The 70,696-nt window shown below is 44.4% G+C and overlaps 6 protein-coding genes across 7 annotated transcripts in view; 3 read left to right on the top strand and 3 right to left on the bottom strand.

Annotated features, from left to right (window-relative positions):
* Nucleotides 1-34,520: 34,520 nt before the first annotated feature.
* LOC136539487 (actin-depolymerizing factor 10) lies at nt 34,521-36,451 on the bottom strand. 2 transcript variants are annotated; one of them, XM_066531452.1, is made up of 3 exons: nt 36,294-36,451; nt 35,777-36,045; nt 34,521-34,967 (listed from the first exon to the last, which is right to left on the bottom strand). In XM_066531452.1, exons 1-3 carry the CDS (start codon nt 36,327-36,329, stop codon nt 34,811-34,813), a joined length of 462 nt encoding a protein of 153 aa, XP_066387549.1. In that variant the 5' UTR covers nt 36,330-36,451; the 3' UTR covers nt 34,521-34,810. The 2 variants fall into 2 exon arrangements, with proteins under 2 accessions (XP_066387549.1, XP_066387550.1); XM_066531453.1 differs by lacking the exon at nt 36,294-36,451 and adding an exon at nt 36,149-36,283.
* Nucleotides 36,452-36,730: 279 nt separating this feature from the next.
* LOC136539486 (mitochondrial inner membrane protein OXA1-like) lies at nt 36,731-46,049 on the top strand. The gene is made up of 9 exons (XM_066531451.1): nt 36,731-37,240; nt 37,339-37,429; nt 38,925-38,966; nt 39,077-39,135; nt 39,488-39,563; nt 39,643-39,774; nt 40,205-40,312; nt 44,840-44,894; nt 44,993-46,049. The coding sequence occupies exons 1-9, from the start codon at nt 36,786-36,788 to the stop codon at nt 45,241-45,243; spliced, it is 1,269 nt and encodes a 422-aa protein (XP_066387548.1). The 5' UTR covers nt 36,731-36,785; the 3' UTR covers nt 45,244-46,049.
* A 1,856-nt stretch (nt 46,050-47,905) lies between these two features.
* On the top strand, nt 47,906-50,642 carry LOC136539485 (uncharacterized). Its single transcript, XM_066531449.1, has 2 exons — nt 47,906-48,626; nt 49,643-50,642. The coding sequence occupies exons 1-2, from the start codon at nt 48,306-48,308 to the stop codon at nt 50,426-50,428; spliced, it is 1,107 nt and encodes a 368-aa protein (XP_066387546.1). The 5' UTR covers nt 47,906-48,305; the 3' UTR covers nt 50,429-50,642.
* A 4,310-nt stretch (nt 50,643-54,952) lies between these two features.
* On the top strand, nt 54,953-57,151 carry LOC136528561 (uncharacterized). Its single transcript, XM_066521538.1, has 3 exons — nt 54,953-55,612; nt 56,055-56,534; nt 56,655-57,151. Exons 1-3 carry the CDS (start codon nt 55,193-55,195, stop codon nt 56,952-56,954), a joined length of 1,200 nt encoding a protein of 399 aa, XP_066377635.1. The 5' UTR covers nt 54,953-55,192; the 3' UTR covers nt 56,955-57,151.
* LOC136528552 (probable E3 ubiquitin-protein ligase XBOS33) lies at nt 57,102-61,289 on the bottom strand. Its single transcript, XM_066521530.1, has 10 exons — nt 60,871-61,289; nt 60,735-60,794; nt 60,271-60,342; nt 59,957-60,165; nt 59,727-59,887; nt 59,579-59,637; nt 59,412-59,458; nt 59,149-59,292; nt 58,397-58,488; nt 57,102-58,018 (listed from the first exon to the last, which is right to left on the bottom strand). Exons 1-10 carry the CDS (start codon nt 61,045-61,047, stop codon nt 57,477-57,479), a joined length of 1,563 nt encoding a protein of 520 aa, XP_066377627.1. The 5' UTR covers nt 61,048-61,289; the 3' UTR covers nt 57,102-57,476.
* A 9,261-nt stretch (nt 61,290-70,550) lies between these two features.
* The window catches only part of LOC136528543 (shaggy-related protein kinase alpha-like), a 4,382-nt gene continuing 4,236 nt past the window's right edge, over nt 70,551-70,696 (bottom strand). The window contains exon 13 of the mRNA XM_066521521.1: nt 70,551-70,696. This exon is cut by the window's right edge and continues 286 nt beyond it. The gene's annotated coding sequence lies outside the window, so the exon portion shown is untranslated.

Genomic DNA, 70,696 nt, shown 5'->3' with positions numbered 1-70,696 from the left:
ATGAGGAGGACTCTGCTCTCGAGGATGGGTTACCGTGAACGTTTGACACGCATTCAATTGTGGCTAGTGTATCATCTGGTGTCTTAGTCAATCTTTGATATTTGGGATGAGATACTTTCAGAGATGGAGGATACACTAGCAAAGGGCTTCAGAGGTCACTATCAGCTGCCTTATGCTCATTGGATCACTTTCCTAATCCGACAGGCAGTTACACAGATGTCTCCTGAGACAATGGTAGAGTACACAGGTGCTACTACTGAGTTTCTGCCATATGACATGACCTAGATGCTATGTCATAGTCGTGCGAGGACACCTCACTAGCCAAGCCATCACCTAGACGTACAAGAGATAGCAACCCAATAGGATGAGATCATCAGGGGCATTGCAGCGACAGAGGAGGAGGAGCTTGGTGCTCAATAGGAGGATGTAGTCGAGAGCGACCTGAGTGGCTACTCTGATGATGACTATTAGTTGATTCCACAGATGGCTCCTCGACCACATGATAGAGAGGCTAGTGGCTCCAACTTTGCTCCACCACAGCCACTATAGACTGACCTAGCACTTCTTGCAGTACTTGAGAGGATGAGACAGGACCAGGCATGCTAGGTATAGGAGACCGCGGCTGCACTTGCTTAGGTTCAGGCTTGATAGGATGAGTTTCAGAGGCAGCAATAGGCCATGTAGCAGCAGCAGCTTGTGATTCAGCAGCGGTTACTGTAACACCCTAGGTGTTGAGCTTGCATAATTTGACTTGCATTGCATGAGCATGAGCATCAAGCATTCATATTTAAGCCTTTACATTTGAAACATGTGATTGAAACATATGAAACATGCTTGATATTTTATGTTTCCTTATATCTATGCATATGATCATGAGTGAATACATGTAAATGGTTGATGTGAGTCCCTAAAACATCTTAGGTACACTTAGGATGACTAGTGAAATAATGTTCATGAAGATCATTTTGTCTAATCAAGTACTTAAGTGATGCTAGGTATGTTGATCCGAAAAGCTTTATGGGCAACCCATGTATGAAATGATTGTGTGACCTTATAAATAGCTTAAACATGTTTAGAGTGTCATTACGAACATCTTTGGTATTCATGGCTAGGGCTAAATTGGTCACTAAGTCATAGTTCAAGTACAAGTCATCATCTGAATGTAATGGGTTTGACCAAGTTTGAACTATATGATAGAGACCTTGCATGGATGTGGTCACTAAAGCAAAGTTGTAGTATTTGATAAGGGGAACAACTTTTATTTTTGGGTCATAGACTACTTTAGCTCCTAACATGCTTGAAATAGGCTCACAAGATTCAATAATTCACTGTTTTTAGCACTTAGGAAAATTTTTATAAGTGTTTGCCGCTGACAGTGCTGACAAGCTCACCTTTGAGATGATTTTACTCACTAACCATTTAGAATTAGACCTTGATCCTTAAATAAAAATCATAGCTGGGATGTAGGTCTACCACACTTGTTCAGATTGATTGCGCTTAGGAACTAAGGATTAAGAGTTTGATCGCCTCCAAATCTCTCGGTCAGGCACGAATGGCGGGCTCTCATGGTGGCTACAGTGACCGACCGGCTTCAGGCTTCAACCGCCGCGTGGAGCTGGTGGAGAGCCACGCGTCACCGCCGGTCTACCTAGCCAGGCCGCGCCAGGCCAGAGCGCGCCTTTATCACCCCAGTGCTCGCCCGTGATGCCCCGCGCTCCCATTTTCATTTTCACTGTCTCCTCCTTCACCGTCCGTAGCAGCATAGCAGCTGCCATAGCTTAGGCAGTGTTGCCATCGCCATTGCCAGCACCAAGCTCGCCCATGTCGTTCCTTTGCCACCGTAGAAGCTTCACCGTACTCCTACCGTCACACTGCGCCTGCATTGCTCGCTAGCCACACCGGTAAGGCCTCAGCACCGCGCACGGCATCGTCGGAGCTTCACCGCCGTGCCACGTTGCCATGGTCAAGACGTCTCCGACCGCCTCTAGCCGTGTTAGTGGGTGCGTTGGATTCACCATCATGTGTAGATGCTCGGCGTAACCCCAGACCAAGCTTTCATGGCCACCGCCGGCGTAGCGCCGTCGACCCACACCGTCGCGCTGCCATGGCCGCCGCTGTCGTCCTTCGCGTCGATAATCCGTCCACCTAGATACCTTGGTGTGTGCGCAAGGTCGAGGGGGTCACGGTAGTCTAGGTGTCGTCACCGGTGAAGCTCGCCATCGACGAACTTTGGCTTGGGCCACATCGATCCAGCGCCGCTGCCCTGTTTTGTCTCGCTGACATGTGGGGTCAACTGACCAGCAGGTCCCGTCTGTCAGTGACTGTAGAGTTGTAGGATAGCTCAATTATTTCTAGATTTCATTCTGTTTTGAAAATTTTATATCTAGAGTTTGGTAGATCCAAACTTGGTGGTTCAAATTTTACTAGGATCTTGGTGAAGTGTAGTATTTAGAAAAAATATAATATTAGCACTTGTAGTAGAGTTTCTGGAAGAATTAAATTGAAACTTGAAATGTGTTTTTAAATGTATGCAAATTTGTTTAATTTATATCTAGAGTTCCTTTTCTCCAAAAATTATGAAATTTATAAGGTGAGCTTTTCTTGATAAGTATAAGCTCTGGTAAAAATTTGAGGGTCAGTGCATGAATAGTTTTTGAGTTATAGATTTTCCTTTTATAATTAGGTGATCCTTGTGTGAATTGTTATAAATTACCTATGAATCCAATGCTCATGAAATTTATTGGAGGTCATCCTAGTACCTTATGGGTGCTAAAAAAATATAAAATCTATTGCTTGACACTTTTCACTATGGTTTCCTATTTATGTTATTTTAAGCCTTTATGCCTTTTCATTTTTGCATAGGATGTTTTACTTGGTAAAATGGCATGAAATTTTTACAGTAGTCTATTGGTAGCACTAGTAAGCCACTGTAAATTTATGAGTATTTATGATGTACATTTGGTATATGTTTATTGTTTAACCTAAGTAAATTGATAAAGGCATTTAAATAAATAGTTTGGGCATGGTCATTATATTTTCTTGAGTGTATTTTATGTCCTTGTACTGTTGGTATGATTGGTGAGGTCAAATTTGGAATGTTTATATGCAATAGAAATATCGTTGATTTATAATTCATGTGAGAAGGGTTTTCGGACAGATTCTATAGTTTGGTACGTAGCATAGCAAGAATGATGTTTACTGTAAAAATGGTTAATAACAAAGTTGTAGGTAACTTCTTCATATATCTTGTGTCAAAATTTTAGGATAATAGGCCAAAGGGTTTAGGAGTTATAGCTGTTTAAAGTTAGTATTCCAAAATGCTTGCTCTCTAGAATTTCTGGACAGCACTGGTTTGATTGTCTGTTTTGGCTAAGATAGATTGCGAATTAGCTTTTGGTGATTAAATAAGAGTTGTAGAAAATTTTATAAGCTTTCCAGAAAGTTCAAGATCATAGCATTTGGATAAGAAGAACTTCAGTTATGAGTAAAACAAGTAGCTGTTGTTTTGTGGTATAGTAAATGAATTGTTGAAGTGTTTGATTAAGTAATCAAGAAGAGATACGCACATACTCAGTAAAATGTGATGCACTTGTTATTACTTTAACACCATGCTGTTAAGAATACTTACAAGAATCCATTCATCATGTATCATCATACTATACTTGTCAGCAAGTATGCATTCACAATATCTTATGCCATACTCATGCATAACGTTGCTGGAATTCAACGAAGGAGAGGAAGGGGACCAGCAGGAGATTCCTCAAGCTGCAGCTCCCAAAGGCGAGGAGCAGACCCTAGAAGAGCTTCCAGAGTACCCTGACCACCGCCCCACTTCCTTTCTGAAAGGCAAGCCCCGGAGCATTAGGTTATAAGAGTTGATTGGAACCCCTTGATGCATATGATTTCCTTGTCTAGAAATATACCTTTAACCCTATGTAGGTCTAGGATCGAATATATGCTTAGCCATGCTTAGACCGATAGAAGTCGGGTGATTTCCTGTCACCTGCGAGATATAGGTGGATATCGAAGCACGGTTGGCTATATTTGCTATCGTGGAAAAGAACCATGGGGTAATGTAAATCGAGGCTGAGCGGAGTCTATGGTAGGTTGACTTATGTGATTCCGTCTATGCCAATTAAGGACCATACCATTGTTGGACCTTTTGACAAGATTGAACGCATGCATATCACTTAGCTGGCTGGATAACTCGTTCCTATCGTGAATTCGAGTAGCTCAACTCAGGCCGGCCCCGCTCTGTAAGAGTGCGCACTCTAGATGGTAGTAAGGATGTGCGGGGACCCAGACTGAGTCCAAGGGCAGGCTAGGCCTGAACATCCTGGCATTTGGTGTCCCTGATTATGCGGCGCTGGGCGAACCCACAAAATGTGTACTTGAGTTATACCAAAGGTGACCTAAGGCTACCATGGCTGGTAGACCCGGGTTTGTGTTAGGAATAAATTCCCAGCTGGTTGAAATCGATTCGAATCGCCGTCTCTCCCGGATAGTGAGAAACTTGGCTAGCTCCAACCTCGTAGTAATTGTATTATAGAATATGATGGTTTAGATAAACATGAAATTTCTATACCTACTATGATTACTATTGTATGCTCCTAAAATGATTTACCACATGTTTGGCACAGGATAGTTGCTAATTTAGAGATGGATAGTCATAATTAACTTGATAACAGAATCAGAATTGTACAACTAAGTTAATCGCTTCTTACGCAAAATTTTGTCAAGCTACAACCACTTATACAGCCTTGCATAATCCTTGGAGTCAATTCATTTCTAGTTTATGATGGGTAAGTCTAGCTGAGTACCTTCTCATACTCAGGGTTTTATTTCCCATTGTTGCAGATGGCACAGTATATCATGGTTATTGTAAGAGTTGCTTCTATCCCACTGTGGATGAGGAGTAAGCCTTGGGCAGGCTTCTTTATTAATCCTTCTATATGCTTTTGTGGACTGTGATCGTATGTTGGCACTGTACTAAACTATGTTGGCAAATGTTACTTTTAAACTTAATTTGCTTCCGCTATTATCTATCAAACTTGGTTTGTAATAACTTTGTTTCATACTCTGATGATGGAAATGTATCTGTGAACTTTATGTAATATGTGACATGTATGTTGAATCATGTATGATCATGGTTGTTGTGGATCATTTATCGAGACCCATCGTGGTACTCGATAGACTACCGGGTTTATATGGGCTCAAGTATGACAGCGCGACCGCTTGCGGGCTACCATTGTACTTGTGCTTTTATAAATTGGTCGGTTCTGTGATAATTACTTGGCTTGATGCAGCATGTATTCACTGCTATTGGAGTTGCTCCTCAGCAGTCTACACCTCAGATAGGCTAGCCTGCTACCACCACTCCAGTGACTCTAGCTGTATAGCCTAGTGGGCTTCAGAGTCAGGGACCACCAGCTACTTAGTTTGCTTCACCTACAGAGCAGGTGTCCCAGTGGTTTGCTTCACCAATGATAGCTCAGGGTCCTCACTTTACTCCTATAGTTATGGGCTTCACTCCGACTCAAAGCTCTTCAGTGTTAGTGACGAACACCCCAGTCTCTAGGAGTCTTGGTGCTAAGTTCAGTGAGCTTATAGGGCAGCCTACACTTCTAGAGTTATGAGTCCATGTCCCTACCATAGTTGCTCTAGTTACTGGGACTACAAAGACGATTCTGTCATTTGTTACATCATCTGAGCCACCTCAGACTATCACTCCTACACTTGAGGTTTCAGCGATAGCGACAGCAGCAGATGTGGCTCCACTTCCTACAGTGATACTTCTAGAGTCATAGGCCACGCCAGTCACTGAGCAGACCTAGACCGCTTCACCTTCACTTCCAGTGATAGAGGGTCAGACCGCTTAGAGTTTAGGGTTAGAGGATGATGCTGCTTAGTTCTAGATTTCTCACCACACCTCAGCGCCCGACTCGTCTGCTCCTATCCCACCGTCCGACCCTTAGGTTTTGGTGCTTGATGCCAAAGGGGGTGAGGAGGCGAGTATGTTAGATCTAGGGGGAGCATTAGATCTAGGGGGCATGTGATTCGTTTCTTTGTGTGTGATACTTCATGCATTCACATTAACTTTCATGCATTGCACTATTTACATGTGATGGTGAGACTTATGTGACATGTGTGCTCTCTACAATGATATTTTTATATATGTCATGTCACTTGGTTATGCTCATTTGATTTGCTTCCACGCTTTACTCCAATTCAAATGAGCCTTACTTTATGTACTCATGATTTATTCATATCTATTGACTACACCATGTTGGCTTGGGTCATATATGCATGTATAACCCATTTCCTCTTATTGTCAAAAGCTTATATGAACCAAGCATGTTGAAAACCTCACTCATCTCTTTTACATACTCAAGGTTGTGTTGTCATCAATCACCAAAAAGGGGGATATTGAAAGCATCTAGGCCCCTATTTGGGTTTCGGTGATTAATGATGACATGAGATTACTATGACTAACATGTGTTTTGTAGAGGCAAATTAAGTTAGGTCATGGTAATAGAAATTGATTGGGCAATCATGGTTGTCATGCCCCTGATGATGGAAATCATTTCGGTTTTCAAAGGATGGACGACAAGGTTAAGGACAGACTAGTTCTAAGTGTCGTTTGGTGTTGGAGAGACACTTAGAGTAGTTTAGGACTTTGTTTTTCCTTTGTCCATACTATTAAGGGGGGGTATGGACTAGTAGCTTGACCTAGGAAAGTCTAGTAGATTAGGTGTGGTACACACTTGTCAAACCTAGCACTAGGTAGCTCAGGAATAGCCCTAAGATCAGTTGGAGTAAACTTCATTTACATAGGATTTCGAGTTGGAAGTGAATGGAGGGTCAAATAATTGACCAGACGATGGTCAGGTTGTGACCGGACGCTGGAGGGTGAGTCCGGTCAGTTCATTTAATCAACTACAATTGTCTAGTACTAACCAGACGCTGACTGAAAAGTGATCGGATGCTAGGTACCTACGTTTGGTCAACTCTAGAGAGGTTCTAGAGAGACTGTTTCCTGACCGGACATGTCCGGTTGGTGCTAACCGGACGCTGGTTAGGATCCAGTAACTGAGCGGACGCTGAACAGTGAAGTGACTGGACTCTAGATGCCAGCATCCGATCAACATCAGTAAGGTTCTAGAGAGCGTTTTTCTTGATCGGACGCATCCGGTCAGTGCTGATCGAACGCTGGTTAGAGTCTAGTCAGAACTTAATGGTTCTTTCTAACATAGTGGCGGGTATAACTAACCAGAGCGTCCGGTCACACTGACCGGAGCATCCGGTCACCCCGCAGAATGCTGACTCAGCCTCCAAATATTATGTTTTGAATGAGGGGGTATAAATACTTACTCTAGTCGTCCAAGGGAGGTCTCTTGCCCATTTGTTTAGCTGAGAAAAACCTTGAGAGTGCAAGGGAGAGCAAGAGCCTAGTGAGATGATTGAGATTTGAGAATCCAAGATTAAGGTCCTCATTAGTGCAAGGAGAGTAGCAAGTGTGCATCCACCCTTCTCATTAGGCTTGTTGTGGTCAAGTGAGAGTTTATGCTTGTTACTCTTGGTGATCGCCATCACCAAGATGGCTCAGTGGTGATTGGGAGTTTGGTGATCATCTGTTAGTGCTTGTGGATGACCCAACTCAAGTTGTGAGCGGTTGTGGGTGATTCACCACGATGGAGTGTCGAAGAATCAGCCAATAGAGAGCACTTGATCCTTGCGCGGATCAAGGGGGAGCTACACCATTGCGCGAGTGCTCCAACGAGGACTAGTGGGGAGTGGCGACTCTCTGATACCTCAGGAAAACATTATCGTGTTCCTTTCCCTCTCTTTACTCTGAGCATTTACATTTGAGCAATTCATTTCTTGTCTTTACATTCCTAGAATTGCCATGCTAGAGTAGTGTAACACCCAAAAATTTACATAATTTGAAATAGGGAAAATGATTTAATTATGCATTTTGTGAACATTGAAATCTAGAAAAAAATAATGACTTTGTTACAAATAAAATCAAATATAGGTCAACAAACATGTATGTGCATTCATGCTGCTTCATATTATTTTGTATTGCTTGGTTGAAGTCAGATTTCAAATTGATTTGAATTTGCATTTTGAAATCGCTTTGGAAAATTTGGAAAAAGGAAAATGAGTTTCTTTCCTCCCCATCCCCGCTTTTGGCCTATAGGCCTACTCTCGCGCCCGTGGCCGCTTCTCCGCTCTGGCCCATCTCCCTCGGCCCGTTTCCCGCGCTGCCTTCTACTTCCCCTTGTTGGCCCAGCAGCAGTGCTGGCCCAGTTCTGTGCCACGCCCATGTGTTCCCCTCCCTCTCTAAGTCATTGACCACCCTGACCCACCTATTGGGGTCTCCTTCTTCCTCGTGTCGTGTCCAAGCCAGACACCGCTGTCGACGATGTTCGTGTCGATCTCCTCTACGTGCCATGTCATGCTGCCCAAGCCAACCCAGCCTCATAAATACCGCACGAGCCTACATCGCCTCCCTACTCCACCCTCTAGAGCCATAGCCATCCTCGCTGAGATGCTGAGTCGCTATAGCCCAAGCCACCGCCTCGCCGAGCGCCGCACTACCTTCGTCGCTTCCCCGCTTGTTTTTTCGTTTTCGGTGAGTTCCCCATCCTCTCCTCTCTCTCTCTCCTGGACCTCTTCACTAGGAAAATCGTGCACCATAGGCTCCTAACCGACATCTCCGGCGAGCTTTTTGCCATTCTAGCCATGGCACTGCCATGTCCGTCCTATTCTAGCCGGACGTCGTCATCTCCTCCCCGCCCGATCGAATCTCGGCCATCGAAATCTAATCCAGCGGCCCAAGATCAAGGATACCCCTTCGCTGGCATTTTTGCAAAACCCCCCTTACAATTAATTAGATCTTAATTTGCAGTCCACAGCATCTTTCCTGATCTCATTTTCTTCTTTTGAAAGTGTATTTTGTTTCGGTTAGATCTGAAATAAGTTTTCAGCTATTTATAGTTTTGCCACTAGATTTGTTTAGGCCATAACTTTTTTTGTTTTAACTCTGATTTGATCCGTTCAAGTTGCGTTAGGTTTATAATTCCATAATCTACATGTTCATACTACTGTTAAGCATGTTTTTTACTTTTAAAAGTCAAGGTTAGATTTAATCTATTATTTTACTAAAGGAAAACTTGTTTAATTCATAACTTCTTCGTTTTAGCTCCGATTTTTGTGATCTTCGCGTCTGTGTTTTTGTAGCGAGACGTAGATTCATTTTCCAAACTTTTAATCTTGATTTTATGCTATTGGTGTATTGTTCTAATCTATAGCTTTTGTTTGCTATGCATGATTGCTTCTGGATGCTTGTTGCTATGATTATCGAGTATAGACGGTGAGCAATTCGTGGGTGACCAAGAGTATTACTTTGACATGCCAATCAGCAGGAGTACTTTGTTCAAGGCAAGTATAGCATGGGATCATCCTTGTTTCCTATTCACTTTAATACATTAATTTCATGTTGCATGTGTCGCCTTGATAGGGATTCCCTAGAATTGAACTTATACCTTGTCACCTATGGGATATGCATTGGGTAGCTTTGCTAGTGCTCATTTAAACCATGATCGTGTAACTTGACTAATGGTATATGCAAGAAACATTAAAATATGACTTTTTAGCAACTTGGAAACAGGGGGCTGGAGTGTTTAGCTACTTTCTAAATGCTTCAGATTCCTCTCCCTAAGGACTTATCTGTAAGTGATCATCTGGGACTTATAGTACAGCTGTGAGGGCTATATGGCTCTGGCTTTAGCTTAGTATGAGGACCTTTTCTAGCTTGTTAGTGGTTACATTTATTGGCGTAAGAATGGCTTGCCGAATCGGGTATAGGACAGCCTCTACTCTTATATGTATAGCCGCGATGGAATTGTGCCATTCGATAGGGGGTTCCTATATCTATTTGCCGAGTAAATCTAATGGCCCTAACTTATTAGACAAACCTTTGAAAATCTTCATAGTGACCCCTGCCTGCTCACCTTGGAAGTGTTTTGGGAGTTGCAAACCCGGGCATATGGGTATCACGACTCACAGTGAAAGTGTACAACCTCTGCATAGTGTAAAATAGGTATATCAGCCATGCTCATGGTCATGAGCGGCCTTGGAACCCTTATGGAATAGATGAACACTAAGAATTATCTGTTTATGCTATTCATTACTCATGTTTACATTGATCATGTGTTTTGCTTTGGGAATTGAAACAAGTTGTTGCTACTCTTAAGCTAAAATTGTGACAACTAAAAGCTAAATATTGTTAAACATATGTCAAGCCTTTTGAGCCTCATGAACCCCATGTTACACTTGTTAAGTACGACATGTACTTATGCTTGTTTATTTTCATTATTTGGATAAAAATCCCAGATGGGTAACATATAGTTATGGTAATGACGATTTCCCTGAGGATTACTAGACTTGTGGTCAACCAGTTGACGTCCCTGTGATATGGAGCTTCCGCAAGAGATCTTTTCTTTATACTTCCGCTACATTTATGGGAAAACCCTGTCTTATTCATGATGTAATAAACACATGTGATGATATTATTCTTAATTTGTTGGCTTATGTGTCTGACTGATCTCTTGGTGCACATAAGATTTTGCATCCCATTTTATCCTTAAAATTGGGTGTGATAGATTGGTATCAGAGCTATGTTGACTGTAGGATGCAAGCCTAGTTAGCAATGGTTATTTTAGCTTCTTTTGCTTCACTCATTTCATGCTTCCTATCTCACCCTTGTTATTTGCTAAAGTTTTATGCTTCTTTTGCCTTACTCTATTATGAAAATTATTGCTTCTAATCTAACTAAATTTAATTCTGTAGATGCCTCGTGCTAGTAAGACTACTCGCATCAGCACCGGAGGTTACTACCCGCCTCGTGGTTTGTCCATGGAGCCTGAGGAGGAGGAACCCCAAGAACAAGAATTTGATTCACCAACACTTGTACCTACGCCTAAGCCAGTCCAGGAGGAACCTGAAGAAGTTGAGGTCATCTTACTGTCCAATGATGATGATGAGGAAGACACCATTGAAGAGGATGAGCCGATCCCTCCCCTAGGATGGACTACCAAGGTTTGGTATAAGCCAGGGTGTGAATCCTCTGTTTCGCACCACCGACTCATGGAGATTCTTTAGACCTACTACGGTGATTGGGATGCCGCTGTGGAGTACGCCTACAACGAGCATACGCACCCTCTAGAGGACACCTATTGGAAGACCAGGGTGTGCATCTCCATCAAGGATGAATAGAAGGGTGCATATTAGCTGGATTCAAACTATGCGCATCATGCTCACTATGCCACCATGGAGGATAGCATAGAAGATGCAGCCGATGCAGCCTGCATGGGTCTTCATGGTCATCGATTTGAGGATATGAATGATGACCAATATCAATTCCTCCCTCGCCAGCACCCTGAATTGGAATGGGAAATGATGGACCCGTAGGGCACGGATCCAACTACCCAAGTGATGGTACACTTTGGCTATGAGTCCATAGCAAAGATTCGCTGACTGGAGGATCAGTTGAAGGCACAATAGAAAACCATTAAGAGACACCAATAGGTGATAGATAAGCAAAGAGTGTACCTCAACCTGCCAAAGATGTACTAGGAGCTTCCCCATAAACCTCACCCATAGATGTTGGAGTCCCTTTTATGTAATAAAATGATAGTAGAACGAGTCAAGTTGAGTCTAGTCGAGTCTATTAGTGCGGTGTGAACAGTGATGTGCCCAGTTGATTTGTTATTATGTTTATGTGTGAGTTGGATTTTTGTAATATGCGCTAGAACTTTGTGGGCATGTCCGCAAGTTTCATAGTTAAGAATATTAAAGTTTGGGTCAATTAATAAATAGTTAGGTTTGGTATATCTTGTTCTCTCGGAATCTGTTTTTTCGGAGCAGTCTACACTTATCTCAATGCCGATTAAAATCTACTCAACCAAAAATTATGATTTTTTTATGGGAATACCTAGACTTAAGTATCGTTCCAATTCCTCTAGAATCACCCCTATATCTCATCTTGTATGTGAGATATCTCTGTTTCAAGATAAAGTTTCTGCGCAGTCTGAAATCTATAACAGTTTCGGTTGTATCCAGTGTTTTAGTAACCTAACGACAGAATCTAGGAATGTGGTCTAAATAAAAGTTGTAGATAATTTCTTAAGCTTTCCAACCATATAAATTACGTCTCTTTTGGATATATTAAACTCGAGATATGACTGTTTTGCTGAGCTGCTGATGTTGGAACATGTCCAAAAAACTTTCAGAATGTATTCTAACTTGAAAATCTCTAAATTTTGAATATTTGTGTTGGATGTCAGATGTCTGGAAGAGGAAGAGGCCAAGGTCGCAGAGGTGTTCCCCCACATCCACCACCACCACCACCACCTACTATTGAGCAACTACTGGCAGTGTAGACACAGCTTATGCAAGTGTTGGTGCAAAATCAGCAGAACCACCCAGTTGGTGGAGCACCGTGTGATAAGCACGGTGAATTCTTGAAGGGCCGTCCCCCAGTGTTCTCTCAAGCCACTGATCCTCTGGAAGTAGATGATTGGCTTCGTGCAGTGGAAAAGCAACTCAGCATAGCATAGTGCGATGACTAGCAGAAGCTGTTGTACGCGTCAGGACAACTTCAGGGAGAAGCCCAAGATTGGTGGGAGGCATTTGAGTATGGACGTCCCGCCAATGCTCCTCCTGTCACCTAGCAGGAGTTCAGAGAGAATTTCAGATCCTATCACATACCTAAAGGATTGATAGAGCTAAAGCAGGAGGAATTCAAAGCTCTGAAGCAGGGATCCATGTCCATAGTGGAGTACCATGACAAGTTTGCTCAGTTGTCATGTTATGCTCCGAATAAGGTGGCTGATGATGCTGATAAGCAATGCTATTTTCTCAAGGGTCTGTATGATGGTCTGCAACTCCAGCTTATGTCCAATACATACGCCAATTTTCAGATGCTGGTGAATCGCGCTATTGTTATTGACAATAAGCGTAAGGAGATGGAGGCCAAGAAGAGGAGGCTTTAGGGGCAGGCCTCTGGAAGTAATACTCGTCCGTGCACCAACCCTTAGCAAGGCTTCCAACAGAGGTTCCAGGGACCACCCAATCAGTGGACTCATGGTCTGTACCCTCAGCGTAACCCAAACCAGCAGCAGAATGACAATCAACATCCCCCGCGGCAGAGTGGTCAGTAGACACCACGACAGGGAACACCCAACAACACTCCCATGAAGACCAGTGCACCTAGTACTCCCAACATATGCTATCGTTGTGGAGAAGTTAGGCATTATGCTAACCATTGCCCCAGGAAGTAGAATCAGCAAACACCCCAAGGTTAGCATAGTAATCAGAAGGGAACACCACAGAAGCCAGCATCTAACATAGGAAAGGTAAACCATGTGTCTACCGAGATGGCGCTTACGGAACCAGAAGTCATGCTCGATACGTTCGATGTCAACTCAACCCCTACCACTGTTCTTTTTTATTCTGGACCTTCACATTCATTCATATCACAAGCATTTGTTAGAAACAATAGTATACCCTTATGTGCCATGCAAAATTTCATATTAGTAAACTCACCAGGAGGTAGTATGCAAGTTTCATATCGTTGTCTTCCGACTAGTCTATCCTTAAGGGGGTAGAGTTTAAAGTGAGCCCATTGTGTTGAGAATGTCTGGCATTGATGTGATTCTAGGTATGGACTGGATGAAGCAAAACCGGGCAGTCATTCAGTGTCAAGAGAAGATAGTTGTTGTGACCACACCGAATGGGGATAGAATTAGTGTTGATGTTGTGGTACAAGCACAGCCGACAGCCATAGTGAACCAGCTTGATGATCGCGTCAACAAGGAAGACCTAGTGGTGGATGAGTTTCCAGATGTGTTCCCCGATGACTTGCCAGGTATGCCACCTGACCGTGACATTGAGTTTATTATTGAATTATTACCTAAAACTGCACCTATATCTAAGCGTCCATATAGAATAGGGGTTAATGAACTAGAGGAACTTAAGAAACAAATAAACTAGTTACAGGAGAATGGTTTTATTCGTCCTACTTCGTCACCTTGAGGAGCACCAATTATATTTGTTGACAAGAAGGATGGTACTCAGAGGAGGTGTGTTGATTAACGGTCACTCAATGAGGTTACTATCAAGAACAAGTATCCGTTGCCTAGAATTGATGACTTGTTCGATCAGTTGAGAGGTGCTTGTGTTTTCTCTAAGATTGATCTTCGTTCTGGCTATCATCAGTTGAAGATTCGTGCAACTGACATACCCAAGATAGCTTTTACTACAAGGTATGGTTTGTACGAGTACATCGTTATGTCCTTTGGTTTGACCAATGCACCTGCCTACTTTATGTACTTGATGAATAAGGTGTTCATGGAGTTTTTGGATAAGTTTGTGGTGGTATTTATCGATGATATATTGGTATTCTCCAAAACAGAAGAAGAGAATGCTAAACATCTAAGGTTGGTCTTACAGAAGCTCAGAGAACACAAGTTGTATGCTAAGCGAAGCAAGTGTGAATTCTGGTTGAAGGAAGTTTCTTTCCTAGGACATGTTGTCTCTAATGGGGGAATAGCAGTAGATCCAAGCAAGGTGAAAGATGTATTGAATTGGAAATCACCAACCAATGTGGGAGAGATTCATAGTTTCTTGGGACTGGCTAGATACTATGGAAGGTTCATAGAAGGTTTCTCTAAACTTGCCAAGCCTATGATAGCTTTATTGGAGAAAAATGCAAAGTTTGTGTGGTCCGAGAAGTGCTAAGCTAACTTTGAAGAGTTGAAGAAGAGCTTGACTACCGCCCCAGTGTTGGTTTTACCAGATTTGAACAAGAGCTTTTGATCTATTGTGATGCATCTCATCAAGGTCTGAGATGTGTTCTTATGCAAGAAGGAAGAGCAGTGGCCTATGCATCTCGATAGTTGAGAAAGTATGAGCTAAACAATCCTACTCATGATTTGGAGTTAGCAGCAGTGGTTCATGCTCTGAAGATATGGAGACACTATCTTGTCGGACATAAGAGTGACATCTATACTGATCACAAGAGTCTAAAGTACATTTTCACTCAGACAGACCTAAATATGAGACAGCGTCGATGGTTGGAGTTGATTAAAAATTATGATCTAGAGGTACACTATCATCCTAGAAAGGCGAATGTTGTTGTCGATGCTCTTAGCAAAAAGAGTTATGCCAATGAGGTGCAAGTGGCACCGATGTCAAGTGAGTTGTGTGCTGAGTTTAAGCGACTAAATTTAGGCTTTGTCGCTAATGCAGTGGAGTTGGTGTTGGAGCCTAAATTGGAGCAAGAAATACATAAGGGTCAATTACAGGATGCGAAGTTGAAAGAGATAGCGGAAAACATAGTGACTGGTAAGGCACCAGGTTTCCATATGGATGATAATGGAACTCTATGGTTTGGGAAAAGACTATGTGTGCCTGAGGATAAGGCTATATGAGAGGCAATTCTTCATGAGGCACATGAGTCTGCTTACTCTATTCATCCTAGAAGTACCAAGATGTATTTGGATTTGAAAGAGAAGTATTGGTGGTACGAACTGAAGAGAGATGTTGCTGAATATGTTGCTTTATGTGATACATGTCAAAGAGTCAAAGCTGAACATCAAAGACCTACACGGTTATTACAACCAATGAAGATACCTGAGTGGAAGTGGGAACAAGTTGGTATGGATTTTATTGTCGGGTTACCACGCACTCAGAGAGGCTATGATTCAATATGGGTGATAGTGGATCGGTTAACTAAAGTAGCTCACTTTATACCGATCAAGACTACTTATAATGGACCGAGGTTAGCCCAATTATATATGGAAAGAATCGTGTGTCTACATGGAGTTCCCAAGAAAATTGTGTCAGCCCGAGGTACTAAATTTACATCTCATTTTTTGCAGCAAGTACATAGTTTGTTCGAAACAAAGTTGAATTTTTGTACAACATATCATCCTCAGACAGATGGGCAAACTAAGAGGATTAATTAGATATTAGAGGACATGTTGAGAGCTTGTGCATTGCAGTACGGTACAAGTTGGGACAACAGTTTGCCTTATGTAGAGTTCTCATATAACAACAATTATCAGAAGAGTCTCAATATGGCACCTTTCGAAGCTTTGTATGGACGAAAGTGTAGAACCCCGTTATTTTGGAATCAAATGGGAGAAACTCAAGTGTTCGGAAAAGATTTTTTAAGAGATGCAAAAGAGCAAGTAAGGATGATCAGAGATAATTTGAGAGTGGCTCAGTCTCGACAAATGAGTTATGTCGACACTAGGAGAAGAGAATTGGTTTTTGAAGTAGGGTATTATGTTTACTTGAAGGTGTCACCTATGAGAAGTGTGAGAAGGTGTAACATGAAAGGGAAGTTAGCGCCAAGGTATATTGGACCTTTTAAGATTTTAGAGAGATGTGGTGAAGTAGCTTATTAGTTGGAATTGCCTCAGAGTTTGTCAGGTGTACATGATGTGTTCCATGTGTCTCAATTAAAGAAGTATTTGCATGTACCCGAGGAGCAGATACCGTTAGAAGAGCTTATAGTTAAGGAAGATCTCACTTATGAGGAGTTTCTGGTAAGGATTTTGGAGACGGTAGAAAGAGTTACAAGGAGCCAAGTTATAAAGATGTGTAAGGTTCAGTGGAATCGATATACAAAAGATCAGGCTACTTGGAAAAGAGAAGAGGATCTAAGAAAAATATACCCACAGCTTTTTGAGTAAGCATCGTCTGAATCTCAAGGACGAGATTCATTTTAAGGCGGGTAGAATTGTAACACCCTAAAATTTGCATAATTTGAAATAGGGAAAATGATTTAATTACGCATTTTGTGAACATTGAAATCTAGAAAAATAATAATGACTTTGTTAAAAATAAAATCAAATATAGGTCAACAAACATGTATGTGCATTCATGTTGCTGCATATTATTTTGTATTGCTTGGTTGAAGTCAGATTTCAAATTGATTTGAATTTGCATTTTGAAATCGCTTTGGAAATTTTGGAAAAAGGAAAATGAGTTTCTTTCCTCCCCTTCCCTGCTTTCGGCCTGTAGGCCTACTCCCACGCACGTGGCTGCTTCTTCGCACTGGCCCATCTCCCTTGGCCCATTTCCTGTGCGGCCTTCTACTTCCCCGTGTTGGCCCAAAAGCAGCGCTGGCCCAGGTCTATGCCACGCCCGCGAGTTCCCCTCCCTCTTTGAGTCGCTGACCGCTCGGGCCCACCTGTTGGGGTCTCCTTCTTCCTTGCGTCGTGTCCAAGCTAGACACCATCGCCAACGTCGTTCGTGTTCACCTCCTCTACGTGCCATGTCATGCCGCCCAAGCCAACCCAGCCTCATAAATACTGCCCGAACCTATGCCGCCTCACTACTCTGCCCTCCAACACCACAGCCATCCTTGTCGAGATGCTGAGCCACCGTAGCCCTAGCCATAGCCATTGTCGTTCGCCTCGCCGAGCGCCGCGCTGCCTTCATCACTTCCACAATTGTTTTTTCGGTTTCGGTGAGTTCCCCATCCTCTCCTCTCTCCTAGACCTCTCCGTTTAGAAAACCGTGCACCACAGGCTCCTAACCGACATCTCCGGCGAGCTTTTTGCCATTCCAACCATGGCGCCACCACGTGCATCCTATTCTAGCCAGCCGCCATTGTCACCTCCCCGCCCGATCGAATCCCTGCCGTCCAAATCTAATCCAGTGGCCCAAGATCAAGGATACCCCTTCGCTGGCGTTTTTGTAAAAACCCCTTACAATTAATTAGATCTTAATCCGCGGTCCATAGAGTCTTTTCCGATTTTGTTTTCTTCTTTTGAAAGCGTATTTTGTTTCGGTTAGATCTGAAATACGTTTTCAGCTATTTATAGTTTTGCCACTAGATTTGTTTAGGCCATAACTTTTTCGTTTTAACTCCGATTTGATCCGTTCAAGTTGTGTTAGGTTCGTAATTCTATAATCTACATGTTCATACTACTGTTAAGCATGTTTTCAACTTTTAAAATTCGAGGTTAGATTTAATCTATTATTTTACTAAAGGAAAACTTGTTTAATTCATAACTTCTTTGTTTTAGCTCTGATTTTTGTGATCTTTGCGTCTGTGTTTTCATAGCGAGACATAGATTTATTTTCCAAACTTTTCATCTTGATTTTATGTTGTTGGTGTATTGTTCTAAGCTATAGCTTTTGTTTGCTATGCATGATTGCTTCTGGATGCTTGTTGCTATGATTATCGAGTATAGATAGTGAGCAATTCGTGGGTGACCAAGAGTATTACTTTGATGTGCCGGATCAACAGGAGTACTTTGTTCAAGGCAAGTATAGAATGGAATTATCCTTATTTCCTATTCACTTTAATACATTAATTTCATGTTGCATGTGTCACCTTGATAGGGATTCCCAAGAATTGAACTTATACCTTGTCACCTATGGGATATGCATTGGGTAGCTTTGCTAGTGCTCAATTAAACCATGATCTTGTAACTTGACTAATGGTATATGTAAGAAACATTAAAATATGACTTTTTAGCAACTTGAAAACAGGGGGCTGGAGTGTTTAGCTACTTTCTAAATGCTTCATATTCCTCTCTCTAAGGACTTATCTGTAAGTGATCATCTAGGACTTATGGTACAGCTGTGAGGGCTATATGACTCTGGCTTTAGCTCAGTATGAGGACCTTTTCTAGCTTGTTAGTGGTTACCTTTATTGGTATAAGAATGGCTTGCCAAATCAGGTATAGGATAGCTTCTACTCTTATGTGTATAGCCGCGATGGAATTGGGCCATTCGACAGGGGGTTCCTATATCTGTTTGCCGAGTGAATCTAATGGCCCTAACTTATTAGACGAACCTTTGAAAGGCTTCATAGTGACCCCTGCCTGCTCACCTTGGAAGTGTTTTGGGAGTTGCAAACCCGGGCATATGGGTATCATGACTCACAGTGAAAGTGTACAACCTCTGCAGAGTGTAAAACTAGTATATCAGCCGTGCTCATGGTCACGAGCGGCTTTGGAACCCTTATGGAATAGATGAACACTAAGAATTATCTATTTATGCTATTCATTACTCATTTTACATTGATCATGTGTTTTGCTTTGGGAATTGAAATAACTTGTTGCTACTCTTAAGCTAAAATTATGACAACTAAAAGCTAAATGCTGTTAAACCTATGTCAAGCCTTTTGAGCCTCATGAACCCCATGTTACACTTGTTGAGTACGACATGTACTTACACTTGTTTATTTTCATTATTTGGATAAAAATCTCGGATGGGTAACAGATGGTCAAGGTAATGACGATTTCCCTAAGGATTACTAGACTTGTGGTCAACCAGTTGACGTCCCTGTGATATGGAGCTTCCATGAGAGATCTTTTCTTTATACTTTCGCTACATTTATGTGTGTGACTGATCTCTGGGCGCACATAAGATTTTGCATCCCATTTTATCCTTAAAATTAGGTGTGACAAGTAGAATTGGAACATAGGGTGCAAAACTTTTGTGCGTTTGAATAATATAAACACATTCTAGACACAAGGGGTGAAGTGGGCTAAGTGTAGGGCTCAATTATTGTAAAGAATTTAGAATTAGCCTAATTCACCCCTTCTTTTGGGCATCTTGATCCTTTCAGATACAAATTGGTAGCTAATCTATATCATGATTTATAAGAGATCAGTCGTCTGTTGTAGCCTTACAAATAACAAAAATAGATCGATAACTAACTTATACCGTGACTTACAAGAGATCAGTCATCTCTTGCAGCCTTGCAAGTAACAATATAAGTCATGATAGATACTCACAAATAAGCCAGAAGTCAGGTCATCCGATGTAGCTCTGCTTGCCTAAAGAACTCGTCGAAATCTACTCTACTCTTACTCCTAAGGGGTGGCCTGCGCCAAAAAGTAAAGGTACTTAATTTGGTTGATCGATGAGAGATGTCTATTACAATAGCCGAGGTTCAATATTTATACCCAAGGCTTGACTACGAGTCCTGGTTCAGCAAGACCGATTACAAAATTTGGAAAAGGAAACGAAAACGTCATAATTTAACATAACTTGGACTCCAATCTTTTCCTTCTGTGGAGCTCGACATGTCTCTTCTGCTCCCGATCAATGTCACCTTTTTCGTGACAAGATCATAACCTTTAGTCAATTCTGATGAACCAAATTATGGTGTCAAACACGTGGTGCCACTACCGTCGCCACCGCCCATGCCGTCGTCTGAGAAGAGAATGGTGAGAGGGGCGCTTGGTAGCGTTGGGGCCACAAGACATGGAGGCGGCGAGAAAACTGTAAATTCTCATGCCGCGTGAGGGTTCACAGGGTTGCTGCCATGCTGGCATGCCCACGTGGCGTGTCGCATCAACGAAAGTGGCAAAAACGTAGGAGGTTCACTATTTGGGATGGCAAATCTGTATGTGCACCTGTAAAACTGGCAAACGAAAAGGTGACATCAATAAGGATGGCAAAAAGTTAATATCACATCCTATCTATAGATGGAAACTAATTGAATTCATATAGAATTAGATCAGGATATCATGTGTAAAGTATTTTAATTCGAATTTAAATTGATATAAATAATTTCAAATACGAATATAAAACATGTCTCGGATTTAGATTTCTATTCGAATATTTACCCAATTCAACTCAAATTGCATATTGTTAAATTCAATATACATAAATAGAATTTTACTACTAAGTTCATGAATAACCAATGTGAAATAAAATAAAGTACACTTGCCTCCAATATCGAAGTGAACTAAATTATAATGAATAATATTTTAATAAAATAATAGGTCAAGTGAAGAAATTCAAATAAGAATGATAGGCAATAAGTAGCCATTTGGTTATAAATGTTTTTATAATTACAAAATTATTGAACAAGTAGAGATTAAAATATGTAAGTACATAACATAGATAAGAATATCTCATAAAAAATATAGTTATCAATAAATATCTAATAATAAAGTATATCAACTAATCAATCATTATTTATATAATATTTATATTATAATGGCATTATAAATTATATAAAAGATCTAAAATAACTCACATCAGTAAATAAATAGGTTAAAGTATTAAAAAATTGCAACAACAAATATATTAGGTTTAAACTAGATTATAAAAATACTACAATTAATTTAATATTTAGGTATCATTGGTATATTAAAGTAATGTTATAAGTTATTTATATATATATGATTAAATAGTTTCAATGCATTACTAGTAATACTAAAATTAAATAATTAGTCACTAGTTCTTTGTGGATATGAATAAAGGTCGTATATTTCATATTTTTGTCGTACGGATCTAAAATCGGATAGAAAAAATATAATAAAATGAATTTAGATACATTCATTCAGTATCCACATTAGGAAAGGATATGAATATGGATATTCATATTACAAGTTGTAGCGTATATAAATGTCGAATAATTTAAATATCTATTTCCATTTTTCATCCCTACATGTCTTGAGTGAGTAATAAAATTTTTAAGTTTACTAATTTATAAAAAAATATTAAATTTATTAAACTAAATCTACACCTAGTATTAAATAAGAAAAACAAAAGATACTCTAAAAAAGAAAAAAACGCAGAATGGGAGCTAGATATACTTGAGACTCTGGAACACCATGGTGTTACTGTAGGACGAACGGGATAGAAAAAAAATGAGACTAGGAAGAATCCCGCGACAAGAAAACACAACACCATCATGTTACCGTGGAAAAGGATACGGAAACGGAATATGGACCCTATTTATTTCACTGAAAAGCCAAGCTGAAAAATACGGTTCGCTGATTTATTGTGAGAAAAAACATTGTACCATGGCTCATAAGCTATGCTGATAAGTTCAAGCAAACAGCGCATCAACGAGACACTATAATTAGGCTTGATGAAATAGAACAGAACACCATTGTGTTACTGTAAAAAAAAGACTCGAGGAGCAGGACACAGAAACAAGGTTGAACGAAAAAGATGTGATTTTAATATCAGATATAGATTAATACACCATAAAATAATAATATTATAGAACAAATGTATACTATGTGAATATCCCAATAAATAAATAGAACAACACATATATACTAAGTGAGCATCAATGTATATCATGAAATATAGAAATAAAAAACATGAAAATAAAAAAATAATCAAAGGAGGAAGAGGAATAACAACAACAACAACAATAACAACAACAACACTAATAATAAATAAAAGGTTGACAAATCATAAGGGAAAACAAAATAATAAAAAGGAAAAAACCACAAAATATAGGAAAGTAAAAAAGAGAACATCCCATGAATACTATTTGAACAACATAAATCCACTTGATTGCACTCTCATTGTCACATAGCAATAGCACTTTCTTGAACTTGATTCCAAAGTCGCTCAAGGTAGCCTTCATCCAAAGTATTTGTGCACAACAACTACTGACAGATATGTATTCGGCTTCGGCAGTTGATAATGCAACACTTTTGATGACCATGAAACAAGTGATCTTCCCAACAATTGACATGTGCCCGAGGTGCTCTTCCTTTCAACCTTGCATCCCGCATAATCCGAGTCAGAGTAAGCAACTAGCTCAAACTTTGCTCCTTTGGGATACCACAAACCAACATTGTGTGTATGTTTCAAGTACCTTAAAATTCTCTTTGTAGCCTTTAAATGACTTTCTCTTGGTGAGGCTTAAAATCTTGCACACATGCATACACTAAACATGACATCTGGCCTTGATGCGGTAACATAAAGTAGGCTTCCAATCATAGACCGATACAATTTTTGATTCACCATATTGTCACTTGCATCACTATCCAAGTTGTCATTTGTTCCCATTGGTGTCCTAATGGCTTTGCTATCACTCATGCCAAACTTCTTGATCATGTCCTTGATATACTTGCCTTGACTCACAAATGTACCATTCTTTAATTGCTTGATTTGAAGACCAAGGAAGTAACTTAACTCTCCAATCATGGATATCTCAAACTCATTAGCCATCATCTTTCCAAATTCTTCACAAAATCTTGATTGGTTGATCCAAATATGATGTTATCAACATAGATTTGCAACACAAATAAATCTTTTCCAATTTTCTTGATGAAAAGAGTAGTGTCAACCTTGCCCATCATGAACCCTTTAGAGAGTAGAAAGTCCCTCAATCTCTCATACCAGGCTCTAGGTGCTTGCTTCAAGCCATACAATGCCTTCTTCAACTTGTACACATGGTCGGGCTTCTTGTCATCTTCAAAACCGGGAGGTTGCTCAACATATACTTCTTCATTGATGTAACCATTGATAAATGCACTCTTGACATCCATTTGAAAGAGATTGATGTTGTGAGCACAAGCATAAGCTAGTAAGATTCTAATTGCTTCCAATCTAGCAACCAGGACATATGTTTCTCCAAAGTCAAGACCTTCAACTTATGTATATCCTTATGCTACCAATCTTGCTTTGTTCCTTACTACTATCCCATCTTGATCTTGCTTGTTTCTAAAGACCCATTTGGTTCCAATCACATTGTGTCCCTTTGATCTCTCAACTAATTCTCATACCTGATTTCTTGTGAAGTTATTCAATTCTTCATGCATAGCATTCACCCAATAAACATCATTCAATGCTTCATCTATCTTCTTTGGTTCAATGGATGACACAAATGAGAAATGCTCACAAAATGAAGCTAATCTTGATCTAGTTTGCACACCTCTTGAAATATCACCAATGGTAGTGTCCAATGGATGATCCCTTGCAATATTAGTTGTTTGGAGTATTGAAATTTGATTGCTTGCACTTGCTTGATCATTGGATTAAGATGATGCACTAGCCACTTGAACTTGTTCATTATCATGAGAGCCACTTGTACTAGCTTGATTTGTATCATCTTTCACATTTGAGTTAGAGAGCACTTGCACTTGATCATCTTCATCATCATTCACTTGCCTAGGCCTCAATTCACCAACATCCATGTTCTTCATGGCATTTGAAAGTTGAATTCCTCTAACATCTTCTGAGTTCTCATTCTCTTCTTGTGAACCCTTGGTTTCATCAAATTCAACATCATGAACTTCCTCAAGAGTACCACTATCCAAATTCCAAACTCTATATGTTTTGCTAGTAGTTGAGTATCCAAGTAGGAATCCTTCATCACATTTCTTATTAAACTTGCCCAATCTAGTGCCTTTCTTCAAGATATAGCATTTGCATCCAAAGATCCAAAAATATGTAATGTTGAGCTTTCTACCATTCAAGAGCTTATATGGTGTCTTCTCTTTTAATGGGTGACAATATAGGCGATTGCTATAATAGCAAGTCGTGTTGATAGCTTCGGCTCAAGAGGATTGACTCATATTATACTCACTAAGCATAGACCTTGCCATATCAATAAGTGTTCTATTTTTCCTCTCAACAAGGCCATTTGATTACAGAGTGTACTTGGCCAAGAATTGATGTTTAATTCCAAATTTATCACATAACTCATCAATTTTAGTATTCTTGAACTCACTACCATTATCACTTCTAACTCTCTTGATGGTTGTTTAAACTCATTATGAATGCCCTTGACAAATGATTTGAATGTTGCAAACACATCACTTTTGTCGACTAGAAAGAAAACCCAAGTGTATCTAGTATAATCATCCACTATCACAAAGCCATATTTGTTTCCACCAATGCTAGTGTATTGAGTTGGCCCAAACAAATCTATGGGTAATAACTCAAATGCTTTACTAGTGCTCATCATGCTTTTCTTAGGATGGGTGTTTCCAACTTGTTTGCCGGCTTGACAAGAGCTACAAAGCTTATCCTTCTCAAACACAACATCTTTTAAGCCTCTAACCAAGTCATGCTTAACATATCTATTCAATTGTTTCATTCCAACATGACCAAGCCTTCTATGCCATAACCAACCCATGCTAGACTTAGTGAACAAACATGTAGATAATTGAGCTTCACTAGTATTGAAATCAACCAAGTATAGATTCTCATATCTAAAGCCTTTAAAGATCAAGTTAGAGCCATCTACACTTATTATCTCTACATCATCTACCCCAAATATGCATTTGAATCCAAGATCACATAATTGAGCCATGGATAACAAATTGAAGTTCAAGCTCTCTACTAGCAACACATTGGATATGCTCATGTCATTGGATATTGCAATCTTACCAAGCCCTTTGACCTTGACTTTGTCATTGTCACCAAATATGATACTATCATAACCATCATTGCCATTGGTCTTGATTGAGTTGAACTATCTTGCATCACTGGTCATGTGTTGAGTGCACCCACTATCAAGAATCCAATGTCTTCCTCCGGCTTTGTAATTGACCTACAAAAAAAGATCAATTTCTTTTAGGTACTCAAACTTGCTTGGATCCTTGAAGGTTAGTGACCAAGCTCTTTGGCACCCAAATGGCTTTCTTCTTTGAGCCCATCCATGGTGCAACAATAAACTTAGCCTTTACACCAATTTGCACCCTTGGTAAGCACATAGAAAGAATTAATCTTAATTGAGGATACATTAGCATTTTTGCTCTTGTTCTTGTACTCATGCTCTTTATGACCAACTTGCTTGCAACTAGTGCAAAATCGACCATTGTTCTTCACAAAACTAGTCTTGTGAGGAGCAAAGGTTGCCTTGCCTTTCTTAGGGGTATAGCCCAATCCCTCTTTGTAGATAGAAGCTCTTTGGCTACCCAAGCACATAAGCAAGTGGTCCTCACCACCATAGGCCTTAGCCAAGGTGTGAGTGAGCTTATTGACCTCCTTCTTGAGGGTCTCATTCTCAACCATTAGTGAGGCATCACAAGTAAAACCATCACTACTAGATGAGGTGGAAATAGAAGTGCTACAAGAAGGGTTAGCGGGAGCAACAATGATAGGCTTATATAATGATTCATCAATTAGGTCACAAGTTAAGCCTGCATTACATGTGTCAACATCTTCTTTTTATTTTACTCATAAAGCAAAGAGGAATGAGCTTTTTCAAGCTTCTTGTGAGCCTTGCCAAACTTCTCATGGGCTTCCTCTATCCTCTCAAGAGATGCATTGAGCCCCTCAAAGGCTTGCTTAAGGGCTTTTAGTTCTTTGCATAAGCTTTTGCATTCCCTTCTCTTAATGTCAAAGTGTTCTTTAGCATCATCTAGCATGTCAAGTAATTCATCCTTAGTTGGTTCATCATCATCACTATCACTTTCATTTTCATTTTTATTATCATGTTCCTCATCACTTCCATCATCACAAGTTTGTACCTTAGTGGCCTTAGCCATGAAGCATGATGGAGTGTCGAAGAGAGAAGGCTTCTCATTGATAGCAATACTTGCAAGTGCCTTCTTCTTGGTGGTCTTGTCATCATCACTATCATCATCATCACTTGAGGAAGCATCACTATCCCAAGTGACCACATATGAACCACCCATCTTCTTCTTTTTGAAGGTCATCTTGTCATTCTTCTCTTTCTTTTCCTTCTTGTCCTTCTTCTTGTCATCATCTTTGTCACTATTGTATGGTCATTGAGCAACAAGATGATCTTTGCTTCCACAATTGAAGCACCTTCTTGACTCTTTCTTGTTCTTAGATGAAGACTTCTTTCTTCTAGCATGGTAGCCTTCTTCATCATGAACTTATCAAATCTCTTAACAAAGAGATCCATCTTATCATCATCCATCTCATCAAAGCTCAAGTCTTTATTTTCACTTGATGATTCTTGCTTTGTCTTGCCCTTAGATGATGTGGCCTTGAATGCCACTCTTTTTCTTGTCATCCTTCTTCTCATCTTTCTTCTCCTTATTTTCTTCCTTCTCATCATCATCTCTATATGTGTCATCGGTCATTATATCTCCCAACACTTGGTTTGGTGTCATGATGTCCAAACCACTCCTTACTAGAATAGTGACCAATCTGCCAAATCTTGAGGGTAAGCATCTCAAGAACTTGTGGGAGAAGTCCTTATCCTTCTCCTCTTCTCCAAGTGCTTTGAGATCATTGATAAGCACTTGAAGCCTATGGAACATCTCCGGCACACTCTCATCCTCCTTTATCTTGAAGCTTGCAAACTTCTCCTTGAGAATGTATGCTTTTTCACCCTTCACGGCTTGAGTGCCCTCGAATGATTCCTCCAACTTCTTCCACGCCTCATGAGCTCTCTCAATGTTCTTGATTTGCTCAAATGTTCTCTCATCCAAAGCATCATAAATGACACTAAGAGCAATGTCATTGTTTTGGAGTAGCATCTCTTCGGCGGTGGTGGGAGCCTCTTCATCATCAATCTCAGTATTGGTCTCCACCCCCTTCCAAACCTTCCTATTGATTGACTTGATATATGTTATCATCTTAGCCTTCCAATAGGGATAGTTGGAGCCATCAAATTGGGGCGGCTTCTTTGTATTATTGATTTGAGTTATTTTGACATCGAAGGTTGTTAAGCATCAAATCACGGTGACCACAGCTCTAATACCACTTGTAAGGTCCTAATGGCTAGAGGGGGTGAATAGCCTATTAAAAATTTCTACAACAACACTTAACAAACGGGTTAGACAAATATGAGGTGAAGCGAGTGTTGCGCTAGCCTACTAAAAATACAAGCCACCTAACACAATTCTAGTCTATATAATTTCTATCCACACAATGGCTATGTCTCTACACTACGTAAATGTGCTCTCAAAGGCTAACTAAAGAGCCACACTAATCAAACTAACAAGCTCTCATGACAAGCTACACTAAAGAGCTTGACAACTAGTTTGCGGTAATGTAAAGAGAGAGAGCAAGATGGTTATACCGCCAAATCGAGGAATGAACCAATCAATCACAAGAATGAAGACCAATCATCTTGAAATCAAATGATGACACAATGATTTTTTACCGAGGTTCACTTGCTTGTCGGCAAGGTAGTCCTCGTAGTGGCGATTCACTCACTTAGAGGTTCACACGCTAATTGGCATCACACGCCAAACCCTTAATAGGGTACCACACAACCAACACAAGATAAGGATCACACAAGCCAAGAGCAATTTACTAAAGTATCTTTTGGCCCTCCATCGGGGAAAGGTCAAGAAACCCCTCATAATCACCACGATCGGAGCCGGAGACAATCACCAACCTCCGCTTGACGATCCTCGCTGCTCCAAGCCATCTAGGTGGCGGCAACCACCAAGAGTAACAAGTGAATCTCGCAATGAAACACGAACACCAAGTGCCTCTAGATACAAACACTCAAGCAATGCACTTGGATTCTCTCTCAATCTCACAAAGATGATGAATCAATGATGGAGATGAGTGGGAGGGCTTTAGCTAAGCTCACAAGGTTGCTATGTCAATACAAATGGCCAAGAGAGTGAGCATTAGCTGGCCATGGGGCTTAAATAGAAGTCCCCATGAAATAGAGTCGTTGTCCCCTCAGTCCACTAAAAGACAAGGTGATCGGATGTGCCGGTCAGTTCGACCAGACGCACCCTACCAGCATCTGGTCAATGGATGGCTACCACATCATCCCTCGCTTCAAATGTTGAGCGCCCAATCTCAACGGCTAAGTCACGACCGGATGCAGCACAGTGCTAAGACTAGACGCACCTCTGCCGAGTCTGGTCGTTTCCAGAGAGGTTCCATTCACCACCGGACGTGTCAGTTTGATCACGACCGGACATAAGAGGGGCAGTGTCCGGTCGAGTCTAGAGAGCTTCTAGAGCTACTCAACTATGACCGGACACGTTCGATCAGTCACGATCGGACGCAGCATCAGCGTCCGGTCCTTCTCCTCTTCTCTACGTTGCCACATCAGCAGGACTAGATGCACCCATCACACGTTTGGGTCATGAAGTGACCCAGCGTCCGGTCAAAGATCGATGCCAGCATCTTCACTGCTTCCACTGACCGGACACACTAGTCCAGTTGAGGCCAGCGTCTGGTGCACTCTGTGAAACCCTATCTTTTTTGTACAGGGCACCGACGACACTGTTGGACTGTCCGCCGATGAAGTTTCGAACCCTTGCTCCCAAGTGCTAAACACAATGTGTATCACCTTTGTGCATGTGTGTTAGCATATTTTCACAAAAAAATTCAAGGGTGTTAGCACTCCACTAGATCCTAAATGCAAATGCAATGAGTTAAAGCATCTAGTGGCACTTTGATAACCGTATTTTGATATGAGTTTCACCCCTCTTAATAGTATAGCTATCGAACCTAAATGTGATCACACTCGCTAAGTGTCTTGATCATCGAAACAAAATGGCTCCTACCACTTATACCTTTGCCTTGAGCCTTTTGTTTTTCTCTTCTTTTCAAGTCCAAACACTTGATCATCACCATGGCATCACCATCATCATGTCATGATCTTCATTTGCTTCACCTCTTAGAATGTGCTACCTATCTCATGATCACTTTGATAAACTAGGTTAGCACTTAGGGTTTCATTAATTCACCAAAATCAAACTAGAGCCTTCAAGGAGTCGATAGCAAACCGATAAGAGAAAAGCGTGCGTAGATTAAGGGTAAGAGACGTAGTTGTTCGATGTTCTAGGCATTGACAAAGACTTCACCATCGATGGTCTTGAGCTTATAGGTGCCTGGTCGAAGCACCTCCATGATGACGTATAGTCCCACCCATGGCGGAGAGAGCTTATGGTAGTTCTTGTTGCTCTGGATGAGGCGAAGCACCAGGTCCTCGACGTTGAAGGCCCGACCCTGCACACGACAGCTGTGGTACCGGCGCAACGCTTGCTAGTATTTGGCCAAGCGGAGGAGGCCAACATCACGTGCTTCATCCAGCTGGTCCATGGCATCCTCGAGGGATGACTTGGCTCCCTGTTCATCGTACGCCCTGACCCTTGGTGCTCCATAATCGAGGTTGACCGAGAGGATAGCCTCGAAACCGTAGACCATAAAGAATGGCGTCTAGCCGGTGGCCCGGCTGGGTGTCACCCTTAGGCTCCAGAGCATGGTGGGAACCACTTCATGAGGACACAGTCCTTATATAGGTGCTTGACAGGGAAAACATGGTTCGGGCATGGCCCTTCGAGCAGCTTCTCGAAGTGGTCTGGGGTACCCTCGGTGGGCTTTTTGACCCCCCTTGAGGTCGGCAGTGGCCACGAGTGAGCCCTCGCGTCGCTGCTTGCTCTTCTTCTTGTTGGGTCGGTTGGAGGCACCTTCGCCGGTGTCCTCGTCTCGCTTTGCCTTGCCCTTGGGGCGGTTGAAAATTGCCCCGACCGCCTCCTCGCTCGAGGCATGGCTGGTGGCAATGTCGAGGAGCTCCTTGGTGGTTCGCGGGCCCTTACGTCCTAGCTTGTGAACTAGGGACTCACAGGTAGTCCTGGATAGGAAAGCTCCTATGACGTCGGCATCGGCAACATCGGGCAGCTCGTTGCACTACCGGGAGAAGTGCCAGGTGTACCCACGAAGAGTTTGCCTGGACTTCTATCGACAATTTTTGAGATCCCATGTGTTCCCAGGACACGCGTATGTGTCCTGGAAGTTTCCCACGAAGATCTCTTTTAGGTCCACCCAACTTTGGATTCGGTTGGGCGGAAGGTGTTCCAACCACGTTTACGCCGACTCGGCTAGGAACAATGGAAGGTTGCGGATAATGAAATTGTCACTATCTGCTCCACCGGCTTGGCAAGCAAGCCGATAATCCTCGAGCCATAGTCCAGGGTTTGTTTCTCTAGAGTATTTTGGGATGTCGGTCGGCGGTCGGTACCGTGGTGGGAAGACGGCGTTGAGGATGTGTCGGCTAAAGGCCTAAGGTCCCGACAAGTCGAGGCTCGGGCTTCGGTCCTCGCCACTGTCATAGTGTCTGCCATGACAAGGGTGGTAGCCACGGCTAGTCTCCTCCCACTCATCGTCGCAGGCATGCCTACAGGAATCAAGGGTGTTGCGCGTGTCATGGTGGAGGCCAAGACGCTCATGCACTAGGGCTGCAGCGCGTGGCCTGCTGCCTCACTGCATCTGGTGGACTAACACATCCCTGTCAGGTCACTATGAGGGCACGCGCTAGCTGGCATCGAGCTCGCGTCATTGGGACAGTGAGCTCTTGGACTGTTGTGCCACCATACGCTCGAGTAGCATGCGAATCTCACGATGGGCCCAATGATCCTCGGGTGTCGTAGGCTCTGAAAGCCCCCGAAGCAAGGCCGCCATGGCAGCAATGTTCTGGCTTGCCTGGGTGAAGTGTGGGAGGGCTTTGTCGTCCTCGATGATCCTCCGGTTCACGTCGTGGGCCACGGCGCGCGCACGCCCACCGTCTCCATGGCGCTCGATCTCTTGCTCGAGCTCCGCGCGTTCCTGCTCGAGCTAGAGTCGTGCTTCTTCAAGCTCTTGGTGCCACACCCATAGCTACTCTACCCATAGGCGAGGTGGGGCCCTTGCATCCCCCTCGATCTCATCGTCGAGGTCATCTATTGGGGCAGCCCCTCCCTCATGGATGCTTTTGATTTTTCCCTCAGGGGTACCTGCCATGAAACATTCTTGCGAGAGTTGATGGCTCCCCCTGCTGGAATCAGAGTTGGAGGGCGACTCTGATTCTCCCACGAGAAGGTCGTGGAAAGATTCCACAACGTATTTGGTCATCGTCATGAACTCATCGTTCATAGGGGATGGGGGTGTGCGCTGCACCACAAGGTGGCCAACGGTCTCTACGATGTTGCGCAGACCGAACGGGAGCACTGTCGGGGCACTCCGTATGAGGTATTCCGGGGAGAGCGGCTCTCCTTCAGCAAGCTACATCATGACATTGGCGAACGAGAAGGTGAGGCGGCGTAGGTCCTCCTGGGATGGTCGGGGTCCTAGGAAGGCGCTGAGCTGGCGCTCTAGCCTCCCGTAATCAAAGCTGAGGAGTTGGTCGCTCCTGGGGGCGTGGGCCTCCAGTGTGTGCAGCTGCAGCTCCTCAAGTGCCTCGGTGATCGCGTCGAGGCCGGCAGAGTGGAGAGGCTAGACGACGGTGGGAACCTACACCAACTCTCCCTCTGTCGTAACGATAAAGTCTAGGTTCCTAATGCGCACGTGTACGCCCGGGACCCAGCTGACGCCGTGACTAGCCATTCGAGGCCTGATGTGGACGTCGAGACACGCAAAAAAGCCCCTACCTGGCACGCCAACTGTCGATGCTTTCGGACCACCAACGAGTAAATTTGTATTTACGTGTCTGGCTCAAATGGTGTGCTCGGTGGACATAAGGGTTTATACTGGTTCGGGCGGTATGTCCCTACGTCTAGTTCACTGCTGCTCGTGTTACTGGCATGTGGTTTGCAGTAGGGGTTATAAACAGGTGAGAGAGTGAGAGAGGATCCCAAGTCTCTGGTGGAAGGAGTGAATGGATGCTGAGAGCTCGCTTGCCGCTTAGCCGTGTGCTTGTATCGTGTTCTTGTGTTTCGATCTTCGGTCTAGATCTCCCTTTCATGGGGTGCCTTGCTTCCCCTTTTATAGGCGAAGGGAAAGCGTGGGTTACAACGGAGGAAAAGGAGAAGAACGAGAGAGAAGAAGGCTTCCAGGGTTGCCGGGTCCTTCTTCTCCTTCATGCGGGCCCCGCCGATCCTGTAGATGTCAATAGGGATGGCTCCATGTCGCGGCCCTGTTCGTCACGGGCACCATGCTCAGGCGTCATCTGCCGGTCATGGTGTTCCACTCCATCCCGGCGGATATCGTGGTGAACTGACGTGCCTGTCAGCGTTCGTACGAGGATTAGGCAGAATAGCACCTGCACACCCGACACTGTTCTTGATGTGAATCCCCGGGTATGGCCCGTCATGGGCACGGGTTACATCGAGGCGTGCTAGCCTCTTTCCTAGCGTCAAAGTTTTGACCCAGGCCCATACGCTTGTACCTGTAGTGATTGGCGGCGGTATGGGTCCCCGTCGGACGAGACGGAACCCGCGTCCTCGAGGTCGGGTGAGACGGAGCCCGCGACCTTGGGCGAGACGGAACCCACACCTAAGGGGTCGGGCGAGATGGAGCCCGCGGCCTCGAGGTCAGGTAAGACGGAGTCCACGGCTTCGAGGTCGGGCGAGACGGAGCCCGTGGCCTTGGAGTCGGGCGAGACCTTTTAATACGTCTCGAGCCATCTGGGCAAGTCAGCGTGAGCGCTAACTACCTTACTTTAGGTATCTCTAATATCGATACCCGACAATACCCAAGTTATTTTAGTATCTATGTAGTATTGGTTATTGTGTAATTACTAGAATCATGTCCGTGCGTTGCACGGAAAAAATAGTATCACTATAATTTAAATGTAACTATGTGTTATACTATTATTAAAAAAAACTACTCGCAACATTACATTTGTTGTTAAATCCGTTCTTTTAATTCATGTTCAATTAGAACATAATTCAAGTTTTGACATAGATCACCTGAAATCAAATCAATCTAATTCATAGTATAACAACCGTATTCATCACAACTATCTAGAGTGAACTTGAAGAAATTATTCTCTACCTACAACTACGAGATCCTAAGGTGAACTTCTTTTAGTCTGACATACTATTTATCTGTGTGAGATATAACAACTAAATAATATACTAGGACAGTACAAAATTGAAAAGAAAATATTTAACTAAATCCAATTTATTTATTTTTTAGAGCTTGATTTATTTTTTACGGAGTGAGTTTATCCCTCTCATTTTTTTCTAATTTTAATTTTATTTTTTTTATAAATTATATTTGTATCATTATAGATGCTTAATTTGAAAATCGTGTTAGTCATGCATGCACAATTAATGAGTATGGCCTGATAATGGTGGAGCCAGAAACTTAAATAGGAAAAATCGTCTACAAAAAGTAAAGAAGAGTCACCTAAAAAATCTGGTTTGGGTAACAAAGGGTAGATTGATGTTTCCTTTATTTCCCACGTCACGTGCTCCTAGCCGGACAGGGATAAATTTCTGTGGACGATAGGTCCAAGCTATCGCTCGTGCGCCCTGGTCCAGACGTCTGCGGAGGAGTTGCATGAACACAGGTACGAGACTCGTTTCGGGGCGTGTGTTCGGAGGGTATGGTTCTACAAAAATTTGGATGGTCTGGAGAAATTCTGGAGGAATTTATGAGAGAAAAATACTGTTCCGGATAAAAAAAAGAAGTGGATCAAGTCGGGTTTAAGGACATGCGAACGGGGCGGCGAATTGGAGTTTTTGGGCGTGCGCACGATTGGACGAAAGTCCTTCAAATTTTTTAGGTGTAACAGATAACAGATTAACCTTCGGCGAATTGTTTTCTCCATATTGGTCTTCACGATATTAGCCTGATCATTGGCCTTCGCTATGTATTGGTCCCGGGCACATGGGTATTAAGAACTTCTTGGTTTTCGTCAATTATTGAATTTCATTGGCTATCAATCATCGCAAATCATTATTTCTCTACAATAGGATAAGCACAGGTATCAACAACCTCTGCTTTCATAATCTTTGCATTTCGCGTTTAGTAAATTTTCAGGGTTTCTTTCATTTCAAGGCTGTTATTTAAATTTCCATGCTCCAAAGTCCAAAGAAACAACCTGTATTTTGCAGTAATGCGAAAACTAACAATTCCTTATCTTTGGAATTTTTAAGTTTCATTAATCCATAATATCCATTCATCGCAGCAACATATAGATACTACATAGACAATTATATGTAAAACAAGGACAGGTTCCACATCATATTAGAGGGAACCTATCTAGTTAGACAAACATCACAGAGGTCCTATACCTCCAAAAAGAAAGGAAGAAAGAGAAAAGCATTGCAAGCTCGGGTGTGATCAGCAGCCTACTTCTACATCATGCCTCAGATTAGCGACCCCCGAGCTGCATTTTGGTTGCTCGCTAGTCAAATCAGGTTCTGTTAGCACGGCCCCTGAGAACTTCCAGATCCATGTCATCAGGGTCAGTGGCTTGGATCTCAAAGTGCACCCCATCAAGCTCATGACGGAATTGGTTCCTTGACACGGCATATATGGTCTTGGCACGGATGCGAGAATCTGAAGGCGACCTGCACAAAAAGGAGACACCGTTAACACGAGCGAGTGTGCTATAAGAATTTAGTTGGGAAATGATGATTCCATCATATATCACTTATTAGTACTCATTCAAACTGTGAAACGAAAGTTCAGTTGGACAACATGAGAAATATATGACTGCTATACAATACAACTAATCTCTCCTTGGCACTCCACGAATTCAAAGCATACCTTTACTTACTGAAAACAACAAACATGAACTGCTGTGTTTGTTAAGCTGGAAGTGCCTTTTTCCAATCCGTACCTATTCAACTGTCCAAGCAAAAAGTGCCATTTTGCAACGAGTCTGCTCTCAGTACAACTGTGCACTGGAAGCTTAAGATGCTAGTTCCATGAGGTTGAAACATGCTATAACTACATTCTAACCACATTGGACAGATCATGATAACATGATCTCACAAATTTAGAACACTGAAACGTATGTCTGTTCGCTTGTTGATTTCAGCCAGGGCTTATCAGCTAGTCAGCAGTGTTTTCATCTCACAACAAAACAGCACCCGCCGAGCTTGTCAGCCTAGAAACCAATCAGCGAACAGGCCAACTGTCAGCCGCGATCAAGACTTAGCTCCAGTAAACCTGTGTTGTTGTGTGTTTAGCCACAGGGCTAAAAATTGGAGACATCCTTCTCAAGTCTCGACGGAACCACTCACGACTAGTAATGCGTAGCAGTAATACATGAACAGAGCATATGGCCATTGGATATATCAATTCAGAACATTGCTCATTCAGCAAATTAGATGAGCAGACAAGAAAAAGAAGAGGCGGGAAAGAAAGCACAAACCAGGAGATGAAGAAGATCTTGCTTTTCCTGCAGTTGTCGTCGCTGACGAAATCCAGGTCGTAGACGGCGTACCGGCAGTCATCGGCCGGCAGCGACGCCGTGAAGTCGTCGTAGCTCTCCCCGGGCGCACCGGTCTTCTCGACGACGATCTCCTCCGTCCTGTCGTCGATCTTGAAGATCACGTACCGGTGGACCTTCCTCCGCTTCAGCTCCATGAACGCGCTCTTGCTCCGTTCCGGCACGTCGATCCACGCCGGGGAACCGCCTCCCTGAACAAAAGCAACCAAGAAGAACCATCCCCGTAAGCCCAACACGCTTGCCCAGGTCGGAGTACTGATGAAAGTAATAAGCTAGCGAAAGGAAGCAAACGACCATTGCCGCGAACCCAAGAACCTCCATGGACGGTCGAACGGACGGTCTGATCAGAAGCTATGTATGCTACCTGAAGCGCGAGCAAGGAAAGCAGGGGCGGGGCCGCGGGGGTTAATAGGAGAGGAGATGAGGCATGGGGACTCACCCATGGCAACGCGGCGGCCGCCGTAACCTTGTCCATGTGGCCGCCACGATCCCGGTCTTCCGGCGCGGTGGTGCTGATCCGAGGGCGGCGGAGGAGGGGGATCCGGCCAAAGGAGATGGGGTACGATTATTTTAGCTTTTCTCGCAGAGTTGGAATCGAGGAAGGGCATTGATGGGATCATGGGATCCGTGCGCGGCGGCCCGCCGCGTCCACTCAAGTCTCGCTTTCATCTCCGTCAGCGTGTACTCACGCGCGCCGTCCATCTCCCATCCCAAAGGCAGATCCGGAATGGGCCTAAAAGCCCACTGTTTAGTGACAAGGCCGGCCTAACTAATCCTCCCAAAGACCAAACGCCAAACGGCCCATCACTGAGCCCATGCTTGTTGGACCCGCTGACGCTTCGGGCCGTCGCTCTCCCGCGCCGTCGTTGTCGTCACAGCCAGCCGGCCCCGCGTCGCCCCGCACCGCGCGCCGCCACGCACCAGCCGAGCCATGGCGTTCGCCGCGCGGAGGAGCATCGCCACCCGGCTGTCTCACCATCTCACCCGCCACCTCCATCCCTGCGTTCCACACGCGCTTACCTCCCACTCCCTTGACGAGCAGGCGAGCCCCTCGCCGCCGCTCCCGCTCCCGCCACTTCACGCCCCGCTCCAGCAACGTTCTATAGCGGCCCAAACCCTAGGCTTTCTCCCTTTCTCGCTCCACCTCGCGGGACCAACGCGCCGCAGCTTCTCGTCCTCGGCCCCCGCGCCCGACCCCAACCTCGAGGCCGCACCAGCCGCCGAGGTCGATGCCGCGGGCGTCCTTGCAGATGCAGCGGAGGCGGCGGCGTCAGTGCCGGCGCCGTTCCCGGGGGAGGTAGCCGCCGCGGCTGCCGACTCGTTCCCCCCGGTTGCCGCACTTCAGCACATGATCGACGCCATCCATACCTTTACCGGGCTGAACTGGTGAGCTTTGAGGATTTATCTGTAAGGTTCGGGATCTGCTCACTTGGGTCGTCTGCTTGATGAGCTACCTCTTGGCCTCTTCTATGGTGTGTGGCCAGGTGGGCGTGCATCGCACTGACAACGCTTATTATCCGGAGCGCCACGATCCCGTTGCTTGTGAACCAGTTGAAGGCCACGACGAAGCTAAGAGTAAAGTGCCCCTAATGCGATTCTGCTAAGCTTGTTGTTGCCTGTTTGCTCAATTTAGTGTTATGTGTGGCTCAAAACCTTCTCGTGAATCCATTTTGGAGGATGGTTCTAATGTTAGAAACATGAAGTTCTGTTATTTACAAGCGAAAATGCTTTTCAAACACCCATGGGCACAACTGTTGTTCTTGTGCTATGCGAATGGTTAGTGTTACCCTCATCAATTCTGCACAAGGGATTTGCAGTGTGCAAGCTGTTGGTCCACCTTGCGGCATCAAGACTTTTATGTGCTTCTCAATTACTAATATATAAAATCTTATGCATAGTGGTAGAGCATTTGTGCTCAAAATGACTCTGCAACTAAAGTTTGACTGTGTTTTCATCAAATAACAGAACCTAGCTATGCTGCATGTGAGTTGTGTCATTCAGGAAAGAGCAACTTGTGTATTGCCTACAGGACCAACACATAAGATAAGCAGCTGAGCATGTAGCTGGACAGTTGCTTGTGCTCAACGGTCTTGGTTCAAAGACTAGACCCAAGCACCATGCTCTTTTCGAATGCTCATGGGTTCTTAGATGTTTGGATTTTTTATAGTTGATATACTTATCACTACGTGTCGAAGAAAAAGAAGTACTTACTAGTTACTGCTGTGTATTGCTCCTTGGTTCTCATGTATGTGATTCCGCACTTGCTGCCACTCAAAAAGCCTAACTTTGGTTAGCTATATACAAATAAGGCTGCGTTTATTGAAAAAAAAATGTACGACCACGTTTTTTTTAATGTATGACCATGGTATTTTCTGTAATTATTTTTTGTATCATTAATATTGGACAAATGCCAAAGGGCGCCTAGCTCAAACGGTTAGGTGATCCAGCGGCACTCCTCAGGTCCTGGGTTCGACTCCCCGTGGGAGCGGATTTCAGGCTAAGGTTAAAAAAATCCCCTCGCCCGTCCCCATGTGCCAAAGTGCAGTGGAAGGCTCCGACCCAGTTCTCACAGGGTTACGGCACCTCCTGCGTTAGGATGGGGGCGGGGGTTCGGGGGTTTTCTCGATCTGTGTGAGAAGATCCTTCTTCTTAACGGAAAACCCGGGGGCCGTCATAACCCCCCGCAGGTCGAGTTAATATTGGACAAATAAAAAAATTATATCTTGGTGGCGTTTGATTCATGATGAGAAATAACTGTGAATTGATTGGAACTCTATTTAAATAATGGATAGGATGTCCAATTTCTGATTTAGCGTGTTATAAGTGGTGAAGTCAAAATTCAAATACCTTGTTTTTAAAAATGGTGCCCTGGTTCCAATTCCAGGATTCTAGCAGCAAGCTTGACTTATTTGCATAGATGGTATTCCAGAAGTCATTTGTACAATTTTTCTTTTGATCACTGTATTTGTCTCCTTTTCTTATGTTATATGCGCAATGAGCTTCATACTTCCTTCATAATGTTCCAACTACCAGATGATTCTTTGCTTCTTTCAAACTTATATTTTTGCAGGCAATAAATCCAGAGATGGAAGCCATTAAAGACCAGATGGATGTGAGACCTTGTTCTTAGCTTATCCATATTATACTATATATACCAGCTGACTATTGTCAGTCAAGCGCATCTTGTGGCTAGCTTTAACCTTTCAAGTTTATATCCTGTAGAGTATGGATCCAAAATCAGCACAGGAGGGACAAGCTAAAATGAAAGCGCTGTTCAAAAAGTATGTGATCTTTAGTAGGCTATTAGTTTTTTTATTTTAGTGGCGATGTTATTTTCTCATTAATATACTCTCTTCATAAACTCAATATCTGTTAAATAACCTTTTCTTGCTAATGCATTCTGTTCGCTATTTTTCTTTCCTTTTGCGAATGACTAGGTTTTAAATGTGGGAGAGCTCACTTCCTAGTCTATTGCTCATATTATGCACTTTTCATTGAATTGCATGATGAAACAATCAAACACTGAAGGTTGTAATATACCTTTTTCCTTCATTGTTGTGTGTCATGCATTTGAAATATTGCTCTTTGCTCCAGTTTCTCCAACTTATTTTGTTTTTTCTGCCTCCCCCTTAGACATGGTGTTAGTCCACTTACTCCAATGAAAGGACTCCTGATCCAAGGGCCAATGTTCATGAGCTTTTACTTTGCTGTGAGTTTTTTTTCATCCACTCAATTCTTTCTTGCACCTTGCTTTCTTTAGTGGTATTTTAATGCACTACCAACTGTAGATATCAAACATGGTTGAGAAAGTACCTTCATTCAAAGGAGGTGGAGCATTGTGGTTTACTGACCTGACGACTCCAGATTCTCTTTACCTCTTGCCTGTGTTAACAGGACTGACCTTCTTGGCCACAGTGGAGGTGTGCACTTTGTCTGTCTTGATTCAGTTTTATGATTGCCCTTTTGGCATTGTGCATTTAATTTGTTCTACCTCTATTTCATTCTTGGATGCTTATTTCTTTACTGGAATAAAACTACCTCCACCTATAAAATGGAAGTCCACACAAGCAGTCATTGATGGTCATATATTCAATTATTCATGTCACGCATGTTTTTTTAATCTGGACCTGAATTTACCACCATCTGGTCCCCATAAGCATTTATGCATTCGCTTATTAAACTCACCCAGGTAACTACACTGTGCTTGTCCATGGATCTAGTAAACTATTCTGCTCGTGCACAAATTTTCTTATACTTTCGACCTAGTTTTTCTACCTGAATCATCTGCTCTTTTCTATTTTTGTTTATTGATTCTGCAGTCAAACTGAATAAAAAATTATGCTATTGCAGCTTAACTTGCAAGAAGGAATGGAGGGAAATCCTATGGCTGGTAAAATGAAGTACTTTTCTAGAGGAATGGCTGTTTTGACAGTCCCATTTACAATGAATTTTGCTAAGGTATGACAATATTGCTACACACTGATATTTTCTTGGTATCTTTACATTAATGAATCTTATTTGAGATGACTCAAAGAATCGCATTACCGGTAATGTGTTGACAACCAATATTGGAATACTTAAGGAATATGTTGCCACTAAAAATCTGAAGTGACAAATACTTGGGTAGACATGCCCCATCCCAAATGTTATGCAGTTCGAGCATTCAAATTTTGTCCCAAAAAGAATGCAATCCTAGGTAGGTAGGGGCTATCTTTAAAGCCATGCATGCAACATTTTTGTTGGACTTTATTTCCTTTGGAATTCGCATGCAACATTAGTTACCTAGGCTAACAAGCCTTCCAATGCATGGGAATGAGTAGAGATTAGGAGCATGCATCATTTCACTGTCAACTAATCTGTCTGAGAATTTCTAGGATTGTATTCCTCATGGGACAGAGAGATATTTTTAGCAAGATTCCCTGTGAAGTTTGTTAGACCTATGGTTTCATAGGTTTAAATTCTTTGAATGTTAAAAGGTTTACTATATGTATTATGGCTGAGAAGAAAATGTATTGATAAATTAAATGACTAGGACAAGTGGTAATATTACATAGCATATTTTTTAAAATGTAGATAGGGGACACCGTATTCGTGTAATATAATATGAAAATACTCCCAGTTTTGACTTTTACATGTAGAAGTATTTTTTACAGAAAACTAATGTGTAATATTGAGCATAAATTACCATAGAAAATTATCTTAGCCTGACGCCTATTCCAATTTTATTTGTGAATCCATCATGTGATGTTACTACTAACTAAACTACCACCACAATCTTTATATACTGCCCTGAACCACCGCCTATGCAGCATGGATACGGATACGGATATGTGTGTCGGTATCTGGCTGATACGGATACGTCATTTTTTGTGTAAAAAAACTAATACGTTGCATTGTGGATACGTTTTAGTTTTTTTTTTCTAAAAAATAAGTCATAGATGTAGCGTGAATACATGAAAGATCTTAGGTTTATTGAGACAGAGAAACAGAGATCAGCCATCAGCTCTAGGCACTGGAGAGCCTCTCCGCGTACTGATCTAACAGGGACACATCAGCAAGGAGCAGCAGCAGTTGTTTGCCACTGAGAGCCACCGCAGCCAGGTCAGGAGGGGAAGAAAAATCAGGAGGGAGAAAAATCAAGAAGAAAGAGTCATCACTGGCAACACCAGGGAAGACTTACCGCTGGCTGGTGCTGCAGGCACGTGCACGAGTGTGTGGGAATGGCTGCCACCTCCTGGTCCCCTTCATGCCTCCACCGCAGGGTCCTCTGCCCTTTTGGGGTTGGGGGGGGGGGGGGGGGGGGTGCGTATGTGATATCCAGATCATTTTGGAATTTGGCCCATAGTGGCCCATGTGCATGTTAGTCCCACTTTGGTTGTTTAGGGTGGGTTAGACCAACATACAAGGCTTCTAGAGTCCATCCCCACCATCCCCGGGTTAATCCTTTTATGCGAAGAAAGGACGAAAGCGTAAGTGGTATGGTGGTAGGTGTGGTTCACTCAACGTGCAGAGTGGATCTGAGCCGTTTGGACTCTAGGACGTTATAATGGGTAAGCAAGAGAAGAAAATAGAAGGGCTGGAGGAGAAGGGGAGGAGCTCGCCATGGCTTGCCAATGACTCGTCACCGGCAGGTGATGGTGGTGGTGGTGCTCTCTGGACTCTGGTTGCTGCTGCAGGCGTCGTGACGTGTTGCGGCAGACATATTGGGTTAGGCAGAGTGGTGGCTCATAGCCGATGCTACCCTGCTGGTGCGCTGGGCATATCAGCGTGATGTACGGGGAAGCCCAGAACTATGGACCAAGTATCCAGAATTATCTCATATTTGTTTTTTACGGATACTTTGCTGATACGTATTTGCCATGTATCCATGGATCCATATCCGATACAGGATACGAGGTACATGGACCGCTGCTATAGTGCCTGCTTGTTATGAACCCTAGTTCATTAGGTGTAAACACCATTAGGATGATAGCTGAGACTTGGGTTCTTCATTGTCTCCTTCCCTTGATACATCACTCTCCTTTATATAGAGAGGATTCCTTGACCGCTAAGGATGGTCCAATCAAACCCTAACAAATCATATCTAATTGAATCCCTGATTGATCCTAGATCTCTATTATAATGAGGAAGGGCTTTCACCCCATAACACTCCCCCATTGAACTGTAGTTACATCTAGGCTTATTTTATTTACTTCTAAGGTGAGAAACCAGAATTGATGCATGTATGAAGTACGCATATCCTGGATCCCATGGAAATTCAGCAAACCTGGTTGCCTCTATCTAGCACAACATCCATGTACGCACAATGCTACTAGCTAGGAGCAGGGGTGTAGGGTGATATGCTGGTGAGATGTGATGTTGCAGGTCTGGTGCTGTGACATGAGAGCCAGTGGGTCAACTTGGCCAGCAATCAAGGCCTGCAGAATGTCAAAGAAGAGGTTGTCGTGATGGAGTTGTGCGTGAGGATGCATGGTGTTGTGGTCGTAGACGGATCCTGTGGCACCTGGCTTGTGTGTGCACAGGGAAGGGGGTGCTGGTAACACATCCAGCTCGTCAAGCCTGGAGTTGCTTGCCACGACACACCATTCAATTTTGGTGAATGTCATCGGAACCGTTGAGGACATAAGTGTCTTTGTTTCCACCATGGAAGATTGTGGCATCGCCCAAGGCAATACCATATACCACTAGTTTGTCGCCTGTACTTGACACCTCGCCAGGCATCCACACTGCCGCCTATAGGCGCACCACTGCCTAGCATTCATGCCCATCCTCTCCTTTGACTTCCCAATCAAGTCTTGTATTTTTGCACAGCCAGCCAACATGGTGGCAGATATATCCGTAATTGATAGGTTGGTGGCAGCAGAAGCCACGAGATTGGATTGAAACCAATGCAATCTGATACCAGATTTTATGAACTGTAGTTCATCAAGGGTAAACACTGCCAGGAAGATAGCCGTGTGGAATTGGCTTCGTGGGAGACTAGACTATTGGGGAGACTAGGGATTAATTCTTCTCCGCTGCCTCCTTCCCTTATACATCACCTCCCTTTATATAGAGAAGAATCCCTTGATTGCTAAGGGTCCCTTTGGCACAGCTCCGGCTTCTTGCAGCTCTTGCTGCGGAGTCGTACCAAACGGCCATCTAAAAAGCGGTTCCTTTGAAAGGAGCCCAGAGGAGCTGGAGTTGTTTTTGTGATGAGGAGCCGGAGCCATGAAAATGTGGCTTCTCCTGGCCCCTCAGTCCTCACAAACTTGACACAAATTATCTGTTTTTGCCAAACGGTTTCAGCTCCACCAGAGAAGCTGCTCCACATGAGGAGCCAGAGCTGAAGCCCTTTTAGTGGATTCCTACCAAATTGGTCCTAAGGAAGGCCCAATCTCTCCTATGTGCATCTTCAAGAATGCTCCTATTCAACCCCCTATAATCAAAATTAAGGTGTACCCGAAAAAAACTTCCTTCAATAGTTTCCTTATTCAATTTCCTAAATTTAATGGCACCCTAAATGACTCTTTGTCCCTCAATTCTTGGTTGCATACTTAGCACCCATTTTTTTCTGCACGTGCCCTTTCCCTGCTAGCCCCCGTCACGCGCCAAGTGGCCCTTCCCTCACATGCAAACCACCTGGTACCACCAGGCCATGCCCATGGCAATTTCCATCTGCCGGTTGCTGTTTGTCCCGGCAGGTGCAACTTCCCCCGGCAGCTGCCGGCTGGTGTTAAAATGTTGTCAGGACCTGTGGGATTCTTACCAATGAGCTACCATGGTGTAGGACTCAACAAGAGGCGATCAGCGTCTGACAGAAAAACGAAGACTAGATCAATAGTTCAATACAGAAACTGGGCCCAGATATGTTTAAAAGATAGTGGTTGAAATTTAGGGGGACTGTTGTGAGAGAAAACGATTTAGGGTGAATTTATATTTAGATGGACTCTGACAAAATAGATCTAATTTAGGTGGAATCCTGGAAGTGCTCTGACAAATCGTATTTAATCATATCCCTAATTGATCCTATATCTCTAGCTAATGAGGAAGGGCTGGCTGGCTGCCGACACATAAAATGGCTAATACTGCAATAGCCCCACCTGCCATTGCTGTACTCTAAAACCCTATTATGGATCACTACGTTGTATTGGTAGCGCCTAAGCCCTGTTACCCTTATAGTGGGCCCTGTAATATTGTTGGTGTTTAGCTCTGTGTTAGAAGATAACTTTATTGTAGCTCCGAGGTACTAAGAAAACAGCATGGATGGTCATACAAGCACTTTATAATTAATTTTTTTCTTAGGGCTTGATTGGATTCTGAATTTTGATATGTACATGAAATTTACAAAAATGCATGTTATTAGTCTGCATAGGGCACTAAACTAGTCTAGAAGCCTAGAAGTCAAGGCAGTAGCATTGTTTATTCCAACTAGTCCTCATATTTTGGTGTAATGTATGTGATGTACTCGTTTCCTCAGTACTTATTTTTATTTCTTTTGTCCAGGCAATTTTCTGTTACTGGATCACATCAAACATATTCACCCTATTATATGGTATTGGTGAGTGATCCCAGACTTTGGCTGAATCTGTAGGATCTCGTGTTCTCTTTCATGGTCTAATAGTTGATAATTTGTGCCCCATCATATCTTTTCATCAGTTACCCGGCGGCCAGCTGTGAGGATGTGGTTTAATCTTCCTGCTTTGGAAGTTCAGCCTTCGTTCACGGCAAAGCCAATCTTCAATATGTTTGGCGGATCTAAGGCAATACCAGCCGCAGAGTCACCAGTAGCAATCGCAGGAGCCCAGCGATCTGGTCTGGGCCAACCTGATGCTGCTGCTCTTGGCTACAAGGTCAAAAATCTTGAACAGAAAGTGAAATCCAGGGGTAAATCTCTGAAACACAGGTAAATTTTGGGCATTATGCCCCAGATGAGCAAGCTGTACTTTGACCATTGGAATGATGGATATTTGATTTGTCCTGAACTCCTGATATGGTCCCAAAAGTCAGGTTTTGCATTAGGAAGCTATCTTCATCCTTTTTGGCTGCTGTTGTTTTCAATTTGGGGGGGGGTGAAATAAGCCACATAAATTTTGACTTAGTATCAGAGTTGATTATGAAGGGCGGGCTTGGTGCAAGCGGTAGAGTCTTACCTCATGTGACCGGAAGGTCCCGGGTTCGAGTCGTGGTCTCCTCGCATTGCACAGGCGAGGGTAAGGCTTGCCACTACCACTAACACACTTCCCCAGACCCCGCATAGAGCGGGAGCTCTCTGCACTGGGTACGCCCTTTATCAGAGTTGATTATACACAAATGTATTCCAGTTACTTATGATAGTTAAAACATTGGGGTTCATCTCCCAAGGATTGGTATGAAAGATATGTTTAAGTTCAGGGACAGTCAGCCCTCGACAACTTTTGAGGCACCATTTGACATTCCGTAGCAACTGGCCAGTAGGTTAAAATGATATTTCACTGTATTCACATGCTTCCAGCAGCAGATGCAAAATATAGTATGGTTCTAGATACTTTGATCATTAGAGTACCTGCATCTTGTGCTTGTTTGTGCGCACACGATTCTGCATATTTGTGGCCTGAATAAATATTGAGTTTGTATGTTTGGTGGATGTAAAAAGTGAGCTGTGCAGAATTTGTGGCCTGAATAAATATTGAGTTTGTATGTACTAAACTATCTTAAAATACCGTTTTTACCTGAATCAATGTCTTGAGCGATGGCAGCGATGTGTAATAAACTAGTGTGTTAAAATACGTTGGTTCCACCTACTCTGCATTATGTCGTGAAGCAGCTGAAGCACGGACTGTTGCAAGTTTTGCCGGCCTGTTTTGGTGGCAGTCCGGCTGTCCGGCTCCGTTGGCAGCCACGATTTACAGCTAGCCGTGCCAAACGCTGGGCAGCGGCCGTGCAGCAACGGTGCCCGCAAAGCCTCTGCTGAGCAGGTGAGTGGTGACCGAGAAGACAGAAGAGTCCCCGTAGTTCATGGAGTGCGTCACCATTAGACTCATCGGGGACTCTAGGGCCTATTTGCTTGTAGCTGGACGGATAATATCTAATCTATCTGCACATGTTTATATTATCTATCTAGCCCAGTTAGGAAATAGTGGCCCAAAAAAAGAAACTATGCGCGTATGGATGATTGCCGGCAGCTTGCTCCGGTCTGAACGTTTGGACCGGATGATTGGCAAGCCCTTAGTCTCCATTGTTGTGGAATAGGAATGTATGATACATTATTGAGGACAACACCTAGGTTGAGGCTTTTTTGTGCGTATCTGAAAGTGAAAAAACAAGTATATATGGAACGAAAAATCGGCAAGTGTAGCTGTGCCAGATGTATCTGTGCCGGGCGAGTGGCACCATCTGCATGCAATAATATCCCGTTGCATTCGTGGAGTACTTTTTATTATAACTGAAAGATAATTCCAGCTTTAATCTTCTTTAAGAAGAAACAGTCTGCACAAAAAAAATACGTAAATACATCTAAAGTTTAAGCTTATTGCAAGCTTATATATACTAAAGGTACACAAATGACCATCTATTATATAAAAAAAAACTATATCGCACTTATTTCAAGCAACTTGCATGTCTCAAGAATTCGATGTTTAAAAAAAAAGAAAAAACTAGCTACAGCCAAGCTTTGAGTTCCAGGTGGGGTAACCTTTGTCGTGGCGCCAGCAGGTTCGGCACAACTGCCGGAATCTGCCGAGCCCGTAGAAGTTGGTCCAGGTTTGGTGGCAAACAGTGTTAACCGTAGCAACTTTGTTCGCTGAGAAATGGTAGTATAGAAAATGGACGACCACCTACCGAGCCCTGTTCGCTTATGTTAAAATTTGGTTTATGTTGATGTTTATGGTTAAATGGTGTGAGAGTAAAATATTGTTTTATGGCTGAAAAGTAGTTGTAATACGTAATTTGATATGACACGGTCTTCTAAATTACACATTCACTACTTTATTTATTTTTATTATATTATTATGTTTATATATTTATAATAATTAGATAGTATAATTAAATGTAACCATATCAAACTTGCATTATAATAATTTAAAAAATTGTCAAATTATTAGTGAAATATTTTTGTAGTCTGAGTCTTGATATAGGTGGGCATCTTATATACAATTAGCTTATGCTGATGTGGTTGAAAAGTACTACGGAAGGATTGCAGCAGAACAGGGCCGAAGTAATCTATTATGATTTTGAGAGCGGAACGGAACACGGGAAACCAGGAAATATATAAGTATATGATCATCAGATGATAACGTATTATCACAAAATCATGGAGCGTCGGCCCCTGAAGCCCCACTCGTTCAAGAAAGCGCAATAGACTTGGAAGTAAATTAACGGGGAAAGGAAACCGTACTACATTATTACACAGACATCCAAACCAGCAGTCATGGGTCAGCGTTGCTTATTTAGTCACACTTTAATTCCCTCAGCTTGCACTTGTGCTCTGAACTCATAAAAAACGTCCGGTGTGCAGGACTGCAGGTGCATCCGTGCTCGTGCAGCAGCTGGCCAGCTGCGACGACACACACGCGACTCGGAGGACATCACACGATGCGGCAGCCAGCAGGAAGCTCGGCGTGGCCCTGGCCCATCGGACGGCCACCGACGCGCGTTCGCGGGCGCGCCGGCTGGCGGCATACTCCGTAAAACCGCGTTGTCCCCGGCGAATAAACAAAGCCAAAGCCGAGTCGTCCGGGAAGCCAGCCATCCACTCGAGCGAGCACGCAGCACGACCACGTCCACATGCCACAGTACGCGAGTGTGAAGCGAGCACCCCGATAAATAACACCGGCGCGCGGGCTGCTTGCTGCCCACCTACCGCTCCCTCCCTCGATACATCCGGCCGGCCGCCTGCAGCTGCGGTCCCAGTCCTCCTCCGCAAGACCAACAGCGCGAGTGGCCGGCGAGCAAGCAGCAGCAGCGCATCCCGGCTGCCCGATCCGTCGGACCAATGGAGCGGCTGCTGTGGGCGTCTACGCAAGCGCTCGGCTGCGGCGGCAAGCGCGGGAAGGGCGACGAGGCCGCCGCCTCCGGGCTGCTGGTGGGGCAGCTGGGCGAGTGGCTGTGCCGGGCCGCGCTGCAGCCGCCGCCGGCGCCGCGGGTGTGCGGGGCGCCTGGGGGCCCGCCCGTGACGGCGCGCCGGGTGCGCCTGCGCGACGGCCGCCACCTGGCCTACGAGGAGTCCGGCGTGCCCAGGGAGGCCGCGCGCTACCGGATCGTCTTCTCGCACGGCTTCTCCGGGTCGCGCCTCGACAGCCTCCGCGCCTCACAGGTTAGCACGCAGCCATTCGTCTCTCTGCATTATTACGTACACCATCATCATCGGCTCCATTCCAGCCTCTCCAAGACTCCAATCCAAGCCAGCTAGCTGTAATGATGTACTCGTACGGAGTTGGAGACCACGTCGCACGAATTCACGAAATGGAATTCCGAAGTAGTAGCTGTCATCGGAACGCGCAGAAAATTAAATAAACAGCTGTCCTAGCTGCCAGTAGCCTGAGTTGTCGCGTACAAATCGACGGCCGAGATTAAGGGTGGTCAGAAAGCTGACCAGTTCGCATGTGGGGGAAGATCGTTTATTTCGTCAACGCTCATTAAGGCCCTGATTAGTTCCACTTCATTTTGCCAAAATTTTCAAGATTCTCCGTCACATCGAATCTTTAGACGCATGCATAAAGCATTAAATATAAATAAAAAATAAAACTAATTACACAGTTTAGACGAAATCCACGAGACGAATCTTTTAAGCCTAATTAGACTATGATTGGACACTAATTGCCAAATAACAACGAAAAGCGCTACAGTTGCATTTTTGCCAAAAATTTTGCATCTAAACTGGGCCTAAAGAATTCCACTTCACTTAGCCCTCGTTTAGTTCGGCCCGAATTCGGCGGCAAAGTTACTGCAGGTACAGTAACTTCTGTAGTATTTCGTTTGTATTTGTTAATAATTGTCCAAACGTTGACTAATTAGGTTCAAAACGTTCGTCTCGCAAAGTACAACCAAATTGTGCAATTAGTTTTTGATTTCGTCAATATTTAGTACTCCATGCATGTACCACAAGTTTGATGTGACGAAGAATCTTCTTTTTGCATAATGCCAAAATTTGGAATTTGGGGTAACTAAACACCCCCTTACACTATGTCACCATACTTCTGCCATCGTAACGACAAGTTCTTACAAAAAGTCAGAACTGCCAACAATTCATATTCACATCTACCGTTTGATGATTGATTTTACCGTGCTGAACAAACGCTTTCTTGTAACAAACAAACAAAAAAAATGCAGGAAGTGGCGGAGGAGCTGGGCGTGTACATGGTGGCCTTCGACCGCGCGGGGTACGGCGAGAGCGACCCGAACCCTCACCGCTCCGTGCGGAGCGCGGCGCTGGACATGGAGGAGCTGGCCGACGCGCTGGGCCTGGGCGAAAAGTTCTACGCCGTGGGCGTCTCCCTGGGCTGCCACGCCGTGTGGGGCGCGCTGCGGCACATCCCGCACCGGCTCGCGGGCGCCGCCATGCTGGCGCCCGTGATCAACTACTGGTGGCCCGGGTTCCCGGCCGACCTGGCGGCGGAGACGTACGCGCGGCAGGCGCGCGGGGACCAGTGGGCGCTGCGTGTGTCGCACCACGCGCCGGGGCTGCTCCACTGGTGGATGGACCAGCGCTGGCTGCCCACCTCCACCGTCGTCGACAACACGACGCACCTCCCCAACAAGCGCGACGCTGAGGTCCGCGCCGCGCTCGACGCCGACGGCACGCTCCGGAGGAAGCGGGAGGCGGCCACGCAGCAGGGCATCCACGAGTCCTACTACCGGGACATGACCGTGATGTTCGGGAAGTGGGAGTTCGACCCCATGGCGCTGCCGGAGCCGCTGTGCCCCGTGCACCTGTGGCAGGGCGACGAGGACGGCCTCGTGCCGGTCGTCCTGCAGCGCCACGTCGCTGGCAGCCTCCCGTGGGTCAACTACCACGAGCTCCCCGGCACGGGACACTTCCTGTCCGCCGTCCCCGGCCTCGGGGACACCGTTCTCCGGACACTCTTCGGTTCGTCAGCCGCCGCAAAGCCGTGGTAGCATCAACGAACCAAGTACAGTGGAGTTGGCTTACTAGCTTTAGAGCGATGCGAAGTACAGTGTTATTTGATCATGACTCATGATAAATGGGACATTTAGATTTTGTTCTTTATTCTTTTGTAAAATTTGCTGCCAAGAAGCACCTGAAAAATGAATTTATTGGCCCTGTTTGTTGGGAGGAATTTGGAGGAATATGTGAGAGCATAAACAGTAAATTCAGTAACTCCGGCTGGTTTTCTTACCGGCCGAACGGCGCCATTATACCATTCTTTTTCATTGTTTTTTTCAGAATATAAACATATTTTACAACCTTAGAAAATTTCACTTTGTCTGATTAATTAACCGTCTCAATAAAATTCCAACTCAATTTATTCCACCAAACTATTTTATTTGTTCCAATCTACCACCTAGCGAGATTTTTCATTTTCATTTCCCCGTGTCAAAACTGAGTATTAAAGTCAAATTTATGAGATGGCATACGACATCATAAATGCTGGGCTGTCTAATATTGTGACAAAACCCATGTGCTTAGAGCCCAAATATGTATATCAGCAAGTATGGGCCTGGTAATGGGTCGTGAAGATCCAAGGGCCGAACTCGAACCCAACTCGTGGCCTGATATCTATGGATCATGTATGGACTCTTGAAAGAAAGGGCCTGATTGGATCGAGTTTGGAATTCCATCGAGTTTTGTCTTAGATGGGCAATACACGGATCGGATTCCCCATGTGCCCTTTTTGTAGCCGTGTGGATCCTTCGGAAGGGCCGGCCCTCGGATCATGAGACAAGGGACTTCGTGGCAACAACTCTAAAAACGGCTAGGTCTGAGAGGCAGCGCGGCACAACGCTACGACTCCTGAGAGGCTGAGAGGCTGCGTGCTGCGGCTTGGGCTCCTCCGTCCTCTATGTGATACCACAACGACCCTAGTGGCGAAGCTAGAGCGAATTATAGGGTGGTGCACATGTTTTGTGGATGTATATACATATGTTATAAGAGGTGCATATATGGTGAAATTTCAACACGTGTGGATTGAAGTGAATCCGACAACATCCAAACAAGACCTTAAATGGATAGAACTGGATCGGTTTATAACTATTAAAATGTGGCTTGGATTAGGATCAAGCCACTCCTAAAATATTTAGGGCAGATCAGGCCTTATATGTTCCTAAGAAATAGAGAATGGAGACGAGAGTTCAAGCAATATTCCGAAAACATCGTGGTGTCAGCTGAGGTTAAGGAGGCGATGGAGGTCTGCCTGAAGCTTGAACCCAAGGGAATAGGCCCATGTGGAGGCGAGCAGCTGCACTCAGATTGACGACAAAATATGTGCTGAATCAGTGAACAAAGAAATCTACCAAAGGCTTGTGGGAAGACTCATTTACTTATGTCATACAAGACTTAACATTTCCTATACGGTAAGTGTTGCAAGCCGGTACATGCACGATGCTAGAAGTGAGCATTTAGATGTTATTTATTAGATATTATATGAATCTATGATTTTTGAAGGGTAGCCTTGGGAATGGACATGTTCATGTGCCATGGCCATCTAAATGTAGAAGGTTATTGAGATATTGATTGGGCAAACTATCTTGATGATAGGAGATGGAATTTTGTGTTTTTGCCGAATAAAATTTGGTATCATGAAGAGAATAGGTATTAGAGTTCCGGAAATTTTCCCAAAACCTAAAAAAACATGTTCAAAAACTACAATATGGAGTTTTCATCATTACTTTTATAGGTTAGAGCATCTAATTATAAATTACAATTGAGGTACTGTTGCTTGAAGATAATGATAAAAAATTGTTACAAGTATTTCTCTAGATACAACGTCCTTTATGACCCAACAATACCTGAACTTCAAACTTCAAATTGAACTTCTATGCGAAGAACGAAAAGAAGACAATTCTTATTAGATAGATTGAGTCAATTGAAATAGTTTGAGATGTCAAGCAAACAAAGTAAATTGTAGGTGGTAGAATAGTTTTTTTAAAAAAAATTGCGATAATTCCCATTTTCAACATCCTTGTGATTATGATTTCCCCTGAGTTAGAGCATCTCCGAGAGTCTTTCTAATTTTACTCTCTAAATCATCAGTTGGAGAGTCATCTGAGTAGAAGTCGCTATCTATATCTTTGTACCTGCAACAGCTTTTCTATATATTCTACGCACTCGCTCTCTATCTTTGGCTAGCGAGAAATCTGGAATAGAGGATTATCTATATTTAGAAATACAATTAAAGAGGTTGTTGAAGGGTACATTTTTCACCAAAACCTCCATTCCTATAAATTAGAAAGAATATAACGAGTCTCTTTGAGTTGCTCTTAGGCCTGCTTAGGGCATCTTCAACTCCAAAATTCACCTAATATCTATAGTTTGTATGCTAAAATCAAGAATCTTGTGACTATTTTTGTGTAGAATAGAAAGAAAACAGTACATCAAGATAACTCAAGTGTACACACAGCTCTAGCTCCACAGATTTCTCATAGACCTATGTCAAACAGGACCCCCTTTCTTTTAACGTCAAACAGGGCCCTGATCGTTGAAGATTGGATGAATTAACTTGTTCTGGTAGGCCATTGTTCTCTAATGAACACCCAAACATTCATACTTCATTTCGTGATAACAATGCCACGTGAATCAACCGATACCGGTACGAGTGGGCGCCCTTCGGAAAAGGTCAAATGAGTGGACGTTTCAGAAAAACTTAGCTTGGAACTGCCTTACACTGCCATCAATTTCAGAGCTGGCCGATTTAGTATTCCTTCCATTGACGAAATCATTGGTAGTACGTTGTACAACAACCGAGCGAAGACTAGCGAGAAAAAGTGGTCAGAGGATTGGTACAGGGAATTCTCAAATCATAACTCTTTCGTTGATAATAAACTCATGCTTTCAGTCCAACTTCCGGTGCTACGGCTCTTACTATTTTTTTTCAAAAAGTATGGCAAAAGCTCTACTTCTAAAATTTATTATGAGGAAGAAAAAAGAAGATAACAACAATATGCCTTGTTCGCTTGCCTGATAAGCCATGGCTGAAAGTACTGTTGGCTGATTTGTTGTGAGAGAAAAATACCGTTCGTTGACTGAAAAAATACGGCTTATAAGCCAAACGAACAGGACGTATATATGTCTTGTTAAGCTTGTTCAGCTTTTGGTACACCTGTTTCTTGTGAGAGCTGGAGGGTGCAGACAGGGGCGGACCCAGGGCACGTCCCCCATTTAAATTATGGGTTTTCAAAGAAAATATATCTTCTTTTGTGTAACTATAGAGATTCATCAGTAACAGGCCTTCACTTAAATTTTGTGCTAGTTCCGCTCCTGGATGCAGAGATTGTGAAATGCTCTGAACTGTTGTAATGTTATTTAGCCCTATGCAATATATGACACGCTGTTGTCTCCAGAACTCTAAAACAAATCATGTCTTCAGTCTTCATATCAACACGCTGTTGTTGAGAGAAACTTTGCGCCATTGACGTTACTGATGTATTCTTTGGACGATAACTAGACGGCCAGGGAATGGAAAGACTTGTCAACGGTAAATCAGAAGAACAAATCAGCATGAAACAATGAGCTACCAAAACAAGTCTAAAGAGTGATTCCAATACGCAAACGATTCAGGTACTGCCATACTTTTACCACATCCACAGACGGACAGAACAATCTGCATTTTGACAATAATGCCGCGCACGACTTCTGAAACACGTCTTTACCTACCAAGATCACTACCGACCCAATGCAAAAAAGGCTTAGCCACCTCTCTCATTGGTCCAGTCCACGGGGTCTTCCCAACAGGTCAGTATTTGGAGTTGGTGAGGACTGAGAGACTCTAGAAAGGTAGTATTACATGAGATGCCAAAGGGTGAATGAAGATTGCTGTCCATTCATACATCAACACCATGCACCAACCCCCAAAAAGAGGTGTGTGACAGATATCCAGAGGGAGCCAAAAAGAGTCGTGGTGGCACCACCCCCCTTTACAAAAGCATCAGTGGATGCAACTTTGGGCAAAACATCATCACCTACGTCATGCTCACGTAAATAGTTCTTTTTTTGTTTTCATATAGTATATATATAATATATTCATCCAGTCTTCAAAAACCCAGCAAGTACTGAATAATCTGTAGTCAAACCGGCACGGCACAGCATCTGTGGAATGGCCATGGAGTCTTTGAAAATCATTATTGAGAAAGACTAGAACTCGTGTAAACTCAAACTTTTTGAACTACTAAAAGATATACGTAATATCAAACAAATATTACATGACCCACATCTACAACATGACCCAGCATCTAGTAATAAACTGGTGTGTAAGACCAATTCTTTTTTCAGAGAAAAACGAGGCCTTTTCAGGTAGGGTTGGGGGAGACCAGACCACTGCACTTTGAAATGGGTTGGCGGTAGGTGAGGTCTTACTTACTGGTAACAATTTGGCATGACCAGAAAATGAAAGCACGTACGCACCGAATGAGGCTGATAACGTAGCATATATATGTGTGCGGTGTGTGCACAAGCAAGCAGTCGTCGTCGGTAGGTTAGTGAAAGGGCTGCCCTGGTTGCCCCTCCACCACCACATCTCAGCAACTGCAAAGCGTCACCAAAGTCACCACCACCATTTAGCTCGCAATAGCTCATCAGCACAATACCTAACACGTTTTAAGAACCACCCTCCGTCCTCCCAAAGCCTTGTAGCTAAGCAAGCTAGCCTCAACAACATCACACACGGCCCACTCCATTAGTTTTCCTTTCCCAGCTCATCAGCTCCCATGGCTGCAGGTGCAGCTGCCTCCACAGGCTACTGGTCGCTCGCGATCGGTGCAATGCGTGCAGCCATGGTGTGCTGGGTCTGCTTGGCCTACATGCGCGGTGTGTGCGACTGGTTGCCATTGCTGCCGGCAGTGACGACGACCGGGATCACGACGAGCACCCCGCGGGTGGGGCTGCTGGTGCTCTTGGCGGCCGTGGCGCTGGTGGCGGGGTGGTTCCTGAACGCCGTCCGGCCGCCTCCACCGACGCCGTGCGGGACGCCCGGGGGCCCGCCGGTGACCGCGCCCAGGGTGCGGCTCCGGGACGGGCGGTACCTGGCGTACGCCGAGTCCGGGGTCAGCAGGGACCGCGCGCGCTTCAAGGTCGTCTACTCGCACGGCTTCTCCGGCGGCCGCATGGACTCGCCCCGCGCTTCCCAGGTTGGTGACGGCGGCCTCGCCCGCCTGCGCTGCACGTCTCTCTCCATCTTCTTTCTTCCACATGCATGCATGTATGCGTGTGCTTCAGGCCGTGGCAACCACTACCACTAGTCCGATAGCGCACCAGCACCGGAACAAGTTGGTGGCCAGCACCAACTCCACCTCCAACCCCGTGCGGGCTGGCGGCTGACGGCTGCTACGCATGCATGTGCGCCGGCGTCGTCGTCGCTCACCAACCCTCCACCAGGAATAACACGCAACCCCGACGTCGTTCCACGAAAACGACTAGGCACGCGTGGAATTATCGCTGTTTTTGCCTACCTGAAGCGTGTGTGCGCCGGCACGGTGCATGCATGGCCAATCATTTCATTTCCAGGCTCGCTTGACCGCGCGACTGTGTCAGTAGTCAGTGTAACTGATGGAACCCGCTCGTCTCGAACAGGAGCTGCTGGAGGAGCTGGGCGTGTACATGGTGGCGTTCGACCGGGCCGGGTATGGCGAGAGCGACCCGGACCCGCGGCGGTCGGTGGAGAGCGCGGCTCTGGACATCGAGGACCTCGCCGACGCGCTGGAGCTCGGCGACAGGTTCCACCTCGTCTGCTCCTCGCTCGGCTCCCACGCCGGCTGGGCCGCCATCAGGTACATCCCGCACAGGCTGGCCGGGCTGGCCATGATGGCGCCCGTGATCAACTACCGCTGGCGCGGGCTACCGCGGGGCCTCGCCAGGCAGCTCTACAGGAAGCAGACCGTCGGCGACCAGTGGTCGCTCCGGGTCGCCTACTACGCGCCGTGGCTGCTGCACTGGTGGATGAGCCAGCCGTGGCTGCCCACCTCCACCGTCATCGACGGCTCCGCGCCCTTCCCCAACGCGCTCGACGAGAAGAACCGCGTCATGGCGCTCTCCAACGGGATGTTCCACTCGGTTCGTCGGCTCGCTCGCTCGGTTGCCTCAATTACCTTGTCCTGTCCCCCAGAACGAAACCAGCTTTGCAAAGCGATGCTTACTATTCTGCCGGCCGTGCCGTGTTCTTTCTTGTTGCAGAGGGCGAGGCTGGCGACGCAGCAGGGTGTGCAGGAGTCCTTCTACCGCGACATGGCCGTCATGTTCGGGAGGTGGCCAGATTTCGAGCCGACAGACCTCGAGAAGCCGCCGTTCCCGGTGCACCTGTTCCAGGGCGATGAGGACGGCGTCGTGCCCGTGCAGCTGCAGCGGCACATATGCCGCACGCTCGGCTGGGTCAACTACCTCGAGCTCCCCGGTACTGGCCACTTCTTGTCAGCGGTGCCAGGACTCGGCGACAGGATCGTCAGCACGCTCCTGTCATTGCCGGCGTCGGCGTAACTGATCCAGGACTCGCATCTAGCGAGTAGTAGTAGTACATGACTGATCTGTTGTAGCTACATGTCTCGAAGCAATGCTGATCGTTGAAGAAAGGCACTTCCTGTGAGCTCAGGCTTAGCCGCTACTGTATTGTACCAAGAAACTGAATAGAAGAAGGCACGTCTTTTATATATCATTAGAGGGAGGGGTATTTGAATCGTTGTACATAAATATTTATCCTCAGAGACAGAAAATAATTCCATCCAGATCTGCAATTTACATACAGCTACAAAGAAGAAAGAATAGTAACTGTCTAGCAACTTTGAAGCTATCTAGATTCACAGGTGCACGACCCATCGTAACAAAACTGTTACAGTACACACGCTACGGCTGCAAAGGACGCAGCTGGATTTCACCAATCAAGAAAATATTGGCTGTAAATAGGAGAGAAAGGAACACAGCTGGGGAGGAAAAATAACCGCTGCTCATCTCCCGCATTGAGCTGCTATGAATCCAAACATATTCACAACCACAAATAAAGAATCAAGCGTTGATCTCTGCATCACACTGTTGCTCCCTGTGGCAGCTTCTTCGACTCCAGAACATGCCTGAGCAGCTGGTCCGGTCTAGATCCTCCTCCCCTCTCTTGTCCAGCTCCATACTTACGCAGTGCGAGGGTCGGGGAGATTGGACCTCGGAACCATCCTGTGCATCTGTAGCACCGCATGGATCATCGTCGCTGCACCTGCAGGTTGGGAGGGCGGACGACGGGAATGGGCTGCAAGTGATTGGACAGACTAGCTCTGAAGAGACAGCTGCCACACGGTTGCGTCTGATTTCTGCTTTGGAGACAGTGGCTGGCGAGTCCATAGATCGGGTGTTCAGTATGCATGGGTTGCAGAATGTGAGTGCTGAACTTGATTTAAGCCCTTCTGTTGGTGTGCTTGGTAGCTTAACGAATGACATTATGCCATTCCGACAAAGAGGGCACGGGATGGACCCAGGTGGGCCTGTGAACTCAACACGGATGTTGCCCATTGAGCAGAGGTAGAGAGCACATTTGATGCAGAACTCATGAGTGCAACCTGAAAGGACAAAAATATAATGTCAGCATACCAGCATGACACTTTACACATTGGGGCATATTGTAGCATGATCTACATGACCAAAAAGATCAACGGAAATCCTATTGAAAACATATAGCTTTGTAAAAGCTTAAAAGCATTTTATGCAACCAAGGTCACATATACAAGTGCCATTAGTGTTTTGGTATTTAACTTTCATTTATATAGTGTTGTGTTACTTCCACTGATTTTTAAAGTTTCAGAAAATGACAGCATCTCTTGCAGTCAGTGTCATGTGAAGCGAGAAATATTGAAGAAGCCTCTCTAGGTAAAATTTAAGCAAGTGTCTAATGTGATAATATTGAAGAAGTCTCTCTAGGTAAAATTTAAGCAAGTTACCTTCAGCAGCAACAGAACAAGACCTTTCTAGACAAACTGAACAGAGATCATTATCATCAACTGTCGGTAAGGTATGCTGCAACCCAAATTCTCTGCAAATGCACAGCAAATAAAATATATAAACAAATGTTCAATACATTTTAACTTTAAGATCATTTGAATGACTATATCTAAACCACATGTAACGCTATCAGCGGAAAGAAAAAACACCAAACACATCCAAGGAGGAATTGCAAAGCCAGTTAAGTAGGTAAAATTGCAAAATCAGCAGAAGTAACTCAACTTCATTCTAGCAGTTTAACTCCAACATACTTAATTTCAGATTACTAGAAACATAAATGATAAAATAACTGGAGTACGAGATGACTATACTACGATGATTGAAGGTGACAAAAGAGACAGATCAATGACCACATTTTCTCCATACCCAACAATCCAAGCCAAGCATTGTTGCCTTAGTAAAAGTAACAATCTCTGGAAATAATGCAATTCTAAAAGAGATGCAAAACTGCCCTAACTCTTCACAGATATTATTTCCGCTAGAATACATAATGAAACAGCTTTCATGGCCTCCTCCTTTACTTTGCAAAAAGCATAGGGCATATGTTGACATATCAAAAGTCTTCTAGCATAGCGACATACATTCATTATATCAAAAGCCAGCATCAATAGCTATCTATGAAAGTAAGAAATTCAGTTATAATACTTTACTTCCAGCTGAAGAAAACATGTGTGAGTTGTTAAACACTAACCTGGCTATATTAAGTATGCTCATGAGCGGCAAGGCAAGATAACTGGACGGTTGAAATACAGGGACATTCGAGTGGGAATTCGGAGAAAGTAATGGCTCCAAAGAGCGCCGTCCAAATATTCTAGCAACATCAACGGGAAGCCACCTAAACACAAGATAGTGAAATAAGTTATGGCTACTCATGTGAGTTTGGCCAATGGATAAAATGGTAATATTACTAAAGATTTGGAATACTACATAACATTATTAACAAAAACAACTTACCCATTGCAATTGAGTGTCAACCTGCTAGCACCTTTTGATATTAGTAGCTGCAAAAACAGCATCATCAAATACCAGAACAAATTAATTCTTCATTCAATTGCTATAACTGAAAGTCTGAAACGGGCTTCTTGTCAAAAAGGTGATGCTGCTTTATGGCATTGATTTACCTCACAGCATTCTTGTTTCCCCCCGCCTGCTGTATAATGCAATGGTGTACTGCCAGCTCCTGTTCCACCAGTGCATTGAAACCTTATTTGAGTAAAGAAAAATAGCATTGTTCAATGCATTGCATCTGAGCTAAGAACAAACACTTGCCTATCAAATTTGTGGTAGTGCCATAGGGAAATGTGACAGCTGAAACATTAGCACCCAAGTCAATCAACAACTGCATGCAATCTAAGTGACCGTTCAATGCTGCCATGTGAAGTGCTGTAACGCCACCATCAGCAGGCTTGTTGATGTACCTCGCACGGGCACTGAAGCAAACATGGAGTTAACAGATAGTTATTTCAAACAATAAAATTTGATTCATTGACAACACATACAATTCATTAAACTTCTGCCCCAATGAGGAATTAGGACTGCTCCCACTGTTCGTCTGACAATCACCACCATCCACCACGGAAGAGGCAATATCCTCCAAGGCCACACTTGGGACAAAGTCTGCAACTAAAAGCCTAATACACCGAACAAATCCATCATGTGCAGCAAAATGCAGTGCCGTTCGACCACTCAAGTAATCTGCCCTGGTAACCTGAATCAGCCAAAAAAAAAAAAAAGTCAGCACCCACGGACCCACCTTGTGCTAAGCCAAAAAAAAACGTAGCAGACAAAAATACTATATTAGACAACGTCTTACATTGCATCTGAAGAGAAGAAGCATCTGAACCACCTCCCAGTGCCCATGCCGACACGCATGCATCAACGCAGTCTTGATCCATCCATCAAAGCAATTGCAACCAATCAACAAACTATTTGATACAGATAAAAAAACTGAAGAATGAACAAAAATGTAATTCCTATCCCACGTGCAGAAGTGCCAGAAAGAGCTATGAAATCTAATCAAATCTTGGTTCAGCTCTGGAGCATAGGCACAAGTGCATAACAGGTTCAGATTTTCTTATGCCATCGCTGAGCAGAGCAACATAATTAGTCACCTAAAACTGAATCTTGATGCCACTCTCTCTTTCAATGGCACAAGAGTTGACAAATCCACCACTTGTGCACGACAGATCTTAGCATTTTGTTCGAATTGCACTCACAGAAGATAACTGGAACACACAGATGAGAACTTTTGAACCCAGAGAACGCAGAAAGATCTACCTGGCCGCAGTAGTTGCGCGCGTTCACGTCAGCGCCTTTCTCCAGCAGCATCGTGACAATCTGCACAGAGACAACAATTCTTGACCCAAAATCGAAGGGGGCAAAACGCTGAAAACACGGAAGAATCCGCACGTACGTCGAGATGGCCCTTGGCGGCGGCGAAGTGGAGCGGGGTGTTGAGGCCGCCGAAGGTGGAGTAGCGCGCGAGCGCGGGGCTGAACTCCAGCAGCATTCGCGCCTCGACGGCGTCCCCGTCGCGCGCCGCCGAGACGAGCCGCTCGCCGGAGGCCAAGCAACCCAGCGAGTTGCCCATCGCCGGCGCCGGCGAGGCAGGCGCGCCCTCCGCAACCACTGGGCGATGCGTGCCGGCAGAGAGCGGACTCCGCCGCCGCCGCCTCCGGGGGGTACGTGAGTTCGCCGGCGGCGAGGGGCGCTTCTGTGATTTGCGCGAATTCCGGGGTGTAGTGCCGTGGGGGTGGGTGGTCTCCGCGTCTCCTGGCTGGGGTCTCAAAATTTCGCAGCTCCGGAGGAAGAGGGAGGAGGACGGGACGGGGAGTGCAAATGGAAGGCCTTTATTAACTTTTTTTTTCCTTATTATTATACCTCATTTTATATTCTATTGATTTGGATTATTTGTTTATTTATTTACCACTATCTCTAACAGGAGACTAACAGGAGACCTATTGCGGAACCAAAACTGAAAATAGGTCTCCAATATAATATCTATAGCCTCCAACAAAGTACCTATACGAAAGATCTATTTTAGGTGCCAAGAGAGACATAACCCAAATACGAGTATCCTCTCTTCAGGAGACCCATTTGCAGAAAGGGTTCTTTTAAGTCTTGTTGTTGGAGAAGAAAAAAAATAAATATTAAACCCTTTGTATATAGTGTTACTCAAAGGATGAATGGATCTTGCATTTTTGTGTCGCGACTGTTGAAGACAGTCTCACTCAAGTAGGAATGACATACTAACATGCGTGTGTGACCGTGACCATGTGAGCTGTGAATGTGCTTAGGGTCTAGGCTGCTAGTAAAAGAAGCCAGCTAATAGTTTCTTTATTAACGTTATTAGCTAGCATGTTATCTAATATCCTATTTGAATTCTCTAGCTAATAATGCTTTCGTATAAAAAAGAATGTAATTCTAGCATAATACTCCATACCAAGTTAAAGTATTTTAAGTTTGACCAAATTTATATAAAAAGGTATAAATTTGGTAAAAACATTAATACTTTTGCCAATGTATGGTGTCAAAAACATTAATATTTTTTCTTATATATTTAGTCAACCTTTGAACACTTCAATTAACAGCTAGGATCGCTCCTTTAGTGTGTAACACTAATAGTTGATTTGCATGATGACGCTCACGTGCCCAACGCTCTCGGATGGATCCTTTCTGTTTCGGTGGTAGATGAAGTGGGTGTGTTCTTATCTAGGAGCAGATAGAAAAAGACGAGCCATAAAAGTCCTTTTCGTTATGGCCTCGCTGCAACCCAAATTTGTTTCAACTCTTCGCTTTTCGCCACTCGCCATCGCCAGTTAATCTCTCTTCGCCACGACGGTGGATTTTGTAGAAATAGAAATGTTCGATCCAGCCCCCCCCCCCCCCCCCCCCCCCCCCCCCCCCCCCCGCCGGGCGTGTTGTCTCGATCCAAACAAGCCCGGGAGGCCGGCCGTAGTGTTTCACGACGAGACGACCTGGCCGTGTTTTTGCGTTACAGACAGGGCGAAAAGAAGAGCAGAATGGGGTGATTGCGGTAGGCGAGTGGGGTCGGCGTAGCGTGGACGGCGGGTCGGTCTGTCCGGCTCTGTCCGCCGGAAAATGGGTCCAACGGGCAAGAATACAGTGGCCGGTAGACGGCACCTGCTGCCTGACGAGCGCTTGCGTCCAAGAAGATCACGCAAAATCTAACCCGTTTTTCTAGGTCTATATAAACGCAGGGAACGTACTACATGTTAAACAAGTCGTCGTCGCTGTTGATAGCTCACGAGTAGGTGCTCCGTCGTGTGTGTTTTGTTTATTTAAGAGCCGAGTGAGTGAGTGATCCCTTGCATCACGCTGATAGGTACGTCCCACTCCCACTACTGTTCGCCTGCGTCTTTCGTGTGAGTTCGGCCCAGCGCATCAACAGCTCTCTGGCCTTGCTTGGTGGATGGTTGGCATGCAAATGGCAATTGGTGTCGTAATTGTTAGATTAATTCGGGCTAAGCCCATTATTTATTCTAATTAATTAAATAAACTTCAAAGGCCCACAATTATTGTTAAGTGAAAAAGTGATTAGTATCATATGGGAAATTCACTAAAAAGGTTCTCAACTTAAATAGTGAGTCTTAGGACTCTCACATAGACAAGTTGAGAGGGAGAACCGGGAGGCCACGCGCGCGTCGCCGCCGCCGCCGAGCCGAGCCGCCCGCATCGAGGCCGTGGGCTGGCTTGGTTTGGTCAGGTTTTGTCGCTTGGCCCAACCGAAACCCTAGCCGCCGCAGCCAACTCCCAACGTCCAACCACCCTGTCCAGGTTCATTCCCCCGACAGGGCCTAACGGATAGATGGGGAACTACGCGGCTATAAGGGGGGGCGCCCCTGTCCGGCGGTGCGAGACCCGACTCTTCCTCTTCCTCCTCTCCACAACATCTGAGCGCTGAGCTGTTCGTCTGCATCTCCGACCAGAGTTCCCTGCGCGCACAGGGAGTTTCGGTAGCAGGCCTCCGGAACTTCCCCCCGTCAAGCGTACCTGCACGGGTAGGCGGGGAATCAAGTTTTTGGGGAGCGTCGGCTTCCCGGTGCGACTGCTACCCCGTCTGCAGTTTCCTGTTCGGGGGCTTCTGCTTCCTGACGGGAGAGTCTCGTTCTACTGCTCCGACACCGCACCTGTAGGAGCTTCCCGTGCCACTGCTCCGACACCGCACCTACAGGAGTCTCCCGGCGCGACTTCCTCTGCAACATGGTGGACACGAGGAGGACTGGTGGCCGCACCAACACCAACGACAGAGAAGATGATGGCTCACTGTCCGCGGGTACCGGCAGTCCCACCCTAGGGTATAAATCTAATCCCACTGTGCGCTATTATTCATATGCTATTCTGTTAGCGTTTTTAGCGTACTTGGTTGCTGCACTGTTAAATACTATCTGCAGTAGTGGTGGTGTTACAGTATGGTTAGTGGTACTGTTACTATTGTTTAAGTCGTTTTTATGGATTAATATAAGTCGTAAATTGACCAAATGTTCAACAATCCAAAAACTTGATAGGTCTTTTTCGACTGCTAGTTTTGCTGCGTCACTAAAACCACCACCATTGAAAGATGATGGATCCAACTATAAAGTGTGGCGTGCCCGTTCCAAGCTGTGGTTCACTAGTATGCGTTGTGAGCACGTGATCAAGGGAAAGCGCATTGAACCTCCTTTCTCTCACGAGGAGGAGATTAAGTTCAATGAGGCAGATAACTTGTTGAAGGGGGCTCTCATCAGCATATTAGCTGAAAGCATGGTGCAAGTGTACATGGATATGGACACTGGCAAGGACATGTGGGATGCACTTGAGGCCAAGTTCGGTGTTGCCGATGCTAGCACTGAGCTGTACATCATGGAGAAGTTCTATGACTACAAGATGGTCGATGACCGATCTGTAGTAGAGCAGGCTCATGAGATACAGATGCTGGCAAAGGAACTCCAGAACAATGAGTGTGAGTTGCCTGACAAGTTTGTGGCCGGCGGTATCATCGCTAAGCTGCCACCTACTTGGTCGAGCTTTGCCACTACTCTAAAGCACATGAGGCAAGTGTTCAGTGTGACTGATCTCATTGCTACTCTTGGTGTGGAGGAGAATGCTAGGGCAAAGGACACTCATGGCAAGAAAGCGCATGAGGAAGGTTCTAGCGCCAATCTGGTGCAAAAGAAGAACTTTCATGCCGCACAGAGGAAGAAGAAAAACAAGCCTGCAGTCAAACCTAAAGCTGCAACTTTTAAGAAGAAGGGCAAGGAAAAAGAAAAGGACCTTTGCTTTGTCTGCGGTGCATCTGACCATTGGGCAAAAGAGTGCCCTGACCGCAAGGACAAGCAGAAGAAGTCCGCAAACATGGTTGTTAGCGAATCTGGAGGATCTGGGTACGGTAATCATCTACCTACAGTTTTTTCAGTTTGTCTCTCGCCTGAGTGGTGGGTTGACATGGGTGCTAACATTTATGTTTGTTCTGATGTTTCTTTGTTTTCTTCTTATCAGGAACAAAGAGGTTGCTCCTTGCTGATGGGAAACAGTACGCATGCTGCTGTACTTGGTGTTGGTATGATCAATCTGAAGTTTACTTCGGGAAAGATCGTGCAGCTAAAGAACGTGCAGCATGTCCCCTCCATCAAGAAGAATCTCGTTAGTGGATCTCTATTGTGTAGAGATGGCTTTAGACTTGTATTTAAGTCCAATAAATGTGTTGTATCCAAGTATGGAACCTTTGTTGGAAAAGGCTATGAAAGCGGAGGTTTGTTCCGCTTCTCTTTGATGGATTCTTGTGATAAAATTGTGAACCATGTGAGAAATGATGATGAGTCTAATGTTTGGCATTCCCGACTCTGTCACATCAATGTTGGTTGTATGACACGCTTAGCTAGTTTAAAATTAATCCCTAAAATTGATCTGGTCAAAGGGTCTAAGTGCCATGCTTGTGTTCAAGCGAAGCAACCTCGCAAGCCTCACAAGGTTGTGAAAGAGGCGAGAAATTTGGCACCGCTAGATCTCATTCATTCTGATCTGTGCGAGATGAATGGTGTATTGACCAAAGGAGGAAAGAAATATTTCATGACTCTTATTGATGATAGCACTAGATTTTGCTATGTGTACTTGCTAAAAACAAAGGATGAAGCAATGCATTATTTTAAAATCTATAAAGCTGAAGTAGAGAACCAATTGGAAAGAAAAATCAAACGGTTGAGGTCTGATTGTGGGGGAGAATACTTTTCACATGAGTTTGATTCATTCTGCGAGGAACATGGAATTATTCATGAGAGGACGCCTCCATACTCCCCCTAATCCAATGGGATTGCCGAACGAAAGAATCACACTCTAACTGATTTGGTTAACGCCATGTTAGACACTGCGGGACTTTCCAACGAATGGTGGGGTGAGGCTATATTGACGGCATGTCATGTCCTGAATAGAGTTCCTACAAAGAATAAAAAAGTAACACCATTCGAGGAATGGGAAAAGAAAAGGTTGACTCTCTTATACCTACGCACTTGGGGATGCTTGGCCAAGGTGAATGTGCCAATCGTCAAAAAGCACAAACTTGGACCAAAAACTGTAGATTGTGTGTTCCTCAGTTACGCTTTACATAGCGTCGGCTATAGATTCCTAGTTGTAAGCTCTGGAGTACCTGACATGCGTGTTGGTGCAGTGATTGAGTCCAGAGATGCTACATTCTTTGAGAATGAATTTCCTATGAGAGGAAATGAACCTAGCACATCTAGTCAAAAACCTGTTGATTCCCCCGTGGCGCCAACAGAACATCTTGAACAAACATGTGTTGAGAATCCTGAGGAGGATAATAGTGGAGCTACTCGAAAGAGTAAGAGACAGAGGACTGTAAAGTCTTTTGGTGATGATTTCACTATATACCTCGTGGATGACACTCCAAGCACCATTGTTGAGGCATATTCCTCTCCCGACGCTGACTACTGGAAGGAAGCAGTGCGAAGTGAGATGGATTCAATTATGACCAATGGAACTTGGGAGATTGTTGATCGTCCTTATGGGTGCAAGCCTGTAGGATGTAAATGGGTGTTTAAAAAAAGCTCAGGCCTGACAGTACGATTGAAAAGTACAAGGCAAGGCTTGTGGCTAAGGGTTATACCCAGAAAGAAGGCGAGGACTTCTTTGATACTTATTCACCAGTGGCTCGATTGACCACAATCCGAGTACTGCTTGCCCTGGCTGCGTCTCATGGTCTTTTCGTTCATCAGATGGATGTTAAGACGGCTTTCCTAAATGGAGAGCTAGATGAGGAGATCTACATGGATCAGCCCGATGGTTTCGTGGTAGAAGGTCAAGAAGGAAAGGTGTGTAAATTATTGAAGTCTTTGTATGGCCTAAAACAAACACCTAAGCAATGGCATAAAAAGTTTGATAAAACTATGACATCTGCTGGTTTTGTTGCGAATGAAGCCGACAAATGTGTGTACTACCGCTATGGTGGGGGAGAAGGAGTAATCCTGTGCTTGTATGTGGATGACATACTAATCTTTGGGACAAGCCTCAATGTGATCGAGGAAGTCAAGGACTTTCTGTCAAAGAGCTTTGACATGAAGGATTTGGGAGTGGCTGATGTGATACTAAACATCAAACTACTAAGGGGAGAAAATGGTGGGGTAACACTTGTACAAACTCACTACGTGGAAAAGGTACTGAGTCACTTTGGTTATAGTGACTGCAAGCCTGTGTCCACTCCCTATGATCCAAGCGTGATCCTGAGAAAGAACCGAAGAATAATGAGGGATCAATTGAGATACTCCCAAATCATCGGCTCGCTAATGTACTTGGCTAGTGCAACGAGGCCTGACATCTCATTTGCTGTGAGCAAATTAAGCCGGTTTGTTTTAAATCCGGGAGATGATCACTGGCGTGCTCTTGAAAGAGTCTTGCGCTATCTAAAGGGAACGTCGAGCTTTGGCATTCACTATACTGGGTACCCGAAGGTACTCGAGGGCTATTGTGATGCAAATTGGATATCTGATGCTGATGAGTTAAAAGCCACAAGTGGATATACATTCACACTTGGAGGTGGCGCTGTTTCCTAGAAGTCTTGCAAGCAGACCATCTTAACGAGGTCAACAATGGAAGCAGAACTTGCAGCACTTGATACCGCTACTGTTGAGGCTGAATGGCTCCGTGAGCTCCTTATGGATTTGCCGGTGGTTGAAAAACCTGTGCCCACAATTTCTATGAACTATGATAACCAAACAGTAATTATCAAGATAAACAGTTCAAAGGACAACATGAAGACCACTAGGCATGTAAAGCGGCGGTTAAAATCTATCAGAAAATTGAGAAACTCCGGAGTAATAGCATTGGACTATGTCCATACGTCTAAAAATCTGGCAGATCAATTTACTAAGGGACTATCGCGTAATGTGATAGATAGTGCATCGAGTGAGATGGGACTGAGACCCACATGAAGTTCTATCGTGGTGGCAACCTGTCCTATGTGATCGGAGATCCCGTGAATTAGGATGGTGAAACAAGCTATGGGTAGACTGAGGGAAGAGACCCTTTTTTTAATAAAGGTCAATCTCTTGAGTAGTGCACTTCTCTTCATATCTGTATGGCAGGTTGGTAAATACCTCAATGTGATCCGAGTGGCTTAATGAGAACCAAAGATGTCGGTCTACAGAGCATCTTAAAGGAACACACCTATGTGAGTTTGATTGCTAGTCGCAATCTATGAGATTTGGGTGATCTCTAGATACTCATGAATAGGCCAGGAGTATGACTTATATGCTCCAACCAGAGGGGATGCTACATGCAGCCTAGTATTAGTAAAGGAATCGAGTGAGCCTCACTTTGCACAAAACTGTCAATTCAAGGCATAGTCCATTGGTCAGTTGTAAATGAGTGTAAACTCCTTTTCTAGATGGATGTTCAACTTAACAGTCTCCATCGAAACACTGGTATATCAAACAAGCTCAGAACTGAAGACATTAACTGTGAACTTCTGAAGTTTGGTGGGGATTGTTAGATTAATTCGGGCTAGGCCCATTATTTATTCTAATTAATCAAATAAACTTCAAAGGCCCACAATTATTGTTAAGTGGAAAAGTGATTAGTACCATATGGGAAATTCACTAAAAAGGTTCTCAACTTAAATAGTGAGTCTTAGGACTCTCACATAGACAAGTTGAGAGGGAGAACCAGGAGGCCACACGCGCGCGCCGCCGTCGCCGCCGAGCCGAGCCGCGCCGCCCGTGCGCGACGCGCCGAGGCCGTGGGCTGGCTTGGTTTGGTCAGGTTTTGTCGCTTGGCCCAACCGAAACCCTAGCCGCCGCAGCCAACTCCCAACGCCCAACCACCCTGTCCAGGTTCATTCCCCCGACAGGGCCTAATGGATAGATGGGGAACTGCGCGGCTATAAGGGGGGGCGCCCCTGTCCGGCAGTGCGAGACCCGACTCTTCCTCTTCCTCCTCTCCGCAACATCTGAGCGCTGAGCTGTTTGTCTGCATCTCCGACCGGAGTTCCCTGCGCGCACAGGGAGTTTCGGTAGCAGGCCTCTGGAACTTCCCCCCGTCAAGCGTACCTGCACGGGTAGGCGGGGAATCAAGTTTTTGGGGAGCGTCGGCTTCCCGGTGCGACTGCTGCCCCGTCTGCAGTTTCCTATTCGGGGGCTTCTGCTTTCTGACGGGAGAGTCTCGTTCTACTGCTCCGACACCGCACCTGCAGGAGTCTCCCGGCGCGACCTCCTCTGCAACATGGTGGACACGAGGAGGACTGGTGGCCGCACCAACACCAACGACGGAGAAGATGGTGGCTCACTGTCCGCGGGTACCGGCAGTCCCACCCTAGGGTATAAATCTAATCCCATTGTGCGCTATTGTTCATATGCTATTCTGTTAGCGTTTTTAGCGTACTTGGTTGCTGCACTATTAAATACTATCTGCAGTAGTGGTGGTGTTACAGTATGGTTAGTGGTACTGTTACTATTGTTTAAGTCGTTTTTATGGATTAATATAAGTCGTAAATTGACCAAATGTTCAACAGTAATTTGCTACGTCAAACCTTCGGATGCCACAGAAAGTCGGATGAGTAAAATTGAAGCCACACTTATGTTAAAATTTGATAAGAAAATGAGTCTATTATGTGTGAGACAGGGTGCTAAGAAAAGTACGGCACGTCGTAGTTGTGACAGCGAATCAAAGAGCTGCAAAAACAAAAACAAAATAATGTGGCATGGCACATTGTGGTGGTCACGAACTGCCCTGAGCCCTTCCTCTTCCTTACAGGTGGACGCATATCCGGTCGAAGAAACCCTAAACTAACTTTCAGAAAGAAAAAAGAAAAGAAAAGAAAAGAAAGAAACCCTAAACTATTACATAAGCGCGAAACGTGTATAAATATGCGTCGATTCATAATAGTTTAAGTGCTATGTTCTTTTTGCATGCGGTTAACTTCTGCACTAGCGCAGCAAAATATCAACACTCCAGCGTCTCAACTTGCCATCGATCCCTCTTTGTCTTATAAAACTCAACTTGCTACCAACCTGTTGATGACATGTTCTTGGCTGCTGTTGCCTGTTGATGAGGTTCGGTTCAGCTACTGCTGATCCGTGCTAAAGTTTCAGATCTGTGACCGCAAAATTAATTGGATAATCAAATTTTTATTTTCCTTGCATCACTTGCTCTAAAAAAATGCAATCACATGCAAGTAAACTATGCTGCTGTTTTTAAAACGATGCCAATTCATCAATTGCAGATCTGGAGAGAGATGCCACGCGTATTTATGCTTGCATTGGTGGCCGTGAACACAATCGTCGGCAACTTGTTCAGGTCAAAGGTATCAGGGAGACGGAAGATTCAGAGATCTTCACAAGACGGGAAGTAACAAATACGCATTGCATCGTAGTGTTAGGACATCTGTACCATTTTGTCAGTTTACGTGGAAGAGACAAATACACATTGCATCACAGTGTTTGGACACTTGTACCATTTTGTCAGTTTATTGACGTGTAACCGCTCATTTGTTGCGACCATAAAAAGCCATTATCGCTAAACCACGCAAGCCAATATCGGGCAGAACTTTATGCTTATATACGAGACACCAGTGGTTGATAGAAAGAGACGTGCAATAATCAAAACTGACATTCTGGGATTTCCAGTGAAGGAAGCAAGCACTCTGAATTCTCTTGTTCAACATGAACCTGGTAATACAACAGCCTAAGTTATCATCGATACACATCTGGGTACACAACATAACGAAACGAAAG

The sequence above is a fragment of the Miscanthus floridulus genome, chromosome 2 (assembly GCF_019320115.1).
Source record: "Miscanthus floridulus cultivar M001 chromosome 2, ASM1932011v1, whole genome shotgun sequence".
In the NCBI taxonomy this organism is placed as follows: Eukaryota; Viridiplantae; Streptophyta; class Magnoliopsida; order Poales; family Poaceae; genus Miscanthus; species Miscanthus floridulus.
This window is presented reverse-complemented; position numbering and strand designations above follow the sequence as displayed.

Coding starts and splice junctions, on each gene's coding strand:
- LOC136539485 (XM_066531449.1), top strand. CDS start 48,306: ATGGAGCGGCTGCTGTGGGCGTCTACGCAAGCGCTCGGCTGCGGCGGC. Junction 48,627..49,642: donor ACAGCCTCCGCGCCTCACAG/GTTAGCACGCAG, acceptor AAAAAAATGCAG/GAAGTGGCGGAGGAGCTGGG.
- LOC136539487 (XM_066531452.1), bottom strand. CDS start 36,329: ATGGACAAGGTTACGGCGGCCGCCGCGTTGCCATGG. Junction 36,046..36,293: donor CGGCCGCCGCGTTGCCATGG/GTGAGTCCCCAT, acceptor GCTTTTGTTCAG/GGAGGCGGTTCCCCGGCGTG. Junction 34,968..35,776: donor AAGATCTTCTTCATCTCCTG/GTTTGTGCTTTC, acceptor CTTTTTGTGCAG/GTCGCCTTCAGATTCTCGCA.
- LOC136528552 (XM_066521530.1), bottom strand. CDS start 61,047: ATGGGCAACTCGCTGGGTTGCTTGGCCTCCGGCGAGCGGCTCGTCTCG. Junction 60,343..60,734: donor CGCGCAACTACTGCGGCCAG/GTAGATCTTTCT, acceptor GGATGGATCAAG/ACTGCGTTGATGCATGCGTG. Junction 59,638..59,726: donor CACTACCACAAATTTGATAG/GCAAGTGTTTGT, acceptor CTGGTGGAACAG/GAGCTGGCAGTACACCATTG.
- LOC136539486 (XM_066531451.1), top strand. CDS start 36,786: ATGGCGTTCGCCGCGCGGAGGAGCATCGCCACCCGGCTGTCTCACCAT. Junction 37,241..37,338: donor ACCTTTACCGGGCTGAACTG/GTGAGCTTTGAG, acceptor GTGTGTGGCCAG/GTGGGCGTGCATCGCACTGA. Junction 37,430..38,924: donor AGGCCACGACGAAGCTAAGA/GTAAAGTGCCCC, acceptor ATATTTTTGCAG/GCAATAAATCCAGAGATGGA.
- LOC136528561 (XM_066521538.1), top strand. CDS start 55,193: ATGGCTGCAGGTGCAGCTGCCTCCACAGGCTACTGGTCGCTCGCGATC. Junction 55,613..56,054: donor ACTCGCCCCGCGCTTCCCAG/GTTGGTGACGGC, acceptor CGTCTCGAACAG/GAGCTGCTGGAGGAGCTGGG. Junction 56,535..56,654: donor CCAACGGGATGTTCCACTCG/GTTCGTCGGCTC, acceptor TTCTTGTTGCAG/AGGGCGAGGCTGGCGACGCA.